Source organism: Nymphaea colorata, chromosome 12 (genome assembly GCF_008831285.2).
Source record: "Nymphaea colorata isolate Beijing-Zhang1983 chromosome 12, ASM883128v2, whole genome shotgun sequence".
NCBI classification, from domain to species: domain Eukaryota; kingdom Viridiplantae; phylum Streptophyta; class Magnoliopsida; order Nymphaeales; family Nymphaeaceae; genus Nymphaea; species Nymphaea colorata.
In genome coordinates, this window is record NC_045149.1 from 5,640,550 (window position 1) to 5,712,638 (window position 72,089).

Here is a 72,089-nt window from a genome sequence, read left to right on the forward strand (position 1 = left end):
CACACCTGACCTATTTTCCCATGTTCTGAGGGTTATGCCAACATTCTGACTTCACATGACCTCTCTTATTGCAATAAAAACAAGTAGGTATCCTTCGTGGTACATTTCCTTGAGCATTTGTGTTAGGTGTATGAAGGATACCTCTCCCCATCCCTGCCTGTGAGTTCCAAACTCTTGGACGACTTCCTTGCAAAGCACGGGTCCTAGTGACCAACACATTGTGACTGCCAGAATGAACTAATTCATGTCGTTGTACACGACTCGCTTCATGTTGAATCAATTTTGCTTTCAGGTCTTCAAAAGAGGGAAGAACATGCAATACCTCTAAAGCAGTGCAGAAACATCAAATTCTGGCCCCAATCCACTCAAAGCATGTTGTATCTTGTCCTTGTCACTGACTGGATGCCCTATGATGGCAAGCTGATCGCTGACATTTTTTATCTCATGTATATATTTCAAGACTGAACGTATGCCTCGCTTGATATCTTGAAATTGCCTCTTGAGTTGTAGAAATCTTGCTTCTAATACTTGAGAATATGTGGTAACAAGTACAAGTGCTGAAATATCATCATCAACACCCACCAAAACTTCCTCTAATAGTGTGGAGATGATATAATCAACGAGAGATTGATCATGAGCCATCCACATCTCGTATTCAGGATTGATTTATGCAATGGTCTCTTGAACTTGCCCTGCAACATTCTTCACCTTTTGCATAATCCATTCAGGTGGCGCAGGTGTGGTGCCACTGAGATGTCCATAGAGATGGTGACTTTTGATGAACGGGACTATTTGACGTTTCCATGTCAAATAATTGGTATGATTTAGCTTTTGTGAGATAAGTTGGGAGAGGAAATTGTCATTGACAAGGTGTTGGAATTGCGGTGGGGATCCATAGATGCAATAATCAGAAAATAGGGGGAAAATAGAAATTTTGAGATTAGGGTTAGGTGGCCGATGGTAGGGCAGATAGTAGGATTAGGGCAGATTAGGGAAGACGATAGGATTAGGGCAGAAAAATTTGGGGATTAGGGTTAGGGCAAAAATATGGGAATTAGGGCAGAAAATAGAGATTTGAGGATTAGGGCAGAAATTAGAGATTCTTACCGGACATTCTCAGTGGCAAAACCCTGTTCTGATACCATGTAAAATTTTGATATCTAATACCAAACCACCGAATGAAGTTAGATGCAAGAGGAGGAAGAGAGAAGTGGGCTGCACGTCCAAGCAAGAGATGAAAGAGAACAGCAACAAATGACGTCTGCCTCTTGTTATCATTATATACTAATCACGATTTAGGGTATATCATAAAATACACAAAATAACATTAAGATTTACAAGTATGCCACCGCTCATGATATGTTGGGCGTGTGGATCAAATGGGTCAGGTCTGGGTGACCCAGTGTACAAACTTAACATGTACAAATCAAATAAAAGAAAAAACAATGAGGTGCACAGCCTACCCTTAGGAATTATAAAGCAAAGCTGACACTATCTCCCTAGTTGGGAGATCAGCCGAAAAACAATGTCGAACACCCATCTTTCTGATCCAAACAAAGTCAGGTCTGATAATGCCTCTACCTTCCAAAGCAGCTCCCAACTTGGTGACCCATCCTTTTTTATTAGTAACAATTTTGATGTTACCAGTAACCATAGAACGAGATTCTAGAGCTTGATCATGAAGCTCTTCTTCTAAATCCACCCATCTAGCTTGAGAGATGAGTCTCCTGCAACCACCACTCTCTATACCAGCCACAACCAAGATACCCTTTTCCACTTCACCGAAACAATTTGAACACAATCGTCGCTAGGATCCACTACTAGTCATCCCTTGAGAGCACTCCCTCTTTGAGCCACAAATTGCAATCGGACTGGTCCTTTTTTTATTATTAAGCAATTGAAGAGACATCTTCGAGCTGCAATTCCAGATTTCTCTGCATATACTTTTAATAGATATATTCAAACTCTCCATCATGCATCTATTTCGACACTGCCACAACTTCCATATAACAGCATGAGAGCATAGCGGCCGACAAGGAGTGAGCCGTCTAACTGAAAATTGACATTTAAACCAAGCTTTAAGTTTGTGCGCAACATTAGATTGAGGGCACCTCTTCCTATGAGATTTGAAGCAAACAAACTTCCAAACCTTTCATGCAAGGGAGCATGAGAATAATACATGGTCTGCCATCTCCTCCTCTTCCTGGCATATGTAACATCTAGAGGCTCAAGAGCATCCACCCTTCTTCCATCTATCTTGGGTTGGCAATCTATTGTTAATGGACTGTATAGGAGCCAACTAGCTCTAGGATGTGCCCTTTTTACCCAAACCCAATCACTACATTCTACCATGTGGCCTTTAGTCCTCACTACCTCCCACAAGTCCACTCTTTTAATACTACTAGCAGGCCCCTTGAAACAGCAGCTTGTTCTCTCCATGGCTAAGTAAAGCCTCTCTAACTTCACCCTGTCAAGTAGACATTGAAACTCGAGAAAAGTAATAAAGTCTGAGTTAAAGATATCTTGCACTGTCATCCTAAGACTATTGTTAGAAACTTCGCTCTTCCCTTGTAGAAGACATATAAAGACATTAGCATTCTGCCAAAACTTTATTCGATCTCTTACCAATTTCCCATCTCACCAAGGGTTTTAATGGTTCCCAAGCCCACTTGACACCTAAAGAACCATGAAGCTCCTCTAGTATCATGGAGAGTCCATAGGCTGAGATAACAAAGGTATTTCCTCCTTATGAGTTGTGCCCAAGGTTTATTTTAAGCACAGGTCATAAGACCCCCAACCTCCTAGAGATGCTTTGCAAGATTTTTGGGGATTAACAAGACCAATCCCACCTTCCACCCTTGGTTTACAGAGCTTAGGCCAATGCTTGCGAGGTTTGTCTAACGAAGCTCCCCAAATAAAGTGAGCCATACACGCTCCAATCCGTTTCCCTAGGCAATTTAAAAAGATCAGACATGAAACCTATTATTCGCTCTAGAACATGTTTAGTCAAGCAAGCTCTTCTTTCATATGACAGCAAGGGGATCTTCCACATTGCAATAAACTTGTCAACATTTTGAATCAGCTCTTTGCACTCTTCAATTTTCCATGGAAGAGTGGCAACCCCAAATATGTAATAGGTAGAGATTTTACTTGCCAGTTTAAGGTAGCAGCAAGACTAGAAACAACTACCTCATCTGCTTGAAATCTTATACCAGAAAATTTAGTATCATTAATCCCAAGGCCAATATGCTCCTTTTTCTGTCTCAGTTCATTTTTAACAGCAAGCATAGATCGGATTTCTAAACAGCAAAACATCATAGGCAAAGATAAGGAAAAAGGGCATCTGCTCACCCAAGGAATGTAGTGGACTCTAATTGACCTTTCTCCACTTTTTTCCTTGGAAAACCTTAAGATTATTTCCATGACAATGAGGAAGAGGTAAGGCAAGGTAAGAACACCTTGCCTTAATCCTCTTCTCAAGTCAAAGAAACTGCCCTGGCAGCCATTAACAGAGATAGATGAAGTCACGCAAGTCATGATCAGCTCAACCCATTTAGCATCAAACCCCATATGAATCAGTGCTCAACGTAAAAAAGACCAGTTCACTTTGTCATATAATTTCGAGATATCGAAATTTAAGCATAAAGAAGCTTGGCTCCCACTACCAAGGGAATGTATGATTTCATGACCAAGAAGGATATTGTCAGCTAAGGATCTCCCTGGCAAGATGGCAGCTTGGTGAGGATCGATAACCCTCCTCCACATTCCTTTCATCCGATCAACCATAATTTTTGAAATGATCTTATATAATGAATAGCACAAAGCTATTGGCAATAGGTTAGTGACCGACTCCACCCTTTCCCTTTTAGGAATTAATACAATAACGAACCCATTAACCTTTCTAGCAAGCTTACCTGAGCTAAAAAAATTTGAGACGGATCAAGAATATCCTTTCCTATATAGTGTCCCAATGATCGTGATAAAACCTCGCAGGGAATCCATCTGGCCCTGGGGCGTTGTTCCTATCAGCAGAGAAAACAGATCTCCTGACATCCTCGAAACTGATCGGTTTGAGCAATAAGGAATTTTCTTCCCGAGAGACCGTAGGTCACTGAAGAATAACTTCCAACGTTATCCCTGAACCTTACTTAGAACCCAGAAGTTCCCTAAAGTATTTCATACAAATAGCAATGTTACCCGACTCCTCAGAGTTGTATCTACTACCATAAGAAATCCCAGAGACTCTATTACTCACCTTTCTACCATTAACAACTGCTTGAAAATAGGTAGTGTTTCTATTTCCCGCTGCAAACCATCTGGCTCTTGATTTCTATCTCCACATTGCCTCTTCCAGTCTTCCTCCTCAAGACATTGAGACAATTCAGTTCGAAGAACTTTCTCCAGTTCAATAGATTCTGCATCACCCCTTCGAATGGCAACCTGACACTGCTCCAAGGCTGATCGAATACTAAAAAATTTTCTGGCTATCCAAATGCATTTGTTTTTTGCTCCACTGAGATAAAGCACAGCTCGATCTTTCCATATTTTTAAGTACATGAATAATAGGATGACCAAAATCTCTGTCTACCGAAGCCTCCTTCACCAGACACACTTTCTCTTACTCCAGCAATTGAAATACTTATTATGACCTCTCCTTCCCTGTTGAGGACAATTACCGTACCATTTCTTAAAACGAGAGCACTGTGGTCTGAAACAGATCTGCCTAGAATCTCCAGTGAACTGTCTACGCCCCATACGTTTTTTTAGAACTGATTAATCAAGCATCAGTCTAGCCTACATAAAATATTTGTAGGGCATAACCTATTATTAGACCAAGTATAATTCTTCCTAGGATCCTAGAGAGAGAACAATTAAGGGTTCCAAAGGAAGTTGTTAAAATCCTTGCAAGCAGATCGATTTGGAGCAACACCAGTTTTGTCACCTCCACCTTGAGGGCATTAAAATCTCCCGTAATCGAGCAATGGTCATGGTACTTCCGCAAGAGATTATCAAGCTGAAAAAAGTTATACCTCTCTCATTGACGATCAGTGGAATTAGAAGTTCTACTGGAGCATTTTAAAAATGTTGGGCTTTAACGTCAAATCAGTAAGAATGAAGACGTAGAAGAAAGAGACAGTTGCGAGAAGGTAGAGAAGGAAAAACGAGAGAGAAGTCACGAGAGAGAAGGGAGCTCGTTGAAAGGGCTCCTACACTTCTAATATTAATTAAAAAAACTAATTAGGATTATGTTTAACCCCTTATATAAAGAGTCCAATAACTATTTAAAAATTCAAAGAACTACCTAACAAGAAAGTTTCAAAATACAGAAAACCTCAAACCAGTACATTTTCTCAACACTTCCCCTCAAGCTAGAGCATAGATATCTATCATGCTCAGCTTGTTACAGCACTTCATGAAATCTGATATAGAAAGAGCTTTAGTAAATATATTTGCGGCTTTATCTTCAGAACCAGAACCAACATATTCAGTAGAAATAATCTCTGCTTGAATTAAGTCTCAATATAGTGACAATCCACCTCGATATGTTTGGTCCGTTCGTGGAAGATAGGATTATTGGCTATATAAGTAGCCGCTTTATTGTCACAATACTTTTTTTATAGGCAGTTTTATTTGAATTCCAATACCTTTTAGCATGACTCTCACTCAGCTGATTTCAGTGGCAGTTTGAGCCATGGCTCGATATTCTGACTTTGCACTGGACCAAGCCACAACAACTTGTTTTTTACTTCGCTAAGAAACTAAGTTACCTCCAACAAAAATACAGAATCTCATAGTGGATCAATAGTGCACGGATAATCTGCATTAAAATAGGCTTCTATATGAATTGATGAACTTCTTCTAAAAAATAGACCTTTTCTAGAGGAACTTTTTAGAAATTTCAATAGTACCATAGTTGCATCCCAATGTATTTTTCTTGGCTTGTACATAAATTGGCTTAGTTTTCACACAACAAAAGATATATCGGGCCAAGTTATGGTTACATATAGTAGTTTTCCAATCAATGAAATATATGATCTGCTATCCACAGGTTCAGATTTATCATCATATAAGTGAATACGAGAGTTCATAGGAATAGATGCCGGTTTGGTTCTAGCCATACATGTCTCTTATAGCAAATCAATAACATATTTTCTTTGAAAAAAAACTAAACCTTCTTTACTTCTTGCTACTTATATCCCCAAGAAGTCACTTAGAGAGCTAAGGTCTTTAGTAACAAAGTGATGTTGGAGATACTTCTTTGTATCTTGTATTTTTCTTGCTCTTTGTCACTAGTTAAAATGATGTCATCCACATATATCACCATAATCACCATACCTTGTGAGGTCCTTTTTTTTAACAATGAATTATCTAAAGGAGATCTATGAAACCCGAACTTGGATACAACATCACACAATTTCTGAAGCGGGACTCTGCTTCAAACCGTATATAGCTTTTTTTAACAAACATGCATTGGTACACTCCCCCTGTTTCTCAAAGTTTGGCAGTTGCTGCATATAAATACTTTAGATAAATTTTGCATTTTTGACATCTAATTGGTACATATTTCATGAGTGATGAACTGCAACAGATATAATTAGTCGTATAGTACCCAAACGTGCCACCAGGAAGAAAGTTTCAAAGAAATCAATACCATACATCTATGTGTACCCTTTTGCTACCAACCATGTCTTGTGTCGCTCAACTGTACCATCCGAGTTATACTTGATAGTAAATACCCATTTCGAACTGACAATATCTACCTAGATTGAAGTTCAACAAGATCCTAAGTGTAGTGAGATATTAGGAAGTTAATCTCCTCCTTTATTGCTTGGTACTACTTAGAGTCCAAAAAAACTTATTCATGGGAGATGGGAACTGAAGTAGTTGACAAGGCATCAATAAATTTGCACATATTAGGTCTTTGTGATGGAAGGGTTCATAACAAGATGAATTCCTCAGACTTCTCCTATTATAAGGGTTCCTTGAGAAAAAGAGAAAAAATTGACTAGGCAAAAAGGTTTCTCCTACCCAACTAAAACACAACTTCCAAAGTTGAGGCGAAAGCTGAAGGTTGATAAGATGAAAGGATGGATTCCATAGCCCATGACACATAATTTGTAGGTGTAACTTTGAGGAATGGTCCAAGGGAAAGGTACTATTTGCCTTCCATTTCATATAGAATAAATTAACTTAGTTTGTGAAAGAGATATAGCATACTAGAAATGAGAAACATGACAGTTCAATCCTCTCAACCTAATCAGCAGCAGCAAGATTCAATCTACTTGCTGTAACATATACAACCGGTCTTCTAATTGCCACAACAATTGGTACTGACGCAGATCTTCAAATAAGTCAACAACCAATTCAGAATCAATCAGGAAAATTTATAGCAGCACACCGTCTCATTTTTTTCTTTGAGAAAGAAGTTGAAGCTCCAACTTGACGAACAAAACAAATCACAGATACCATGTGAACAAAATGAATATCTCACAAATTAATTTGTTAAGAATTAAGCTCTTTAAGAGCTTGATAGGACAATAAACAGAAAACAACATGAGCTGTTGGGATCTCCAACAGCTTGAAACATAGCCATTGCAGAGTCCTCGGCTCTCTATAGCTAAGATATTCAGCTCGGAAAGCAGAAAATAAAAAGAATAAAAGATTACAAAGACAAGAAAATAAAAAATAAGAGATTACACAAAGCAAAAAAAAAAACATACTGCTGACTTACTAACATAGTAGATGTCATCTACAGTAAAAGATATTCAGTGTTTGGTAGCAATATTTGAAAATCATGTCCACCACAGCAAGCTTTTTCATCCACTTATGGCACAGATCAAGACTCGTTTAACCAATCCCTTGGCATTCCAGAAGAACTCATGTGAATGAATGTATACAGAAATACAAACATCGTAACTGGATTGGAAAACAATCGATGATCACATGATGATTACATACATATACCTTCACTCATTTTAACAACTACAAAAAAAAATCAATTAAATAATTCTGCTTCTCCTTGGATGCCTCAAAGAATAACATGAAAAAAAGGAAGTTAAAGAATTAAATTGCCTGAGAATTAGTGCATACCCTGAAGAAGAGCGGTTTTGAGTGAGCCTCATCATTGTGAAGAGGTATATTAAAGAACACCGCTAATGAACAACGGAAAGAGCGAAGAGGTAAAGATCACCTTTTCCAGCCTAAGCCTCTTTCTCTCTCTCTCGTGAGTTTATACTATGACGTTACAACCTATCTTTGCTCCACCAAGAATTGGTTCATCCACCAAAAAAAAAGTTGCCATAAATTCAATTTCTGTTTAAGAAGCCATTATCCCATTAAAACATATAAAGCCATTAATTGACACAAACACATAGATCTAACAGAATTTAATTAAAAGTAAAAGAAAAAAAATACAGTTCACATTTTACAGTATGGCAAGAAAATGAACTTTGAGAGTCTCATTGATGGCTTTTGAAGCTATAATTAAACAAGTGCAACCCCTTGACAAGTACCAAACCTCTGGCTTGATCAAAAAATTGTGATGTACTTGGCTTCTCATGGTACTATCTTGCATAAGTGTAAAAGAGCAATTGCAACAATTTTTCTTTTCAATATGAAAGAAACAAAAAACATAAACTGAAAACAAGAAAAATGAATGAGTGAATGTACTGTAGAAGGCTTGCATTCCACAATTGCATTACAAATCCAAATTTGATGATATTCTTGATTCAAAGAGAAGCAAGCATATTGGACATATCCAAGTATGGAACTCAGTGAAGATAATGATGTAAAAGTCAACAGCAAATACCAAGATTAATTGGAAATTCGTCTCTTTCCATCCTCCCATACCCCCACTTGAAGCTGATGGATCATCATGATATGCAATCCCCACTTGTTCTCATAAAAATCCAGTATCTCAACTTAAAAAAATAAAAAAAAAATCAATAAATTTTAATTTAGGTGCATTGGCTGGTCATGTTCACTAAAATTTCACAACTTGTAGCTTCAATAATTTCACCAGGTGAACACCACATTTATGAACCAACAAAAGAGAAGGTGTTCCTCCTATTTACACAATCAAGTGTGGATCGAAACCTGGGTTTGGTGGTCGAAACTCGCTCCTGCCTTGAGCAAGACCTCCAAGGGAGCGAGCTCACCACACACTGGGTCAGCTCAGACCCAAGAGACCAACCGGTCAAAAATAGCCGATTCTTACTACAGTGACCTGACCTAGAGCACCTATGAAGGCTAATGGGTAAATCACCTGCAGTGAAAAAGAAATAAAATAATAAATAAATAGGTAAGGTGAGAAACAGCGAACACCACAACAAAGAATGAATGAGGCCAAAACGATGAGTTCTGCTTTCCTCATTCAACAATGGGACAAAATGAAAAATCAAACGAAAGAGAATCAACAGAACAAAATGCTATTAACCAAGAATAAGGAAAGATTTGTGCGAAGAAGAAAAGAAGCATGACATTTTTAAAAGGCACGATTCTTACAATTCCAAGTAACTAAATAGCATGTACCACAGTTCTCTGGTCATAAAAAGGACAGTCCTTAAGTTTTGAAAAACACTCACATATTAGGCAAGAAGAACAAAACTTTTCTAGAGACAAACCTTGGCATATTTTTAAAATGTAGGCTTCCACATTACCAAACACATGATTGTATCATAACCGAGTTGGATGATGAACAAAAATGAACAAAATAGCTTCGCATATTTTTAGAATGTAGGTGGTAGGATCGCCTGGGCCGAGGCGCTGCCGAGGCCTATCGACCCTCGCCTACCATTCCCGGACCACGCGCTGGACGGTGTAGGCAGGAGGAGGCTAACTCCCGGGTATACAAATCCTTCCTCAGTCGGTTTAACTGCCGACTGTGTACAAGTTTATCCCCGCGGGTACAAGAAAATCTCGGCCCGAGTACAAGTTTTACAAGTGAGGTTAAGGTCCAAATTACAACCGTGTACAATACAAGTGTAGGAAAACCCTCACAACTCACGTTGCAGATGCCCGGCTCAAACCATCCACATGCATTCATTCATCGAGCAAACCATTCCCCTTTTTCGAGCTGTGAGTTCCCCTAGGTTAGGCCAGATCAAGTGTATCGGCTCAGCTGGGGGTCACTTGGGAGTGAGGCCCACCAATGATCCCCTTTGGCTGGCAAGAGGGGACCGAAGCCGCGAGTCAAACCACACCCGCCCCGCAAAGAGGTTAGAGACTTACCGCAGTCCAAGAGTGGACTGCCATCGGCTTTCTGCTTCGGAATGAAGCACTCGGTGGATGGCTCGATCTGCGGTACCGCGGCAGAGAGTAGGCGTCAGCTGATAGCCTCCCTTAAAGTGAAAGCGTCCTCTGTACGCGGCAAGTTCCAGGCAGCCGCGAGGGCCCCTTTTTTGAGTGTGGGGAGGTTATTGCTCCTCTCGATCGGCAAGAAGAAACAGGCAACACCCGGGTCAAGGCCTTAACAGAAAGCATAGAAGGGAGCCAGGGAAGAGTATGCAGTTACCGTGAATGGACCAGAAGAAGGTCTGGTTCGGCCGTTGCGCGTGGTTGCTCTCTTCCGCGGCAAGAGCCAGCCAACGGGCCTGGGAGCGCCTTGTTTCCCGCTAGGGAGGTTAAGGTCCCCCGAGGCGACGCGGTTCTCGGGAGCAAGGCAGCGAGGCCGTGGCTTGGGCGCGGTAGACTCCGTCGGGGGCTGGAGATGTGTACCGTGGAGTAGGCTATGGGAACCGATGCTAGTGTCTGAAGGGGGGCCTGCTCACCGGCTAGTCCACCGATGCTCAAACCCGAATCCCTTCACCGTGAGAACCACGTCACGGTGGCTTCCCTTGGGGCCGTAGAGAGAACCACGCTCTAGGCCACAAGGGGATCAAGGAAACCTATGGCTGGCTAAGAAGAACCACGTCTTAGCCCGGAGAAGAAGGGGAGTACCTTGATGCCGGAGAACCACACCAAAAAATGCAAGCTAACTCAACCTTCCATTGATAACCTTGAGCTCTCGGGTGAACCGAGAGAAGGCTGCTACACAGCTATAGTGAAGATAGAGAGTACACAATGCTTAAGATGACAAAAAGATAACCCAAACCCTAATCTCTAACTATTTACACAAACTGGGCAGGAAACCGTCTGGGTCGGAACAAAAGGCGCGCCAGACCTGCCTTGCCTAATCCAGATAGGCTGATCTGGGCGGTGCCGGCCTGGAGCGGAGGAGCGGGCGGAGGAGGTGAAGCGCTAATCCGCTCCGAATAACCTCCCTTTCTACGGGAAGCTCTGACACGATCAGTCTCGGGAATGAGCGCACTTGAGTGCGCGAATCGCCTTGTGGAGTCTTCTGCGGGGGTGGGTCGGCAGCCTGGGTCCTTGCCGACCCACCTGGGTGAATCTTCTAGAAGTTTTGACATGGTGCGGGCGGGTCAGGTAGTCCAAGAGTCGTGTGGGCCTGATCCGACCCGGAGGGTCTTCCGATGGTCCTGTGGGTGGTGCGGCCTAGATCTGGGACTCTGACATAGGTCTGTCCTCGTTGGGCGGACCCAAACGATCTGGTGCTGAGCTGGAGCTGGCGTTGACCTGGTCTGGATGGCGGTGGTAGCTGGCTGATGGGTCCGAGGGCTCCCTCTAGGTGCGGTGCCCTAGATGGCCTAGGAACCATCCCCGGCCGGTCCAAGGGTTAGCGATGCTGATCTGTTGGTTGCTGTTGGTTGCTGTTGGTGAGCGGGTCCCGGGGGGAGGTGTGGTGGGATGGTGCAACCTGGGGGTGTTGCCCTGGGATGGTAACCTCCCCAGGCGTGAGATGGGTGACGGGGTGTGTGAAGGGCCAGGCTCAGCCCTGCTTGCGTGTGTGCAAGTGGGGGCGATGGCCCTGCTGGGGAGGCGTTCAGGCCTCGGAGGCCACCATGCCTGGTGGCGACTGCCTGCACCAAGCCGAGTGACCCTCGGCAAGGTCCGCGGCCGCTAACCTCATTTCGCTCGGAATGGCTGTGTCCCCCATCGCTGGGCTCCAACTGCCTCTCGGCTACAGAAGTCAGGGGCCCCCTTTCGCTCGATGGGCTCTTCCCGCTGGTCTGGGGAATGACCCTCTCGGCTACAGAGGCCGCCTGCATAGGCATTCCGCTCGGTATGGCATCGCTTTTAGGTGATTGCCTCTCAGCTATGGCTGCTCAGTACCCCAGCCATGCCTGAATCGGAGAAGGGGTCCAAGCCCATACGGGACACTGCTGCTCCATCCGCAGAAGGAGTGCTCCCATAGGAAGGTGCATCTGTCCGTCTGTCGTTGCGTGGCGCTCGGCCAGGGTGACTGAGCGCTGCCCGATAGGATTTTCCGTCTGTAGCGACGCGGTCCGTCCTTGCCTACTCGCTTGTTCTCTCAGAGCGTTGTCCTCCTGACTTGGAAGTTGTCGGCCAGCCTGAACAGTGTGTGCTGGTGTGCGGTGGTCCTATTGCGAGGTCTGCTTGGGGCAGTGACGCTCCTTAGCGTTGGGCTGAACCCGATGCTGCCTGCTATGGCCGTTAGGTCTGTGGTCCTTAGCTGCTGCGATGATGGCTAGGCAACGAGCCGGCAGGGATGCGGTCAGGTGCAAGGTCGCATCAAATCCTCTCCCCTTAGACGAAACTTGCCCCCAAGTTCCTAGCGTCGGATACTTTTTGACCAGCTCGTTGGCCGGTTCCCACGTGGGACTATGATCCCTGAGTCTAGCATTTCTTTGATTAATCATTCGATCTCCCCTTTTTGGGCGTGGGCGTAGCGATATGGTCTTACTTCGATCTCCCCTTTTTGGGCGTGGGTGTAGCGATATGGTCTTACTAAGATAGCTCCTCCTTTTTACATGATGGGAGAAGGCCCCCATACATCGGAATGAACAAGTTCAAAAGGCACATAAGAAAAGAAGTTTCTTTGTCCAAAAGATAAAGATTTCATTTTTCAATATACGCAATCGTTACATTTAAATTTCTCAATACAAATATCATTAGTAGGAGTCATCATAGATAATTTACTAATGTTTGGATGACCTAATGTTTGATGTCAAACATTGATGTCCACATTTTTGACGTAGTTACAGAATTTTTCTTTGGGGATACATAAATTTTTCATGTAGTAAAGGTCTCCCTTTTTAAAACCTTCCCCAATCAGTCTCCTAGTTTGGTGATTTTGCACCAAATATTTATTTGATGAGAAAACTATATCAAAGTCAAGATCTGAAATTTGAAATACAGAAAGTAATTCAAGATTATGTTTAGGAACATAACTAACTTTTGGTATAAAGAAATTTTGTTTTTCTCCAAATTCTTTTTCAAAATTTCCAATTCCTTTAACATTCAAAGACGTTCCATCAGCGGTAACTACATTGATTTCTTTTTTTGCTTGTTCAAACCTGGTTAAAGATGATATATTAGGTGTCATATGAAATGATGCACCGGAATCTAGAAGCCAAGGAATCATACCAAGAATGTTAAAGGTGGATGTCATTTTTGCTAGTGCTCCAAAATTTGACTCCTTTATTATGGGTTGAAGAGCTGTCACAATTTAATTCAATTTTATAGAGATTGATGCAAGATCACATCTTTCATTTTGAACATTTGCAACCTTCTTTTAATCAAATTGTCTGGGTTCTGTTGCCGTCATTGAGAATATGCAGCTCCTCCTTTAAGAAAATTCCCTTCATAATTTCGTGATTGTCATTCATTGTTGTTTCCCTTCAACTTTGGATAACTAGGTCTTACGTGACCCAGTTCATGACAAAATGACAAACAACCTTATATTTCTCTTTATTTTGATTTTAAAAATGAGGGGCTCTAAAAATCTAATGTTGTTTCCGGTAGAAGTGGCTAAAATTTTTTTCTTCTTCATGTTTGGAAATGAGAAGATATCCATTTCTTTGAATAAATCATTCTAGTCTCTTCTCCACTTAGTTTCTTAAAAAGTTCATGAATAAGTAGAGAAGAAGCTAAGGATAACAGAGTTGACCTTATTTGTTCAAATTCAGGTCTTAGCCTTGAAGAAATTGAAAAAATATAAACTCATCAACTGCATCTCTTCTAATCTAGTGGCATTTACAATCTATTCCTAGTTTAGGACTAAGTTGATCTAATTCAGTCCAAATATTAGAGATTTTCATAAAGTAATCTCTAACATTTTTCTCTCCTTGTTTGATATTTTGGGCTTTTTGAATCAATAGATACTTTTGGGTTGTACCTTTTTGAGTAAACATTCATTTGAGGTATTCCATACCTCACTTGCCTTCTCATAGTACATGAGGCTTCGAGCAATTCTAGGTTTGATACTTCCATAAATCCATTTTTAATCATTGAGTTCTTGGTTTCCCAATCATCTAGTTTCTTATAATATTCATTCATAGCATTTTGTCTTTCTTTCTCATCTAATTTTTTCACAATCTCATTTTCTACTTTAGTTAACTTAAATTGAGGAATGAGCGTACCTCTTATGAAGCCTCATAAGTATTTTCCTTTGATGTGCATCTCCAAACATTTATCCCATAATGTATAGTTAGTTTTATCAAGCTTGTATGAGCATGATAGCTCCCTCCCTCAATCAAAATTTTGGAGTCCTCCATGAAATCTGCTCTAGATGACTAATTGATACTTTTGGATGGATGACAATCAGTCTGGAGTGCAGCAGTTAACCAAGATTAAAAGAGCAGAATATTGAGGTGTTGTTTTAGGATAAATATCCTTTCTCAGAAGTACAACATAAAGGAATGGGAGGTCACTTAGCTTAGACAGTCTTTGAGACAATCCCACAAACAAGTCACTTGAGAAATGATAACAACAAATGTGTAGATGTCTGATGATTCAGTCTTCAGAGATAAAACAGCTACCCAGCTTCAGAATTCCAAGAAAAAGCCAGCCTAACCTGGCTCTGATACAATGAAAATGTGACTGCAACAGTCACTAAATAAACATGCAGTAAAAATAGGCATTAAGGTCAAGTAAAAAGTAATCTTTATTCAGATGAATATAGAATTCCTGTACACCATAGCTCACATTGTACAATGAGTAGTTTAGATATTTATACAAGAGAAGAGAGGGAAGAGTGGACTTAACTAGCCATTGGGCTAGTTCCAACGACTCATAAAAGAGCTGTTGGGCTAGTTCCAATGGCTCATCAAAGAATCGTTGGGACTTGCCAACGACTAGATCAAAAAGTAAAAAAATAAAATGTAAAAAAGTGAAACCAAAAAAAGGCATCCTATCAATAATACATTATTAACACATATATTAACCTATATTTATGTATGTATTGTTTATACATAAACATAAGTAATATATATATACATATACCCTATATCTTAAGACTGAAATAAAAAAGCTCATATACAATGACTCATTCATGGCAATAGAAACACAAGTTTTTATCAAGCTTTAGTAAAACAAAAAGGAATCAAGAATCAAATGTTGGGCATTGTAGTTAATGGGAGGATAGTGGAAGGGGCAGCTGAAGTGCAGGATGCTTTTATTTCATGAATTTTTTTTATGACCAAGCTGATGTTAGATGGGAAGAGAGCTTGTGGAGGGATTTGACAGAAGGTTTAACTGTTTCAAAAAATGAAAATAGATTCTTATGTGCCCCGGTGAGGGATGAAGAGGTAAAAAAAGATTGTGTTTAGCATGAAGAGTTGAACAGCCTCTGGACCTAATGGATTTACAGTAGATTTTTACAAATAAATATTGGAATTATGTTGGGGATTCTATCTCAGCTGCTGTCAGCAATTTTTCAAGACATGTAATCTAGTTGGATCGGTTAACAAAACGCATATAATCCTCATTCCAAAGCATAAAGGAACTCAATTGATTTCTGAATATCGGTTGATATCACTCTGTAATGTCTTGTATAAGATTGTCATGAAAATTGTGGTTCTTCATATGAAAAATATTATGGCCAGAATTGTTAATAAGAACCAGGGAGTTTTTGCTCCAAATAGACTGATTCAGGAATAAATCTTATTGGTGCATGAAGTGGTAAATGGGATGAATAACAGTAGCAATTCTTAGGTAATGATCAAGTTAGATATTGTGAAGTCTTATAACAAACTCAGATGGTCTTTTTTGGAAGCAGCTCTTAAGAAGTTGGGATTTTGTGATACATGGGTGTCAAAGATTATGTGTTGTGTATCAATAACTTCATTTGCACTCGTCATAAATGGAAAGGAAGGTGCTTATTTTGGCTCTCAAAGGGGAATTCGGCAAAGGTCCCCTTTCTTGTTCATCTTGGAGGTTGAAGTCCTTTTTAAGAAGTTAGTTTGTGAAAAATCAAAGAAGCACATTAAGCTTCCATGAATGGTGGCAGGTCCACTAACTGGTCTAGGACTCTTTTAGGCTGATGATATGATGATAGTATGTAAAAGAGAAACAGAACCAATATGCACTATTAAAAAGATGCTACAAGATTTGGATAGAAAATCTAGTTTGAGGGTTAGTTTTGAGAAAACTGAAATTTTTCTTTTTAACATGGAAGTTGCACTTATGGAAACTCTTGCTGGGATCCTTGGCTGAAAAAATTCATCTCTGCCATGCATTTGTCTTGGAGTTCCATTGTTTGTGGGTAGACTTATGGTGGGTTTATGTGAAATTCTTACTCAGAAAGTGAGGAAAAAACTTTCGGTTTGGAAGGCGTCTCTTCTAGCAATTCCAAGAAAGATATGCTTGGTAAAGCATGTTGTTCGCATCCCCAAAGTTTTTGGTTTTGAAGTGCTCCAGAAAAATAGTTTTATTTTGAAAATGAGAGAGAAAGGGACTCGCCCGTCGGTACAAAGATTAACCGTTCCTAACACCTTTACTGGAGGTAATCAATCCAAAGGCTATGTCTATTATTGATGCATTTCATTTTGGCTTAAACATCTTTTTTTATTCTATATCTGGTGTAGAAAAATATTGAAAGTTTTGATGTTTCAAACTTTTGAAGAGGTTCTTCAAGAATCATTTGAGAATGTGAAACATTTTAGGGAAAACTAGGATTGAGAAATTTTTATAAATATCATTTGAAAAGCTTGGGAAATTATTTTGAAATCACTTTAGTGTTCTCTTAAGATTTTAAGTAAGTTTGAGATTTTGCTCTAATTCGGTTACTAGCTACCTAGAGCTCCATCTTGTCTTGCTTAAATTTTTTTGGAGAGGTGCTTGTGATTATAAACGGTATTAAGTGAATGTGAATGCATGAATGCATTGATCATATATGATTCATTCCTATACAACATTCATCTAAAAGACATTCCTATCATAACATACATCTAAGATTTTTGTAATAAATGTTTTTGATGAAAAGAGAAAAGTTTTTGAAAATGGAATGAGATTCTAAACCATCAAGCATGCATCCAATATTGGATCATTACTTGAGTTTTGGTCTTGATGAAGTCGGTAAATAAAAGATTATGAGAAAATGTTTAAAGGAAAACAAAAGGTGCAATATTCTTATAAAAAGAAAAAGAGATAGAGAAAGAAACTTCAAAGATCACTAGATGGAAGATTTTGAAATAGGAGGAGATATATATTCTCTATATGTATGTATACATATTTGTATAAGCTTTTGAAAATGAAGTCTTAACTTAAATAAAAGAGAAAGAAAAATATATATATATATATATATATATATATTTAAAAGAAATTTGTAGGAGAAGACATTTATCTTCAAGAGATAAACAAAAGGTTCTAGAGAGAGAGAAAATAGAATACATATATATATGTGTTCATATATATATCAGAATTCGTAAAATAAAATGTGGAAACATAGAGAGAGAAACAGAAGAAGGAATCACCATGTGCACATATATGTATATAACATGTATATACATAGGTGTCAAGATTTCAAACATTTTTATATATGAACATAAACATAATCATTTCGTTAGTTACAATGAAATATGTTTTTTCCACCGTTGGGTATGGAAGAAATGCAAACTACACGATAAGATGCTCATTAGGGTTTCTAATGGGATGATTAAAAGGAAATTAACACAAAATAACATACAAATGCATATTAACATGTACATATTCGTGAAGGTTTTCCTCAGGTTGGACAATTACACAAAAGAAATCAATTATAGACACTAATACAATTCGCAATAGTTAAATTAATTAGTTCACAAACCATACTCTCATTCTCACCATGCATTCACATATAAATGAAAAAAATCGAACAACTATGCATGGATAATATGTAAGCAATATTCAAGAAAAGAAAAAGAACATTATTCAACCATGAAATAAAAGATCATCTCATCTTCTCATGCTCTCGGTGCACTCGAGCATAACTCATTGACTCTAAAATAGAGATTTGAAGGCTATCGCATATGGCCATGGGGAGATGAAGAGGAGAGGAAATAAAATAACAAGAACAAGACTATATTCAAGAATTAATTCAAGCATAAAATGAAATATCACTTCACCTTCTCATGCTCCTGGTGCACTTAAGAATAGCCTCTTGACTCTAAAATAGAGATTTTATGGCTATCTTGTATGGCCATGGGGAGATAAAGAAGGGAGAAAATGAAGAAACCAAAACAATGCTACATTCAATCATAAAATAGAATATTACTTCATCTTTTCATGCTCCCGGTGCACTTAAGAATAGTCTCTTGACTCTAAAATAGAGATTTTAGGGTGATATTGTGTGACCATTGGGAGATGAAGAAGGAAGAAAATAAGGGGAAGAAAGGAGAGGGATGATGATTACATACCTCTAATGAGAATGACTTAGGGAAAATAAATAACTTTGCTTGAAATGATCCTAGACACCCTTGAGTGAAGCTCCAAGATGATGAAGAGGATGTCTCCAAGAGTGTTGTAGCTTGATGAAACTTGTTTCAAGTCGGAGAAGAATAGAGAAATGGAAAGAGGAAAAGGGAGAGGGAGAGAGAGAACTCAAGAAAAACTCCAAGTCTTCAAGTGGAAATACACTAGAGTTTCTCCAAGGGCTAGCTCATGCCTAAGAAAGAGGATACTGAGGGTTTTTATAGAGAGTTTTGGAGCTAAAACTCAAAATTTGATTTTTTTTTTTAATTTCACAATATTTTCATCTGAATTTCAAATAATTTTGAATTATTTTCAATTTTTTTGAAAAAGAAATAGGTTTTGACATAATATGATTGGCCATTCTGCCTACAAATCATTTTTTGAGGTGTAGGAAGGGTTAATGCCCACCTAAAATGTTAAAAAATGCTCCTAACAGATTGATTTTTGAAGAAAAATAGGGCCTGTGCACAAGGCAAGCCCTGGCCGCGCGTACGAAGCGTCGCTAACCCGACTACACGGTCGTGCGACGTGAGCACGTGCGCGACCGCGTTGTCATGAGAAGCTCGCAGGCACACGACCGTGTTGTCACGTGCGACCGCCACTGCTCGCACACATGTGACCGCGTGTCGCGTGATGCTATTTTCTTTTTAAAAAAATTAAATAAAATGATATAAAATAAGATGAAATGAACATAAAATCTTCTCTCATTTTTTTTATTTAAAATATGTATAAAACTGGTTTTTTTTCAAATGGGTGGTCGACTCCGTTTTGAGCAACTCTGAACTCGTTTTAAATTCCATTTTAGTTTAGTCAGTTGTCGACTCATTTGAGTGTGCGACTTGGGTTTAAAAACACATTTTAGCGTAAGAAATGAGTTCTTAAAACAAAGGGAAAGGTCTGTGCATGTGTGACGCTCAAATTTTGTCGTTCTGAACTTGATTCGAATTTTGGGTTTGAAATGTTCGATTTGGATCTGAATTTGAGTTTTGGATCTCAAAAATTTGGGTTTCGTGTTTCGGTAAAAGAGGGTAGCATTTTGGAAAAATTTGGGGCAATTACACATGCTATATTCCAGCTTATTAGTTACTGGTTCTCAGCTTTTAAAATCCCCGCTGAAATGATTAATCTTCTTAGTAGAGAATGTAACAGATTTATTTGGCAGGATTCTAAAAATTGCAATTGCATACAATCTCATGGCTTGGTCTTATTTGTGTGGAAACAAATTAGAAGGGGGGAGTTGGGCTAGTGGACCTCCACTTAGTAAACAGAGTTTGTATGATTTTTCAAGCTTTTAGGGGCCGTTTGATGACAGAAATATGTTTCTGGAAAAAGTTTCTAGAAATTTATTTCTGGAATTGATGGATGAGAAATAAAATTCCATATTTTCAAAACCATCTTGTGTTTGTTAACTTGGAATTATTTTTCTGGAAATAAATTCCATCGTTTGATGACGAGAGAGGAAGAATCGGTAGAAATGGTGGGTTGCTCTGAAACCCTTTGCAGGGGAAGGAGGGAGGAGGAAGAAAGGGAGGGAGGTGGAAGTGGAAGAAGGGAAAGAGGAAGAAGGGAAGGAGGGAGGAAGAAGGGAAGGAGGGAGGAAGAAGAAGGAGGCGGAAGCGGAAGAAGGGAAGGAGGGAGGAGGGAGGAGGGAAGGAGGCGGAAGCGGAAGAAGGGAAGGAGGAAGAAGGGAAGGAGAGAGGAAGAAGAAAGTGAAGGAGGGAGGAGGCGGAAGCAGAAGAAGGGAAGGAAGGAGGCGGAAGCGGAAGAAGGGAAGGAGGAAGAAGGGAAGGAGGGAGGAAGAAGAAAGGGAAGGAGGGAGGAGGACAGGAGGGAGAGCTTGTTGAGGAATTGGGAAATGGTGAGGCCGAGGGCAAAGAAGATGGCTTGGAGCTCGCGGCGGAAGATGAAGTGGGAGAAGAAGCCAGCGAGACTGATGAAGACGGAGACGAGCGAGATCCAAGCAAGCAAACGCCCCAACCTGTCCCCTCTCCGGTAGCGAACATGCATTAGGCTTATCGCCTTCAATGCCATCTCTCACGAAACCTTCGCAGATTTCCTCTTCTGCTATGCTCTGGAGACCCACGGAAAGGAGGGAAAATCTAGGTAGTGAAGAGGGAAGAAGAAGAGTTACAGAAGAAAAGGATAGATCCGCCTCCTTCCCTCCTTCCCTTTCTTCCTCCTCCCTCCTTCCCTTCTTCCGCCTCCGCCTCCTTCCCTCCTCCCTCCTTCCCTTCTTCCTCCTTCCCTTCTTCCCTTCTTCCCTCCTCCCTCCTTCCCTCCTCCCTCCTTCCTCCTTCCCTCCTTCCCTTCTTCCTCCTCCCTCCTTCCCTTCCTCCCTCCTTCCCTTCTTCCTCCTTCCCTTCTTCCCTCCTCCCTTATTCCCTTCTTCCGCGACCTCCTTCCCTCCTTCTCTCCTCCCTCCTTCCCTTCTTTCGTGATCGTGCCCTAACGGTCCAAAAAAAAATTCCGGAAATATGTTTCCACCCCTCCCAGTGGAAACATATTTCCGAAAATATGTTTTCGATTTTGACCTCAACAGTCGAAAAAATATTTCTGCGTTTGTTACGCTGAAAATATTTTGAAAACCAGAAAGTTCAACATGGAAATTCCCGCCCGTCAAAAGCCCCCTTAGGCTTTGTAAGGATGAAAGGAAATGAAAGGAAAGGAAAGGGGGGAAAGAGAATGGAAAAGGAAGGGAAATGAAAGGAAAGGAAAGAGGTAATTATAAAGTTTGTTTGGATAGAAATGATAGAATTTATAATACTTTATAATAATACCCCTAACATTCAAAAATTTATTATTTCAATAAAAATATTTTTAATTTGATTTTCTGATTCAATAAAAGAGAATATTTCAATAAAGAACACGGTGGATGAAACATCTGCTCTTTTTCAACGTCAGATGGAGTCTCTCTGGATTGTCCATGTGTTAAAATCTACAGAGCTGGCTCATAAACCAGATCGATTGTTGTGGATCAATCAGGAAGTCAAGGACTAAAAGCGAATGCAAATTTATGATCTGATTAGACCAAGAAGAGAGAAAAATTTGTGTCTTGCCAATGTGTGGAAGTCCAAAGCATTCCCTAGAGCTCAGTATACATTATTTCTAGTAGTCCAAAACAGGTTATTGACGTTGGATCGTATCCAGAGGTTTGGCATACTTCTTGCAAACAGATGTTCTTTATGCGGGGAACATGAGGAAACAACCTCACGCATATTTATGAGATGCAGGATTGCAAAACCTGTATGGATTTGCATAAGTAAAATGCTTGATATCAAGATACCGACAGCAGAAAATCTAATGAATTTCTGGAAATGGTGGTGTAGCCAGAAATTTAAGATGAAATGGCTTAATCAATGTTGGCATACAATGTTTCCTATGGCTGTATGGTTTCTTTGGAAAGAAAGGAATGTTTTTCATGAGCACAGGGATTGTTTTGGAGATAATCTCTGCACAACATTTTTTCAGGACATCTGTATGCTATGCATTAACTTGACATGGGGAGAGACAGTTACCACTGCTCATGGCATGGATAAATCACGAGGTCAGGCCAGATCCTTAGCCTTCTTTCAAGGGAGATCATTGGTCTATTATTACTGCAAGCAAAAAGCTCAGAAAGTTGAGAAAGATTGTTGTGGTTGTGAGGAATCCAGAAAGGCGATGTAAATACACATGGGATGGGTGGTCAAATTGCCAATCGAGTTGGGATCTTTGCGCCCTTATGGAAAATTGGACTGATAAGTATAATGGACAGAGTAGTGGTTCAAGTGATCAGTAGTCCCTCAAAATGGAGAAGGAAATGTGGTAGGCGATCGAGAGTTTTTTACAAATGGGCATGGGAAATAGAGGATGGGATAACCGATGGGCAGAAATCAGAATTGTTCCTAATAATCCTGATTTCAGGACAATTTCTCTGCTTGGTGTTTGTTGACCTGAATACTTGTAAAGAATGGGATTGTTTTCCTGACACTCTATAATAGAGCTATTAGATTAAGATCCCTTCTTCGATTTTTCTTTGTTTGATTCTTTCATTCTTTTTAATGGCAATTCCAGGAGGACGCTACTCCCAGCAGATGTGAATCTAAAAATGACATTGTATCTTATGTGCTTTGAGGTGGTTGTTGCATATGATTTGATGCTCAAACGGTGTCTTTTTTTGTGTGCATATGAAGTGTTTGCTGAAATTCTTAAGTGACTTACATTTGCATTTTAGTTCATCTGGTCCACATTTGGCATCTGTAAACAAATTTATTTTTTGCTTCTCTATCTCTTGCGTGAACCTTGACAATGATTCTGGATCATTTGCTTCAATCTGCCCAATGTTCATGACAGAGCATTACCAACTCCATTTGATCTTGTTCACTGGCTCATGGACAATGTGTATTGAAAAGGTTGACACTGTATATTGAAAATGTTCCATTTGAAATGTATAAAATTTTTGTCTTTCATTTCAAGTAATACCAATGTGGGGAGTCTTTCGAGGCCTGATGCCTCAGTTTTCCTCTTATGGTTCCACTTCCTGCATCTTCTACAATCGATTGTGCAATATTCAGAATTTGGAGGCGCCTAGAAAAGCAGAATATGATGAGAATTTTCATTGGAAATGAACTGTAGTATCACTTGTTTCATTCTTCTTTTGTGGAAAGAGCATCCAAGTACATCTCAATTCGATTGATGGCACCATGTGCATGCAAGTTGGGGAGCGTTCTGCTTGGGGCTTCTAATTTAGAGAGAATTAAGAGTTTGATTAATTGCGTCTCCTTTTTCCGCAAGGGCACATAACATCATATAAATTTGTGGCCTTTTATATTTGGTATATAATGAACTAGGAGGTTGAGACTTGGAGAGCAGTCGTATCAATAGTATTTTGCTTTGCATGCATGGGCCTTGCCCATCCTCAATTCAGAATACTAGAAAATTTGTTGTCAAATGGATAAATTAGAACATAAAAAAAATACATGGTGAGTTTATGAGATGACAGCCAAACTGCACACTCTCATATAGACATGCTCATTAGCAACCATCAATATTTTTAGCAAATTTTAAATAGGATCTCCCTATGATGGCTTTCGATTTGGTAAATCATTGACAACAGATCTTGAAGTGCATCGCAGTTAAATAATGGCAGAAAGTTGTATGGAAAAAAAAAACTATCCAATTTTACTTTAAACGGTCCAAAGTTCGAAAGCAGAGAGCATGGCAGATGAACAATTTTTTTGGCTCATATACTTTTTACATCTTTTTTTGCGCATTTTCTTTTATCGTATCTAGATTTTAGGTCGATTGTATTTATAGAGATAGAAAGACCAAGAGAGAGAGAGAGAGTATTTTTATTGGATTGGATGTTTTTTTTACATATTTTGTTAACTATTTTATTTTATTATATGTTGATTTTAAGTCTCCAATGTGTAGAGGGAGAAAAAAAAGTGAATATTTAATTTGCTTATATTTTTTATATGTTTTAAAAAATATTTTTCTTCATTATATGTGAATTTTATATTGAGAAAGAATATTTTTATTAGTTCACATGTTTTATTATATATATAGAATTACAAGTTATCTTTCGAAACGAGGACTCTTTGTTTTTAGGACACTTGTTCTAAGGACAAGTGTATTAAGAATAATTTGTTTTTGCAATCAAAAGGTATGGTCATTTGATGTATTAACGGTAAGCCTGAGCAATGAGCCCTGATAATTCAGTGGTTTTTTTTTTTTTTTTTGTGAGAGAGCAGGATTATCTTTATCGGAGAGATTGGTTGGCGATTCCCATTTACAGGACCGAGCATGATAACATGTGTTGTCAGGGAGGGTCATGTTAGGACTTATCCCGACTTAGACCACTCTAGGCCAAGATCAGCCCTACTAGCCAGGATCTCCGAGTTTGAGCCTATCTAAAAACCGAAACATAAGGAAGTTAAGTACAGAAATTCTACCCGGCCGGACAGACACCCCGGCGCAAAACCCTTAGGATAGAGATACATGTATGTTTTCCCAATCCGTGAGGTATAACCTACTACAAAGACTAGAGGGTAAAAGCTTTACAAACGCAAGCGATTACAACAAGACACAACTCACTCAACATACATACACACACCATACAAACCACATCTAACGGAACAAACCACACCCAGATACCCAGTAGGTAGCTGGCTGCCCTGTGGTTGTGTCCTTGGCCTTAGGCCTCAAAGGAACCGTACGGGGTAGCGTTGGCTTGTGCCGGGCTAAAGCAGTACATACAAATAACAAAAGCAAAAACACCCGCCCTGATATCTACAAGAGGGAAGAGGAGAGTTACCGACCTAGGAGACCTAGGCGAACTGCAGGTGACCCTAGGGGAAAACTAGTGGCAAGCCGCTCCCTGGATTATCTCAGCTTCAAAGGTAGAGGGGATGAGATGGCTCGATCTGCCTGACCGATTGGATGAGAGGTGTTGAGAAGATAGAGGCCTCGGCCCACCTAGCCAAGAGAAGGAGGAGTGTGGAAGCAGAGAGAGATCTTGGCCCGCTTGGCCGAGAGGTGAGGAAAGGAAGCAAGGCCCGGCTCGCCTGGCTGAGCTGTGTCGAAGATGGCAGGAGAAGGCGCTTGGCCCGCTTGGTCGAGAGGAGAGTTGCTGGAGGCGCGAGCAAGGTGCCGACGCCAAGGGGGAGGCAAGTATGGCCGGAGGCAAGACCGGCAGGGACTGGCGCTGCAAGGCTCGACCCGCCTAGCCGAACGTTGGCGACGAAGGCTGATGAGTGGCGGCCCACCTGGCTGCAAGGACTGGCTAGGCGTCGGTTGCCTAGGGGTTTGACTCGAATGGACCTAAACTAGACTCGGATAAGACTAACTAGGTTCGTATGAGAGACTAAGGGTTAGAGGTAGGTCACTGGCCTTCTTATTCTGGATCCTCTTACTGGTGAGTGAGGTCGAGAAGTAGGCTCAGGTAGGTTCAGACCTAGGTTAGTCCAGATCGAAGTAGGCTAGGTCAAGGTTAAGGGTTGACTAGACCGGTTCAGTTGGGTGTGACTGAGGCCAGGTTTCAGCTCGAGGTGAGCTAGGTCCGGACTAGGGTTGGCCGACAAGGTTGACTATGTTTGACTTAGGGTTAGACTTCGGATAAGGCTAAGGTTGACTTATGCGATGAGGCAAGGGGAGACTTAGGTGGACGGCGGCTATGGATGAGGTAAGTGCTGTCGTTTCCTAACTAGGAAAGTTACACATGAGAGGGGAGTGAATAAGGAAGGTAACGGCTGCAAGGGGACAAGTGGCGCTCAAGAGGAGAGCCCTTATCCGCGTATGACCGTTAAGGAAAGAAGAGGAAAGAGTTGGCGCTAAGCACCAGTTACTAAAGAGGAAAGCGCATGGAGGAGTTAACGCGTGACGAGAAAGGCAAGAAGAATTAATGCTGAGCTAGAGGATAGCGCCGGTTACTGATTAGGCAAGAGGAAGTGGAGGCTGGCGCTAGACTTACCAAATCGGCCAAGGCCTTGCGTTAGGGAAGTTACCCGCAAGGCAAGTGGGGCAATTAAGAAGATAGCGCTAGGAGGAGGAAGTGAGGCTAACAAGCGCCGGTTACCAAATAGAGAGATTGGCGTGCCCGTTGGGGAAAGGGGAGTTTTAGCAAGTGGATCACGTGGTTGATAAGGACTCTAGATGTACGACATGTGGCACCACTTGTGGCTGAGATGGAGAGAGGCTGACGAGAGGCTTGCCCTAGCTCGTTATGGAGAAAACTGCTAAAGCAAGTGGAGGATGCAGCCAGCAGCTAGGGAAACTACACCCTAAACACCAACTTAGAGCTAGAAGATAATACCCTTGCTTAATGTAATTATTGGATATTCTAATCAATTAATACAAGGGCAAATCGGGCATAACTTTTAGGTGACTTGGATGTGGCCGGGAAAGTAGCAGCGGTGACGGAATTAAGAGATCTCCGGCCGATGCTAAACTCCTTGGTTCTTGCTTGGATTAATGCCAAAATACACCGGTCGAGAGCTTAGCCACGGGTGATCGCTTGGGTATTGATTTGGACACAAGAATCTTGCCTGGGACTTTGCTAGGGATGTCTTTGGTGACTCTTATCCGGCGGCTCAAGGAGATCAACCCGTGGAGACAAGCCCACGTATTAAACTTCTTTTTGGTACGAAATCAGACGCCCAACTTGTGGACAAACCCGAACTCCGTTTGGTCAAGGAAAAGGGAAGACCCGAGGGAGAAGGCGGTGACTTCTAGCCGGGGAACCAAGACGTATCTCTCGGGTATGCCGAGGGACACACCTAGGCCTATGGCCTTAAACCGAACCTTTCTCCTTCATTTAATCAAACCCAAAACTTAAACCAAGGGAGGGGGTACTTGCCTATTTTCTAGGAATCTGATGCTCGTATGATTCTACTTTTTGAGCCGACGAACACGCTTGTTTCCGACGTCTTGGATGATCATTCGGAAGATCGTGCTGGCCTCTATTCTCCCGGCTGGTTTGGGGAGGATGCACCTCGAGCACGAGCTTTGTCCCTTGAGGAACTTACGAGGAAGAAGAACCCGAGAGCTATGGAGAGCACCCGAGAACTCCTAACTTCGTAGATCTTTGGACGCACGATTTGGAGGAGGAGGTGGTTGTTGCGGGATTGAGAAGAAGAGAGCGCCAAGATCCTTTGCTTGTGGGAAGCCGTCGCTCACCACATTGGAGAGAAAGAGCTCCTCGGTCGGCACTGAAGAGGGTATTGCGAGATGGAGAAGAAGCACACACTCGAAGAGGGGGGTGAGAAAGCAAGGATGATAGACAGAGAGGAGAGAGATTGTTGATGCTCCAAATGATTTCTCTTCAATTCAAAGGATACAATATACAAATAACAAAAACAATTTATACTTCTTAATGTGGATCGGGTCCTAAGTGTTTGACCCACCCACGACTCAAATCCAAATGTGAAAGCAAATAACGCAAGACCAAATGTCCGAAAGTTCAAACACTTAAAGCAAACAAAGTAAATATTGTCTCTTGGCCTCGCTGCTAGGTTAGCCCGTTAACTCACCTAGGTTCGGTGCTAGGCTCACCCGAGTGACCTGGGTTGAACTAAACTATTGACCTACTTAATCTAAAACCGAGAATAAGTCCTCTTAGTAATTTAGATCAGTCCCTGATGTTCGTGTCCAGCCCTTGGTGCTCCGCCCGCTCCGCCCTCAATAGCACCTTAGATCACTTTTTTAACCTCCTTAGGCGCATCTGTCCGTGGGTCGAAGCTAGTTATTGCCATGGCTTCTGCTGCATGACTGGTTTCGGCCCTGTTGACCGTGGATTTGGATCTCCTTTTAACAGGTCCTTTGGAGCTATGCATTCGATTTAACAAAATTTGGCCAGTGGCGGCGCATTAGGTTCAGGCCGGGTACCCACTCTCAAGAGAAGCAAGTTTTTGTGGATTACCTCGTTTCGCTCTTCGGTGTCAATTTCCCAATGTTAGACTGCAATTGTAAGACGACCAAATACTGGGGGGGCCACCTTTTCTAATTTTTTCTCCTTTCAAATAAGGAAAAACCCTAAAATTCTCTACAATCACCGCATCGGACTGTTTCTGTTCACATTTCTCCGCTTTAATTTCTCGAATTTTCTCTCTCTTCCTTTAACGGCCCTCCGGTATCATATCTTTTCCTTCTGTTGCCTGCGAGGTAATACAGGTTAGTGAAAGTTCTGTCTTTCCGCAAATTAAATCATATACATTATTTGAAACTCAGGAGTTTGTTATGTTGTTTCTATGGTGCATCTTCTTTTGGAACTTTCATGATGATTGTCATTTGTTCTCCACGGCATTTCTTCCCTTATATTGTTAAGAAAAATTCGATTAGTTTTGTGGTTTCGGTTCCTGCTGTTTTTGTAGCTGTCCGTTTGCTGGCGTAGGAAATCCTCTCTAAAGCTTTTCTCGAACGCCTTATTATTCGTTGTTCTTTTGACAGATTCTTTTTGGCTGTACTGCGTGAGATTCTCCGTTATTTGATTATCGAGGCGACGTCTGTCTTCTAAACTGCGTGGAGTTTTGTTTTGCTCTTCTTAATAGCTTCGTGTTTGGTTGCAAACCGGTCCTTGGTTGTGTCGGTGGTGTCCGAAGCTGTACTCATTTTCTTCTGCCTTCCGTGTCCAACTCGAGGTGTGAGAAAAGAGACCTGTTGCGAGCCTCGTCTTTCATTCTCTACGTCTAACATGAATGCCTGCGAACAAAATGGAATGAAATGCCATATTATATCTTTCAACTTGCTATTCACCAAGGCCGATGGAAATTAACTTGTTTTTTTCCTTCTTTGTTTACTTCAGACTTGAGAGATTACCTCACGTTAGAATCCGGTATTAGATTGTGTGAGGGATGTTCTAGGACGAAGCATAACACGGCAATGAGCTATCTCATTTGTTAATTATGTTCAGGATTGGCCCCCTATTGATCTTTAGGTTAGTCGATATTCTTGTCATGGTCTTATGGAAATTTCTACAGTTCTTGATGGACACCAAGTCTTTTTTTTTTCCTAATTTTCCTTCAGCTTGTTGTTTCCATCTTTCTTTGAGAAATTTGAATTGTTACGGCCGATTGGTCTGTAGTTATTTGCGACACCCAAGTTGGACACTTTTTATTTGTTAAAGGTAGCTAATTCGTGGGAAAAATCCAAATTTAGTTAGTTTGAGATTCATAATATTCCCTGTTTTGGAAAAGGTAACACATTCTTGCACTGATATGCAGCGTGTAGCTCCACTGCAGCTTCGGACTCAAGAAGGAAAAGCTCGAAACTTTTGGGAGAATGGATAACATGCGTAAATCATCTAAGAGCAAACAACCTCTGCTCAACTATAAGTGGGTTCCTCGTGACATAGCCTATTTTGATGTTATAGAAATCGTTGGAGATGAAGATCTTGGGGTGTCTGACTTACATAGAGAAGGCATCAATTGTTTCTCCAACAATAAACTATACGATCAGTTTATAAGTACAAACAAGATCATGTCAACAATCTCAGGGTTTTGGGAAACTATTGCTCAGCCGTCATCTATTCTGCAGTCCGGGAACACAACCAAGTACAATAATGATACCAGCATCACACATCCAAGGACTGTGGAGAAATTGCTGCTTGATGCAAGTATCAGTAGGAGTGAGTTCCTACAAATATGCCACCAGCCAATAGGACCTAAACAATCCTCAGACACAACTAGATCTGTTTCACCTGGTCCAAGCATAGCAAGTGTCAGTTCTTTCCTGAGCAAAAATGGTTCAAGATTTAGTTGTCTAAGGGAAACTCAAGATGGTATGCTGTCATGTACAGGGATTGGACAAGACAATGATTTTATTTTCCGGAAAGTCATTCCTGATTCATCTCTTTCTTTTCAATCTTTAAAAGATTGTGGGTCAACAACTCCTGGCTTTTCATGTGACTTGGTGAGAATGTATGGTTATATAAGTAACTTCCCATTCTTTAGTTCAAAGCATGTTACCAGTGACACGCTGGTCAACTGTGAAGCAAGCGATTATGAAACTGAGAAATCTTCGTCCAAAGCATTTGAAGGACAAAGTTCTGGTGTTAAACCTACCCACCTTTCTAAACCTGCTGATCCTTTTCAAGGTTCATCTAGCCTTAAGACCCTAGAACCAAGTGAAAATATAAGCCAGTCCAAGACATCTTTGCATGCAGTTTATCTAATTGGAGAAACAGAAAAACGGGAAGGATTGAGTTTTGTTTCAGAACTTCAAGGTTCTAGTAATCTTTCTGATCACCACATCAAGCCAAGCATCATAGAGTCTGATGAAAGAACGTGTAAACAACCAAATAAATCCTGTGAAGTGGCTGTAGAAAGTCAACATGTTGTTCATTGTTCCAGGGAGAAAGATGATATGCTTGTGAACAAGGGAAAAGACTCGAGTGGTGAGGTCATCAAGAATGGTTTATCAAGATTTCCTCATTTATCAATGTACAGTAGGGTCAGTAATTCACCTGCAAATGAAGGGTATGCTCTTGCTGGGGCACTGGCTGGAATATTTGTTAGCTTGTGGCTTCATCCAGTTGACACAGTCAAAACTGTTATTCAGTCTCGTCGGATGGATCAAAAGTCCATTTCTCATGTTTTGGGAACAATTCTGTCTGAAAAAGGTACATTATTGTATTACTCTTCCAGTGCTTGTCAAATCCCTTGTAGTTAAAAAATTGATGAAGTTTCAAAAATCAATTATGTATAGGTCTAATGGGGCTTTATAGAGGGATCGGGAGCAATCTTGTTACTTCAGCTCCTATTTCTGCAGTTTATACTTTTACATATGAAGCAGTGAAAGGAGCTGTAGTTCCTCTACTGCCAAAGGTAATTCAATAAAACTAGTCTTTAGGATTTTTTTTTGACATATATATTAACTCTTATGGTTTATGGGATCTGTGTTGCTGATGAACTTCAACCTCCTTTCTCATTTAGGAATACCATTCTTTTGCACATTGCACAGCTGGTGGTTGTGCAAGTATTGCTACTTCATTTATTTTTACACCTAGTGAACGGATCAAGCAGCAGATGCAAGTTGGTTCACGATATGGGAACTGTTGGTCTGCCCCTTCTTGACTTTCATAATTCCTTAATTGTGTGATTTCTTTACCCTCTGACTGGCATGCCGCTTTACATTATAATGCTTATGTACTGTAAGATTAGAACCGTTCTTTTGTGAATGATTCCTAGGATAGCACATTCTTGCTCAATGAGGCTTCTATGCTTTTGAGAAAGAGAGCTGGTATGTTTGATTTCCGTGTCATTTTCTCTCCCTAGTGTTTAATAGGCTGCATCTAGTGGTCTCCTCACATGTAAATATGGGACGCATGCTATGTTGTCAAAGCCTTGCTTAAGCCATGCCTACGCATGGACTAAACGTCAGTTCATGCCTATTGCATAAGTCCACCACTTAGGCGATAGGATATGTGCTGGCGCCTATGTACGTCCTTTCGGTGATCGATTAAAAAACGTGTGTCTCGTCCTCTTTCTTCTCCACTTCTTGTTCTTCATCTGTCCCTTAGGCAATCGACAAGTCCTGCACCCTATGACGAACTTCTCAACATCTTGTCTCATCCCTGGCCAAGCCAGTGGTCATCAGCTCGACCGTTTTGTCTCGTCCGACATGTTCACCCAGCGGAGGCCCCCCTCTCTGTGGCTGTGTAATGCTTTCTTTCTGGTCCCTCACTCATGCCTGGCCCACCTAGCCGGGTTTTTTTGATAGGGCTGCTCGATGAAAAGTACACGATCACACAACAACTAGGCACCAGCATGCGTAGTTCATGTATTGTTAATTTGTTATCATACCTGCTGTTATACCTGTTAGATGTTGTAATACAATTTGTTATTCTTGTTATATATATATTGTAATACATGTTATATGTCTATACTGTTATGTACAGTCTGTTATACCTGTTATATAGCATTTCATCAACCTATTATGTGTACATATTGTTAGCCTGTTATATAATATGTAGTATTGTAGTACTTGTTAGATGTATAAGTTAGCATGGTTATGTACTTCTATGTATTGTTACTGTTATGTACTCATATGTGTTGTTACTGTTATGTACTCATATGCATACTATATTATGTGCTGTTAGACTTTTTATTATATTACATCTTCTTTTAGCTTTTTAAGTACAGTTTGCTATGCCTGTGATGTTATATAAATTATATATAAATATATTATTAAATAGTTTATTTGTTTTATATATGTTTCTGTTTCTGATTTCTGATTTCTAATTGTAATTTGATTTGTTAATTTAATACGTTTCTTTTTCTGTTATATGACTGTCTCTGAAGTGATTTCTGTTATATACTAGTAGTATATGTGACTGTTTCTGATTTCTAATTTTCTAATAATATGTAATTATGTATACTGTAATATGTATAGTTGTTTCTAGTAATATGATCTAGCCATTAGTAAACTGTTATATGTATTATGTTTATGATTCATTGTATGTATTCTATTTTACTATATAATACAGTCTGTATTACTGTTTAGACTGTTATATGTATTCTGTTACATACTGTCATATGTAATATGCACTATATTGTTATTATACTGGTTTAGTAATATGTATACTGTAATATGTAATATGTATTAGATTACATTTAATGAGTAATGTTAAACTTCTATTGGTTTTATATTTTCAATGAAGTCAACAATTAATTTTTGATTGTTTTAGTTGATTATGCTTGTTATATTACTACTCTTCACATTTCAAATATTAGTAACAGTTAATCAAAATAACTTGACATATTAACATAACTAAAAAAATAAAAATAAAAAAAAGTTTGGTTGCCTTTTTTGCCTAGGCCTGCCTAAGCGTGCTTAGGCGCTAGGTGCTGCCTGGCCGCCAGGCAGCGCCTGGGTGTCTTGACAACATAGGATACATGGGTTAAGTTGGGCCTCGGTTAACTTTAGTGCATCATTTTCTTTTTTTTTTTTTTTTTAGTTTAATAAGTTTTGGAGTACCATGTGCTGTATCAACGTACAATGTGAAGGTGGAGTTTGAAATAAAAAAAATGCAAACAAGTTATTTATCAAAAAGTAAAACAATTGAGTTATAATGTTTGACTTCTGAAATTGGTTTATGCTTTGCAGAGTTTTGTAATATTGCAAGGCAAGAAACCCACAGGATTTTCCTCACTATCTGCATTACTATTTTCAATGTCATTCTTGCATTAATGCATTATTGTCTTACAAAGATTTACTGCCCACCATCTATCACTACCCAGGCCAAAATGTCCACCTTTTCAAACTTAATTGCCGGTTATCAGCAAAACTTTGATGCCTTTTCAGGAATGCATTAATTGGAATTATTCAGAAAGGTGGTTTGTCATCCTTATATGCTGGTTGGGGTGCAGTTCTTTGCAGGAACATACCTCATTCGATCATCAAGGTCTGTTAGTTTTCTTTTATTCTCCTTGCAGTTGCTTTACAGTTCATTGCCGATTCCAAATAATAACATTGTAGTCTCTACTGCGGAGACATTATACATTGATGTAGAAATTGACAAACTTTAGCATATCTTTGGGGAGCTGGGAATAGGTGAGTTGTGACTAAAAATTAGTAGTAGTTATGTTTTGATGGCCAAACTGGCTGGGCAGGTCCTGTCAGATGCTGCCAGCCTTGTTCCATGAACATGGATATACATACAGCCCACTTTAATCCGGCATTGACACATAACCAAAGTAAAAGAAAAATAACAAAAGCAAAATGGAAAGAATTGCAAACACAGAAAAAGAAAAAGAAAGAAGGACAGAAAAGAAAACTTTTCATTAAACCATAACAGCTTAAAATGGAAAAGCAAAAAGGAAAGAAGCGAAGAAAGGAAACGCTAAAGAAAAGGATAAAAGAGAAACTTTCCGTATGCCTTAATACATTAAAAAGGGATGGCTCTATCTTTAATCCCGTATCAGCTGCTGAGGGGGAGAGAGAGTACCAGCGTTGTTAAGTGCATTGATGTGAAGTGATGTGTTAAGCCTATGAAGCGACGTGTAGCGCAATGATGCATAATGATTCTTAAGTATCATGATAAATTGGGTTTAGGCTTTCCTCAAGTTTTGGAATGTCTTGTTGTATTTGATTATTTGTGGGGAAGAAAAACAATTTTATATGCCTTGTTGTAAAAAATGATATGCCTCCAGATCAATCCAAAATTCTAAATAAAAGATAGTCGCAATCCTGGACCAATATTCTGCTTCTAGCAACCAACTAGTTGTATTGGTTTCGGTTGGTATAGGGCTAACTGACTCTCTCGATGCTTAATTTTAGTGTCGTCTATATAGTATGCATATATTCGGGGCATGTGGGGTTTTAAAAAACTAGACATGTTTTTGGGACTCGCATGTGCGAGCGTGGCAGTTTTTTCAGTTAGGTACTCAGCTGAGCTTGTAGGTTTCCTCGCTTTGGATCAAAGTTGGTCTTGCCAATGAGCTAGTGAGTCAAACCAATCCTTGGTGCCTTTTCCATACCATGTCCCATCAAATTGCAGTAGCTCCACTAATTCCAGGGCCATCGAAGTGGCAAAAATCTTTGTTCAGAGGTAGAAGAACTTCATTGTTACCTTGTTTACCTTAATCAGGGCCAGATGCATTAAGAAATATGAAAGTTTACTGGTCATCAATCAGATGAGAGGAAACACAATGATATATATTACTTTTAAAACTCATTTTCACATACTATTTATCAAAATTGTCCCTCAACAAAAAGAAGAACGTGTAAGTGGAGTGGACTAGTGCTATATGCTAATATGCTAATGCAGTAATGTAAGAAATTTAATAAGATGAGTAGTTTGATAACGTTGCATGTGAACAATGATGAAAACCATAAAAAGACATTGTTAAAACAGTGTTTGAGCCGACACGCACGCATCAAGAACACACCTCCCACCTGTCTGATGTGTGTGCATCAGACCATGATGCACAGGCACCACGACAAGATGCACCACCCCTGTGGTGCGTTCAGGTGGATGGTGTGTTAGATCCACACACATCACTCAGTGATACATGTGTAAACCAGACCTCAACTTGAGAATAGAAACACTTCAAGAGTTGCACACTTGAAGATACCAGCCATTTCAAGAAATTACACAAAGGAGAAACCTCAAACTAGAGTTGCTAATTAATCTTCAATAAAGTACAAGACCAGGCCTCAAAGCCTTAACAAAACAAGTGAATAGCCACCTATGTCACATAGGTACGGGTACGGATACAGACCATTTTCAAAAAATTTGGGTACGGGGGTACGGCCGTACACACACAGACATATATATATATATATCAAAAAATTTCAAACAAAATAACATATTCACACATGTATATCAAAAAATTGCAAACAGAATAACCAATAAAAATAGGGATCATTCGAAATAGATGAATCCTCTCACGATACGATATATCACAACAATAAATAGGGAAGTCGCAGTTAACAGGGATCATGTAGTGCAAAATGCCAAAATCATATACAATACAAATGTTGTCAAATTTGTATTGTATAATACAAATTTGAAACCCTCTCGAGTAGAGAAAGGGCTAGCCAGAGGGAGAGGTGATGGAAATAAACATTAGAGAAAGGGCGAGCCAGAGGGAGAGGTGATGGGTTTTCTGCACACTGTCTCCGTCGGCGGCCGGCGAAGGCAGGGGTGGAGCCGATGAAAATGAAAACAAAAAATGAAAATCAAAGTCACAGTCACCTCCTGCCGCTGCCGCTGTCGTCGCTTGCGTTTGCCGCCCCTGCCGTCGCCTGTGTTCGCCGCTGCTTCGTCGCCGGAGAGAGATGAGAGGTAAGACGCAAGGGTTTCGTTTTACGGTTTTTTTTTTTGACGTCAAAATGTTTTTAAAGTTGAAGTGAAATAAACGTTAGAAAAAAAAAGGACAAAATTGGACTCGGTTAATATTGACCGGGTCCAATTTTGGACAGATACGGCTCCGGTGCGTTGACCGTACCACAATAGAATAATAATAATAATAATCATAAGAAGAAGAAGAAGATGAAGAAGAAGAATAAGAAACCTCTTTTTCTTGTTCTAGTAATGATCATTTTTCAAAGCAACATACTTGTCCAGTTTTTTGACACTTGATGCTTAAAAGGATACTGTCTCGGTGTTTCCTGAACATATTGACATGTGTAGGCATCACAGCCTGTCTGACACTGATGCTCATTCTTTCGGAAGAGTCAATGTAAAACAGATGCCATCAAAGTCAATCTCTTCCCCTTCGTCTTGAAGATCTTATATCCAATTCTTTAGGCAGGTGGATGGAGCTATTATTGGATGAAAATTGTTTGGCACATATGAAAACTGCTAATAGATATGGTTCTATGAATGCACTGAAGGGCACTTTTAGATATTCTGCATTTGGTGTTTCTTTTACTTCCGGATTGCTTCACCTGATTAACTATTCATCGTAGGATTATCCATTTCAGTTTGCATAAAATTAGTGAATATCTCTAAGTTCTCTGGTTCAAGTTAATTATTTGCTTTTCTTGTTCTTAAGTTTTTTTGCATATTCAGTTATGGGTTTGAATAAAATCTCTTGTTGTTGTGACAGTTTTACACCTATGAAAGTCTGAAGCAGTGGGCCTCTTCATCAAGTCAAAATTGTTTACAACATAGTACATTGCAAACGGTTAGTTTCTCATATGATTGTTGCTTTATGATATGTTAGTCAAAAGTGCACCTGGACACCTAGGGTTGGAAGGTCACCCTCTCAACTTGTTTGTGGGTGCCCAAATGAAAAGAATGTCTGGAAAATGTTTTCTCCTCTCTTCTTCTTCTTCTTGGGCTTCTTCTTCTTTTTTGTCCCTTTGTATATGCTTCTTCTTTTTCGCTGTTCCTTTTGTTTCTTCTTTCTTATTGTTTTGGCCTGCCTATGCCTTAAGTCATTTTTGAAGGCCCACCATGTAGGCCTGCCTAGAGCATTTGACTACATAGGGTATAACTCCACTTGTTGGTAGATGAAAAATTGATGTCAGAAGTGTCCTCAGTTTTGAGAAGGAAAATATACCTCTACAAGTTTGCTGGATGTTTGGATGCTCATGGTTCATATGAAGTGTCTTAGTTGTACTTTCGAAATCCCCAAACATCTATGTTATTCTTTTCACTAACACAAATGCTAGATGAAACATTTTTAGCACCGTTGTCACAAATATTGTTCTCACTTCTCAGGTTTTTATGAGTGTAATTTTTCATGAATATTAATTAGGAAATTACTTTTTCATTTGGAAAATCTTGTGAACTGAAAAAATTCAAAAGTATATAGAAAAACTTGTGAAAGTTTGAGGGAGAAAAATTTAGCACAGTTATAGAATTTTAGTAGAAGCCTAATAAACTTTTAAATATATTGAAGGACATTGTTTTTGACAAAGATGCTAAATAAGTATGATAAACAAAAACAATGATACTTGTGACAAAGATTACCACATTGAAGGCCTTACTGGGATAGATTTTCCATGATGAAGTGTCTATAAATCTGCTGCATAGGGTTTCCATTATTGCTCAAGGGTTTGGAGATTTTTCTTCCTTTGATTTTGCAAAAGAAATCAGCTATTTAGTTGCAACTTGGTTGCATATAGTTTTGATATCTTCTTCATTTTCTCCTTTGTCTGCCAGTTTCTTGTTCACCATGTTTTCTAATTTTTATTTCTTTTCTTGAGAAGAATTTTGTTAGCATTAGAAGAACTCATATTGTCTAGGTATGGTTGTATATTCACATTATAACCACATTTCATCGTTTAGTATTTCATATGTTTTATGTCTTTTGAAGGCATTCCAGTAATCAAGTAGATGGTAGCAAGAGTAGCTTCTGCCCAAAATTCTCGGAATATCTTTTGATATCCATAAGCTTCAAGTAATTTCAATACTATATCAGTCTTCCTTTTTGGCTAAACCATCTTGGCGAGGTGTTTTGGACAACATCTTTGAAGAATGCCATGATCTTCTAAATGTCTTCTAAATTCATTTGAAAGATTCTTTCGTCTTGAATCAGTTCTCAAAATGACCAAGTTGGAAATAAATTAACTTTGAATCACTTATATGAAATCCTGAAATAGTGAAAGACTTTGTATTTTGATTAAAAATGTACATTCATGTATAGAATGAGAAATAATTTGCAAAGACAACATTAATAGGATAAACGTCCTTTGAGACTACACGATTGGGTCTCCAAACATCTGAATGCACCAACTTAAAAGACTTGGAAGATAGAAACTTCTTGATATAAAAGGCAATTGTTTCAATTTTGTATTTTTTTCCTAATATGCAATCACTACAAGAGAATTCATCTTCACAAAAATCTTTCATCTTTACAAAATCCTTAGCAAAGAGTAAAAAAGATAGATAGTGTTATCGGGCTGAATGGAAGGCAAATTTAGTTCGCTGATCAATCAACTGTGCAACATGGGTGAGAAAATTTATATAAATCTGCAAAATCTGCATAGGCTTCTTGAACAGAATTATTTCTAGAGTTCATATGTTTACCCCTGTGATTTGGACTGCTCCTTTTTCAGCTTATTTGTGGGGGTTTAGCTGGTTCTACTGCAGCACTGTTTACAACTCCCTTTGATGTTATTAAAACAAGACTTCAAACCCAGGTTAGTGTGCTTTAGATTCAACATATCACATAGTTCCTTGAAGTGTCATAATATTTGACTTGCATATGGTTTCGAGCTTTTGTTTGTTCATGGTTCTTTCTTAGACTGGAAGGCAGGTGCCTTTGCACATAATTAACAAGGCATGTCTTTTCAAAACCACATAGTAATATATGAATTTACTTCAGTTATCTGATGGGTGCACAGCCTATATTGTTCATGGAAATTTCTTGGCAAGCATTTTGTTAAAAAAAATTTAGAGGACGTTTGAATATTGAGAGTGATAAAACCAGTTACAATCTACATCACATGTGTAAGGATGCGGGTGCAGAATATATATATATATATATATATATATATATATATACAATTCAAAATTACATCATTCAACTACTATCAGTTTACGATTTACATATGTGCAAACAACAAAGTGACAACTTCTAGAGCAGCACACATAGCATAGATCACTGCATATATATATATATATATATATATATATATATATATATATATATATATAGACAACTTCTATGGCAGTACACCTATAACATGTGTATATGCTTGCATGTACTTTTGCAGACAAGATCATATCCTTATGCACATTGATGCACACAGAATAAGGATCTTGTTGTCTAAGTAAGCATGATGACTATCTTATATGGTCTTATGCCATGGAATGTAGCTGTGTGGAAAGTGCCACGTGAAGTGGCTCGCACAATTATTTGTGGAATGGAAACTTGGTATAAACGAGACCATTAAGTTATGGACAAAAACTAGTTTGTTTAAATGTGATGTTTAAAGTACTTTTTAAGATAACCTTACCGATATAATTTTAAGAATATGTTGATGCAAAACATATTAAGTTTATCAATTTTTTGGACTTTAATAGTGTTTTATAATAAGCAAAAATGAGTCACACTATATGACTTTGGTGATGCTGCAATTAGCTTGAATGTGTAACATGCAAGCATGCTAGTTGTTATTCAGAGGACGAATTTGTGCTGCTGACATATCTATAATGAAACAGATACCTGGATCAATCAAAGTTTATAATGGTGTTTTCCATGCTTTGAAAGATATAGCCAATGAAGAGGGTTTGAGAGGCCTGTACAGGTGCGTTTTTGTTGCATTCTTGGTCTTGCTTTAAATTCTTGGTCACTGTTGACAGATGATAATGTCGGAGATAAATGTCTAATGCTGAAATCAGGCAAAATGTGTTGGAAAAGGCTCCATAGAGTCCCAGATATCGCGATATTTTCAAAAATATCACGATATTAACGCCAAAAATAAGAAAAACGAAAAAGCAGGAAAATATCATGATATTTTGAAAAAAATTAGGAAAAAATATTTATCGTGATTTTTTCATTTTTCTATTTTTTTAGCATTGATATTATCATAGATACAAATTTAAACTTAAACTAAATTATTTTCATCATTTTATTATCATTAAAACATTCCTTTTATCACTGTTACATAGTTTTCCTATTAGTTTCTCATTTATTTCGTGTATGCCCATTTTTTTTATTTTTTAAAATTTTCTGAGTTTTTCCCAAAAAATACAACTTTACCGTTAAAAACCCGAGAAAAATTTCGCCGATAAAAACTCGATAACGATATTTGTGACAATGCCATAGACCACATGTGGCTGCTTTAGAGCTGTTTAGAACCAACGTGCTCTTCATAGAGTGGGTCTGTGTGCCAACTTAAATATATATATATATATATATATATATATATATATATATATATATATAGACAAGAATGCAGAAAATATATCTACTTTATGGTGATTTATCTCTACTCAAATCCACACTTGGAAACTTGTTTTGAGAAGTTGAGGACATCAGTAAAATACTTGGGTTTAGATAGGGCTTAAGAGATCCTGCTGTCTTTGTATATCATACTACATTAATGCAGTGTGTTTGCTTCTCTTATATATGCATGTTCTCTTATATATGCATGATACGATTATTGCAAATGATTGTAAAGGGAAAGAAGAATTAGAGATTTTTGTGGACAGGATTTGGAGCAGCATATATTGTTCTTATGGACTTGCATTTATATGCAAATTTCAAACGGGAAATGCCAGTGTTAGGTTTCTCCAAGCTTGTGCTAGCACTAGTCATATCTAACATCCCTATTGGTGATGCAATTGTTGACTTAGCAAACTCCATATCCCTCACGGTATGGTACTGAATATATTCACATTGAATTGGATGGCTCTAATGCTTGGACTCAATAAGAGACTGACCAACCGCATGCACATACAATTAAACCATAATAAACAATAGGACTGCAGCTAAATGCAGAGTAACACTTTTAAGGTTTCAACTTTTTTAAAGCATTTATTTGACATTCTTTTTGAAAACAATGAAAGCAAGATAATATATGGAAATTGACATGTAAAGGCGTTTCGAAACCAAAATTAACATTAAAACTTTTAGCTTGAGCCTATGGTTAATTGCCTTGGATCTTAGCATGTGATCCAAGGTTTATCAAACAAAGAAAGTGAGAGATCAGCAGAAGTCTTGAAATCCGTGGATCTCAGATTGGAGGGAAATTCACTTCGGATTTCTTGCATGGATTTCAGATCTGTGCATGAGGTCTCACGCAAGCTCTCTCAATGGGTTTTGCGATGAAACCAAAGAGGCAAAGAAGAAGAAAGCCTTGGCCGATGGAAGACATAGAGAGTGAGAGAGAGAGAGTCTTGGTTGCCAGAAAACTGAGAGGGAGAGATAGATGAGGGCTTGAATCTCTCATCATCACAAAACATAGGGCTCCAAAGCCCTCTTTTTCCAATGGAAAACAGGGTTTCAGAGCCCTTTTTTCTGTTGTAGAATAAGACAAACAGACGAAGCACTAGAGAGAGAGAGAGAGAGATGACAGTTAGACTAGGGGTTCAACTTGCGAAACCCTTGCCCCCAACATTCTTTGGTGCCCAAAAGTGAGAGAGAAATGGTGCCTTCGGATGGTGATGTCACAGAAAGGGACAGAGATATGGCAGTCGAACAAAGGTTTTGACTTAGGAAACCCTTGTTTGGTCAGACCTAAAAGAAAGAGAGAGAAAGCATTGGTGCCTTTGGCTAGTGGCTTCATAAATTGAGAAAGAGATATGGCAGTTGGACGAGGATTCCGAAACTCTCGTCTGGCCGCACCTACGCGCGCGCGAGAGAGAGAGAGGGAGAGCAGCTTTGGCTGGTGACTTGGCACTGTTGCAGCGGAGAAGAAGAGAGTGAGAGAGAGAAGCTGTCGTGAGATTGAACCAAAAGAACTTGTTATTACGATAACCCTTATCTCTCTTATAAAAGAGATTAGGGTAGAAAAGGGATTTACAAAATAACTCAATGGGAAATAAGGAAAATATTAAAGAGATCTTATAACTCTTTAATATTACAAGGAACCTCCTAAACCATAAAACTTTTCTTGTTCAACACTCCCCCTCAAGCTGGAGCATACATATTAAGCATGCTCAGCTTGTCACAACATCTAGAGAAATCACCAATAGGAAGAGCTTTGGTGAAGATATCTGCAGCTTGATCTTCTGAAGGAACATGAACAGTGGCAATGGTTCCTGCTTGAACGAGATCCCGAATGTAATGGCAATCCACTTCAATATGTTTAGCTCTTTCATGGAAAACTGGATTGTTTGCAATGTGTGTGGCTGCTTGATTGTCACAATACATCTTCATGGGAAGTGTGATTGACACACTTAGGCTGGATAGCATGGATCTAGCCCACGTCATTTCTGCTGCTGTTTGAGCCATAGCTCTGTATTCGGATTCTGCACTAGATCTTGACACCACACCTTGTTTTTTGCTTCTCCACGATATGAGATTGCCTCCCACAAATACACAAAATCCTGTGGTAGATTTTCTGTCCTCCACTGAGCCAGCATAATCAGCATCACTATAGGCTGCCACTTCCAGAGTCTTGCCTTTTGTGAACAAAAGGCCTTTGCCAGGAGAAGATTTCAGATATTTAACCACCATCAAAGCAGCATCCCAATGAACTTTCCTTGGTTTTTCCATAAATTGACTTAGTTTTTTCACTGCAAAACTAATGTCTGGTCTTGTCACGGTAACATAGAGAAGTTTTCCAATAAGAGATCTGTAAGATCTAGAATCCACTAATTCTGTTTGGTCATCATGAAGATGTATACGTGGATTCATAGGTAAATTTGCCGGTTTAGCTCCTAGCATCCCTGTGTCCTGCAATAAATCAAGAACATACTTCCGTTGAGAGAGAACAACACCCTCCCTATTGCGAGCAACTTCTATTCCCAAGAAGTATCGTAGAGGACCCAGATCTTTCGTCACAAAGTGTTTTTGAAGAAACAGCTTTGCATCAGAAATTTCTTGATCAAAATCACCCGTCAGGATAATATCAACATAAACCACGAGAACAGTTATACCTCTAGAAGCCTTCTTGATAAACAAGGAATGATCAAGAGGAGATCTCACAAAGCCACACTGTGAGACTACCTCGGGAAACTTGTGAAACCATGCACGAGGACTCTGTTTGAGTCCATAAATAGCTTTCTTCAGCTTGCACACTTTTCCACACTCCCCTTGTCGTTCAAATCTCGGTGGTTGTTGCATATAGACAGTCTCATCAAGATCACCATACAAAAAGGCGTTTTTGACATCCAGTTGATACATGTGCCAGTCATGGTGGATAGCCACAGAAATAATAAGACGAATGGTTCCCAACCGAGCAACTGGAGAGAAGGTCTCAAAGAAATCCACACCGTAGGTCTGCGTGTAGCCCTTAGCAACCAATCGAGCTTTGTATCGTTCCAAAGAACCATCAGAATTATACTTAACTGTGAATACCCACTTTGAGCCAACAATATCACATCGAGGAGGAGGATCAACAAGTTCCCAAGTGCCCCTCTGCACTAAGGCATCCATCTCATCTTGCATAGCCCGTCTCCATTGGGTGTCTAATAAGGCCTGCTGGTGACACGTAGGAACTGTATGAGCAGCCAAAGCATGAATGAATTGTTGCATATTTTTACCAACCCCATCAGTAGACACAAAATGAGATATAGGATGTAAAGTACATTGCCGTCTGCCCTTTGCGAAGAGCAATAGGTAAGTCTTGACAAGGATCAGAATGAGTAGGGCTATGCACTTCAGATGTACTTACCTCCTGAGAAATGGTTGGCAAAGGATTATGAGAAGGGTCCTGTCGACGTGTGTAGACCAGCGGTGGATCACGAAACTTGGACACAACAGACGAAGGAGATTCAACAGGGAACGACTCCAAAGGAATAGCAGGAATAGGTAGTGGGTCTAGAGTCCGTGGCATCTTAGTAGATATAGGAGTGAGGCTATAATAAGGTTGAGACTCAAAGAATGTGACATCCGCACTGATATACTCTTTTTGAGTCAAGGGATCAAAGCATTTGTAGCCTTTATGGTTTCTGGAGTAGCCAATGAAAATGCATTTAATGGCTTGGGCTCCCAATTTGTCACGTGTGGGTCCAAGAATGTGAACAAAACATGTGCAACCAAATACTTTGGGAGCCACTGGAAACAAGGATCTTCGTGGGTGCACAAGTTTAATGGGGATCTGGTTATCAATGGAGGATGAGGATAAACGATTGGTTAAGTAGCAAGCATTAAGAATAGCATCTCCCCAAAAATATGCAGGGAGATTAGTATGAAGCATAAGGGGAACGAGCTACATTTAAAAGTTGACGATGTTTTCGCTCAACTATTCCATTTTGCTGGGAAGTATGGGGACATGTAAACTGAGGAGAAATGCCATTATCTGAGTAAAACTTCATTAAGGTAGATGCCTTAAACTCAAGAGCATTATCAGTGTGAATGTTTTTAACAAGAATACCAAACTGGGTCTTTATTTCAATAATATGGTTTTTGAGAGTACATACGACTTCAGACCTTTCCTTCAAAAGGAAAACCCAGGTGACTCGAGAATAATCATCTACGATGACAAGAAAATAACGAAATCTTGACCTATTAGCAACTCTGCTAGGACCCCACACATCAACATGAAAAAGATCAAATAGTCCACAACTGGACGTACTAAGACTCGATGAATAACTACTACGAGTGTGTTTGCCAAGTTGACAAGCTTCACACTAGAACGACTCTGGTAAGGAGAGATGTGGAAGGAGATGACGAAGCTTGGAGACAGATGGATGACCAAGTCTGAGATGCCACTGGAACGAGGAGGACAACGATGTGTTCGATGATGCTGCAATACCCACGGGATCCGACAGGAAGTAGATGCCCCCTTTCTCATAGCCTCCACCAATCGTCTTCCCAGTTGGCAAGTCCTGAAATGAACATAAACCAGAGTCAAACGTAACATGACAATGTAAATCATTAACCAATTGTCCGACAGATAACAAATTTGTGGGAAACTTAGGAGCATATAACACATTGGGAATAGTCATAGATTGAGAGATCTTGATATCTCCATATCCCATAATGGGTGACAATCTACCATCTGCAAGTCTCACATGACGTATCTGAAGTAGTGAGTGTAGCACAGTAAACATTAGAAGGCTTACTACAAAAGTGTCTCGATGCCCCTGAATCAATAATCCAAGTAGTACCTGTATCATGTGAGATAGTGTCAACAGACATAGCGCTGTCAGTCATAACTGTGGAGGCCGATGGCTGAGTAGATCTGTGTGCTAGAAAGTCCTCATACTCTGACTTATTGATACTCACAGTCATTGTCTCAGGCTGAGAAGAAGATAAAGACCCATCTACTACTGATGACGTTGCTTGGGCCGCTCCAATAGAAGACTGTAAAGAGTTCTTCCCCAGCTTTGATGTAACATTTCTGCCTAAGGATGGCGCTGCAGTAGGACGACCATGTTTATCCCAACATCTGTCTTCCAAATGACCTATTTTCCCACAATAAGTGCACTGAAATCTCCCCCGACCTCCTCCTGACCCACGGCCCATGCCTCTTCCCTTGAATAAACCGCGTACACGTCCTCCTGAAGCTGCTAAGGCAGAGGCATGGATATCACTGGCCGGTTAAGAGAGGGTCACAGCAAGACGACTAAGCCTGTTGTAGGCTTCAGCTAGATCAGGGATTTCTGCTCCAGTCAGCATTTGACCTTTGCTACTGCATATTCAGAGGAGAGACCCTGTAGGAATTTCGCAACCATAGACTGTTCACCATGGGTCTTATAACATGTTGGACATGAGGACGTAATGCTTTAAGTCGCTCAGAGATGGACTTAAGGGAAGCGAAGTACTGAGCAAGACTTTGGTCACCCTGTTGCAGATTAAGTAGTTCCTTCTCTACCTGCAATATTTTGCTAATATTCCTGTTAAGTCTGTTTCAAGAAATCCCACATTTGCTTAGCCGAGGTGTAGTATGCAATAGTTGATGCAATTTGGGGTTGCACACTATTCATGATCCATGACATGACAATATTATTATTTCCCTTCCATGAACTATATTTTCCACTCTTTTCAACAAGTTCGTTTTCTTCTACAACATGCTCCTTTTGATGTCCAATCACAGACATCATAAACACACGAGACCAAATCTCATAGTTAGATCCATCTAACTTTACAGTAGAACCATACGAAAATGGATTTCCTCCACTTTTAACTTCATGAGAAAAATCAGATTTATTACTTTCAGCCATCATAAATCTGTCCACAAGAGATCAACCACCAATAGCAAGAGAATATATATATATATATATTTCTATTGAAAAAGAAACTGATCAACAAGAACAGACGTCCCACACGGCAACGTTAGATGCGCAGAAACAATCAACCTGCTGTCCAATTGTTGACAGCAATACCGCAACAAAGAAAACTGCAATCTGAAGACAGAAAAACGCTGCTATCAGCAAGCCCACAACTGAAAACGAATCCCCACTGTTTGTATTGTTTGCGCTGACCAACGACTTATCTATTTATGCATCTAACGCTGCTGTACCACAGTTTATCCTTCACAGACCATGAATAACGACAGCAAATAAAACCATCAACATAAACTTGCCATAGACGTCATAGATAGCAGTCCTCCACTTGGCTGCGTTGATCATATAACATATCAAATCATAGGTGATTAATCAGCGCAGACTCCCACACAGCTGCAATACTATATACACTTCTGAAAAACCACGGCTGGAGTCTATTCACGCATCTCTCCTAGCGTGAATAGACTCCTCCACACTGTTCCGTTGCTGGAAACAACAACTAGAACAAGCGAGAGGTGAAGGAGAAAGAAACGGAGGAAGTGGAAGAGATCAAGCCTGAAAGGAGACGGAGGATCGCCGACGGTGTGCGTCACGTCCGCGCGCCGGCTGTGTGCTTCACGTCGCTAGATGTATGGACGTCTGCTGTCCGCGCCGGCTGTTTGCTCCACATCTCCAGTCACGTCCGTAGCTCTGATACTATGTTGCAGCGGAGAAGAAGAGAGTGAGAGAGAGAAGCTGCCGTGAGATTGAACCAAAAGAACTTGTTATTACGATAACCCTTATCTCTCTTATAAAAGAGATTAGGGTAGAAAAGGAATTTACAAAATAACTCAATGGGAAATAAGGAAAATATTAAAGAGATCTTATAACTCTTTAATATTACAAGGAACCTCCTAAAACATAAAACTTTTCTTGTTCTACAGGCACAAAAAGAATCAATACCTTTGTTTGACTAGAAATGGTGTCTGATATATATATATATATATATATATATATATATAGAGTGTAACGTTCTAATGTCATACACAACTAAACAAAAAAAGGAAATAGATACAAAGTTTTTTTTTTTTTTTTTTGTGTGTGTGTGTGTAACAAAAGCAAAACAATCACACACCTGTGTAGTTGGCATAGGCCCGATCTGTCTATTGCATACATATAACTTAATTAGCGCACGACACTATATGTACAAGCAGTTAATGTTGCTAATGAAAAACACCTATTAATAAAAAACATTACTTTATATATATATGTTGGAGAGCCATGGTTCTCAAGTCTTAGTCTCAAACAACTTAAAAAGCTGTACAAATATGTACAAACAAAAATACATAGGGAAAATGTATATATGACATTGTCGCATTTCTTCTCAGCAATCACCCATCCCTTCAGCTGCCCGATCAACGAGCATCATTCGTCACATAGTGAGAACCTAATGAAGGCAGATAGCCATAGCATCAGCACAACCACCGAGTACAATGAAAACCATAACAAGATTTCCAATATATCACTTGAGTGTAAAGTTTATGTATTGTATTGAATCTATTGATTGTTAAAATAATAATGAGTAAGTATCATTACTAGAAGCAAGCTCACTCTAGCATTGGTGAGTCGTAGTTCAAAAGGTTCACTAAGTTTGGTTTACCGACTTCTTTGGTATTCCAATGAATCAGACTCAATCTAAGTCACACAAAAACCAATCACATCAGTGACAATCAAGAAAGTAGATAAATGAACAAATAAATAAATAAACAGACAATTCAGAATCTCTTGAATTTTTATGATGCATGCACCCACATGGTGCACAAAGACATAAAAGCAACTGGTATAATAGAATTCCAAAACAATGACCCTCAACCTGAAAACTTACAGTATTTACACCAATGCTGGTAAAATGTAAGGTAACAATTGGAGAATCTATTATAGATGTACAAACCTTGATTGACACAGGTTGTACTAATACAATTATTGACAAATCACTTGTTGATCCAAGATATATCAAAGCAAACAATAAGATTTTAAACACATAAAACAACATACTTATGGTTCATAATTTATGAATTACAAGAAAAACAATGACCAAGTATGACTGTTGACTAAAAATCCAAAATATATTATTTTAAGTGGTCCTCTTCTTCGTCAAGATTGAACAATAGGCTCTCCAGAGTTAGATTTCTACGTATCAAAGATAAAAATTAAAAACAATGTCTATACTTGTGTGGGAAAGTAACAGTAGTTGGACTAGCTATAAACTAAATCTTTTGCTCACTTGCGAGTGAGTTTATTTCTCTTAATGTTGTGGATTTGGGCAAGTGCTCCAATTTTTTTCACAGTATGATGATGTTGCAGGTTGGAATAGCAACGATTTCTACATATCAAAGATAAAAATTAAAAACAACGTCTATACTCGTGTGGGAAAGCAACAGTAGTTGGACTAGTTATAAACTAAATCTTTTGCTCACTTGCTAGTGAGTTTACTTCTCTTAGTGTTGTGGATTTGGGTGTAAGTGCTCCAATTTCTTTCACAATATGATGATGTTGCAGGTTAATAGGATTCTTTTCATTTGTTGCTGCTGTAGCTGCTAAGGGATCATTTTTTCCACGTGAGAAGCTTGAAAATTCAATATTTATTATTTTCAGCATAAGAAGACCATTAAACATTCTTCCCAAGCGTATGAACATATTTTTTAATATTGCATCTTGATTAGGAGGAACATAGCTAGCACCTCTCGACACGCATGTTTGCCACAATATTTGGGATTAAGGGAGTGTGCCATATACTGGGTTCTACTTCTAAAACGAGTAAGAAGCCCAATCTCAGGTTTTAGCATAAATTTCAGAAGTCAATCAATGGGTTAAAAAAAGTAAATATGATTTTGCAATTTATGTGCTTATGTTGCATCATTGACATGCATGTTTGGGAAAATCTTTTGAAACCAATGAATGGTCTTTTACATCTGTCTTCTATAGACTCTCTTCCAGTTATTAGACACTGCAGGTTGGGTTGACGTATGCTATCTTTCTCACAGAGGTCTAACACCAAGATTGATCATGTACTTGTCACAAGGGGCAATATTTTTTGCATCCTACGAATTTTTCAAGAGACTATTTTCTTTGGAAATACAAAAAATGGATGGACAACATCACATAGCCAGATACGACACAAAGGAGGGTAACCCTGTTTCCAGGACTGCTTAAGGTGAGCATTTGTAAATGTCAAAGTCATTAGAGGGAAAAACAAAAATATGCATTAAGTTTGTCATCATGTTCTTGTCAGTCTTATATCCTCAGTAGATTGTCCATAAAGTTGCAAGCCTGTCCTAGAAGGTGGAGCCTGCCTGTGATGGATAGGAGGGCGATAATTTTCCAAAGTCTTGTATTCATTAAAAATTTCATTACAGTCCTAAGAATCTTAGAGCTTTGTAGTATTTCAGTGCTCCACAATCTGATTGTCGTGCGACAACACGTGCACCTGGACAACAATCCCAGGGCGCATTTCATGAGTCATTGCTGTACTCAATGTTTTCATACCTTGGATGATTTGGCTATAAAAAATGTCATAATTGATGACTAAAAGTTGGTTAATGATTTACTATTTTTATTATTTCTTTTTTTTTTCCCCATTTCTGAAAATAGTACTGCCATGAGATTTTTAACATGATCTCTTGGTCATCTTTACCTGATTCTGAAAAGTGAAAGCGATGATAAATCTCTTTGGACTTGGACAGCATTATCAGGGGATTTATATTTTCAGAGTGGCTGCATACTCATTCCAGACAACTGGGATTCCATTATAAGGTTCATGATTGATGAATGTGACCAAAGCTCCCTGTACTGTAGAATAAGGTTCTTTTTTATTTGTATTCCATGATGCAAATTTATCGTCTTTGTCATAAATGCTATGACCTCTATGCAGAACACAACCAATGATGCTACTGGTTTGTTTGTGCTGGTGTTTTTGCATTTTAAGTGGACATGCTTTGCCACTATGGAATTTTGCACCTGCGCTATTGAGATCAGTGGTTAGTGGGGTTTCTTGTTTTGGGCTTCATAGCTTTGCTGCTTCTGGGTGATGACACGCTATTTATCTTGTCCAATGAATAGAGATGGCAGCAAGTGGATCACACAAACAGCCTTCAATCTTTTAAGGTAAAGTTTTTTGATCAGCTGTCCATGTGAAGTGTCTCATAGCCATATTAGCTAACCATACTATCAATCTTCCTATGTGCCTGCCTTATGGGAAAGAAGATCTGATTTCAATATTTCTCTTACATAAACCTCGAAGTTTCATTAGATCTTATGGTTGGATGAATGTTCTGATTCCTTTTTTTAAAAAAAAAAACCCTCGATGAAGAGATGTGCTATGTTCTGGTAATTTTCCCTTGGTTTCTGCATATTATAAATTGGTTAGTTAATGTAAACACAACAAATAGCTGTTGTTGGTTACCTATCTGCCACTTGCCAAACAATTTTCCACTTGCCCCACTTCTAGTGCCGTTTTTCCTCAAGTGTTTCCATAACCTTCTGTTGGAGGCCGCCTATTCTACATTTTAAAATTAAAATTGCTTCTTTAAATGCATTAATTCTCTGCGTCATGGTTTTGTATTTCTTTTCCCTTAGTTGTGAAGTTACTTTAACCATTCCTGCTAGGATAATGTGACTATTGACAGTCTGACTAGTCACATCGGCCTCTGGGTGAAACCATTTGGGCATGATGGCAATAAAGGTCCAGCAGGTGAAACACTGAAGCTATTGCTATGTTTGAAGACTTCATGTGTTGGTGCCGTACAGGCACTTTTGGTCATCAGAGAGTGGTTTTGCTGGCTAAGGAGCTGAAGAGGATATAGATCCAAGTTGTACTATGTCCGTCCAATAGCAGTCACGAAACCAAATTAGCTGTTCTTGTGTAAGTACTCTCTCTCTTGCTCTCTCTCACTCGTTCACTCACTTGCACACACACGTGCACATGCCATTGAAGTGCAGAGTTTGGATCAGACCCCTTGAACAGGTTGAATTTCTTTTTAAGTTAATTGTTTGACAAGTTCCATTAATACAGATGTTTCACAATCTTGTATCACAGTGGATTTGTTTGCATTCTTTGCTTGGATTCATGAGCGTTGGGAAGCTATTGCTTTGTTGAAAGACTACATGTGGTGGTGCTATACAAATAATTTTTGGTCATCAGAACGCTTCTGCTCACTAACGAACTTGGGATGAGATGAAGAGGGTGTAGGTCCAAATCATATCATAGTCAATCCACTAGCACTGTTGAATCTAAATTAGCTCTTCTTCCTCTCTCTCTCTCGCTCCCTCTCTCTCTCCCTCTCTCTCTCTCTCTCTCTCTCTTGTGCACCAGCCAATTGCCTTCAAGTGCAGAAGTTGGATTGGATCATTTGCAGGTTTGATTTCTCTTTTAGTTCACTATTTTACAAGTTTCATTGGTTGGATGTTTCGCAATCTTGCTCCACAGTGGATTTTGTTTGCATTACTGGGCTTGGATTCATGAGTGTTTTGTTTAGCCAGGCGATATCAAGTTCTTGTAGTACTGTGTTCGTGCTGTTTAGTCTGGCCAGAGAATTAAATTTCTGTTTGGTTCGCTTCATGCAGGTTTAAAATGGGCATATTGTCCGGTTGGGCTGATCCTCTTCTCCATTCTGGTTGCCGGCGCCAACATGATTTGAGGTCTGAAGCTTTAGGTAATGCCGGAGACCACCTGAGTTGGTGCTTTAACTTCCTTAAAAATGGTGAATTGAGAGTTTTATCGCTGAGGACCATTGTTGAAAAAGTTGGAATGGGAATGTGGACCTCAAAGCCTCAAGGAGCAAGGAAACCCCTTGGATGTACCTGCCGCACCATACTTTGTGCACGTGGTCTGGCTTTCATCAGAGTGCCTTCTATGAGGGTCAAACTGTATCGATTTTCCCCCGAGTATCCACTTCAAGTGTTATAAAAAATTTTAAAAACCATAAGCACTTTGGATAGCAATAATAAGTTAAGATATTGTAAAGGAAGGTAAAATTTAAGCAAAAGATGTACGCTGGAAAAGGATAGCTAACTAACAGCAACAATAATGACAATAATGATAGGATCTTACGAAGGAGAATAATGCAAAAAAAGAAGACTGACATGTGACGAGGTGGACAGTGATGAAGAGTGAATAAACAATAAGGTTGTGTTCACCCCGGATTTTAGATCCGTGGTGATTTAGGATTTTAAATCCGTGGATTTAAAGTTGGAATAGTCACTCTGCTACCCCACCTCCCACCCTCCATCCCTGTGCTATTCGATTTTAAATCTATTGTTAAAGTTTTTAACATGGAGCATGGATTACTGTTAAATTGAGGATCTTTCTAAACACTTTTAAATGCAGCCTCGGGACTCATATACGAGGTTAACAAACTCAACCTAAGAGAACGGAGCCTGGGAGTTAACGTTAAAGAAATGAAACACTTGGAAGGAAATGATACACTGAAGTAGACAAAGAAAGAATGAGATGATTTGGTGGCTTCGCGAAATGGAGGAGACAACGAACCAGTGAAGAAGGGACTCCATGCTAAGTTCTGCAGAATGACTGTGGTGAAGAAAAATACTCTGGTGGCTGAGGAACTTTGGGCTTCAGCTTGGAAGACTCTTGTGCTGCATGAGTGGCTATGATAATTTTAAATTTGGGTGTAAAGCTCTTTATGTTAAGCTGCATTGGCTGATTCTGCCTGGCACAGACGATTCAACAAAATATCAGCTAGTTGTCAAAGGGCTTGAATCGGTGCTCCCATCAAATTTGGAAAGGGGCCCATGACGTTGGGATCCGTGCCATCGTGCAAATTTTTACGACAGTGGATGGCGACAATTCCATAAAAAATCAGGCATCGTAACTGTTCCATATGATTATTATTAATCCAAGGGAGAGCTTAATGGATTAGAATTTTGATTCTAGAATTAAAATTCTAAAATCAAATTTCCACTCAACCTAAAATTGGAATGAAAATTTCAGCTCTAATTTTCTTTTGAGTTTAATAGTATGGAATTTTGATTCTAGGATTAAAAGTAACTTGCTTGATAAAAAGGGGATTAAAATTCTGGAAAGTATGAATTACCTTCATGCCTTGTGCCTCAAAGAGAGATGAAAAGATTCCATAATTTTAGAATTTTGATTTTGGAATAACCTTATAATTCCAGAATCAAAATTCTTTACTAATAATAAAATTTTCATTCTTAAAAAAATGAGAACAAGCGTTCCATATTCCAAGTGAATCAAATTCTCCCTAAAAGTGTTAACGTTTTCCATCTAGAAAAATATAATTCCAAACAGTGCAAGGCTAGAAATAGGATCGGTTGTGATTTCAAGCTGCTTGTATTGGTGTTTATATGCAATTCCCACAGAAACAGGTGCCTTTAATATGAACTACGTTTTATGTTATTGTGTTTAATTAACTCAATTGTTCCATAGCATTCAAATTTTGGTGCCCTGAAAAAATCGACAGCTCATATATACACACATATATATATTGGTACAAACCAGACGTTTAAGTCAAGAATAAATTTTATTTTGATACAAAACATGCTTTGATTTTAGTTGTTTTTTTGTGAAAAATGTGGATTTTTTATTTACCAATATGATTAGATTGCAAAAATAATATTTTAAACATCAAAATTAAAGCGCCTAACTTTTATCATTGACCCAAGTGTCTGCTTTTTTACCCATTTTTCTCTCTTTCTGTCATATATATATATATATATATATCAAATTAACAAGAAATAAATACTTAAAAAATATATATCAAAATAAAAATATTATATCAGCATAAACAAATAAACTACATTGAAAATATATATCAATGGCTCTTGAAGCATTGTGTTTAAGAAACATAAAAAAACTTTAAGTATAGAACAACCAAGCAGCCCCCTAGACAGTCAAAACACTGTTCAGCGTTGTGGAATTGGAATTCAAGCACTAAATGCTGAACTAGAATGGCTCAGTTACAGAAATTATAGGATTTAGGTTCTAAACACAGAAAATATTGGAACAGCTCAGCATTGTGGAGCATGGTTGCATATAAATGTAAAAGAGAAAGGACAGATATGATTTTCGAATAAGAAAATGAACATTAAAATTGACAAGCTAGTAGAAGAAGAAAAACAAAAATACTATTAAGAAAAACAACAAAAAAAAAAAAGATGCAAAAGGTCGCTGGAGGTTCTTAGAGGTCACTGGAGTTCTTCCTCCGCAAACAAGGGTGGAGAAGAGCAAAATAGAGCCCTCGATGGAATTCTATCACCAGAGGTTGCTGGAGTTCTTCCTCAACAAACGATGGTAGAGAAGAGCCAAACAGAGCCTTTGTTGGAGTTCTATCAGCTCTGTGTTTTTTAAGAAAAATATGGAAACAAAAAAACAAAAAAGAAAAAACTTACAATTTTTGGATGCAAACAGACTCAGTCAACGATTGCCCAGCCTGTTTTGGATGGACATAAGAACTCTACCAAAATTAGCGTACCCATGTTACACGGATTCTTATCTCATGATAAGATTAATGACGTCATTTTTTATGGTTCTCACACCTAAGGGTTTTGTATCACCTCGTGCATATATATATATATATATTCTCTCCTTTTAAGTCAATGGCTTGGCGTAAGAGATGATGGGCCTCCCCTGTCCGATGCCCGTGGAGTTCTGCAACAGGGTGTGCGGACATCGGCTCCCCTGCACAGCTCTGGCAATGCATGCCAGCAAGGCTCCTGGACAGCGGACCAAATTTGCGGTGGGGAGGGCTACTTAGGAAGGAAGGGGGGGGGGGATGGAGGGAAAGCGATGAGATCCCCCTTTGAAAACTGCAGGATATCAGGCTTTGCCCTTTTTGGTCGTTGTCTTTTTTTTTTTTTTTCACAAGGGGAGATAAATATAAAAGGAGATAGAAAACTGGGGGGAATGCATTGTCCCTTACTGCTGCGCAAATCAAATTTTCCTCTCTCTCTCTCTCTCTCTCTCTCTCTTCCTCCTTCCTTCGATAATTGCTCCATTTATCCTAAATCTATCGAGATGAAATACAACATCCAGCCATATAGCATGATGCCTACAAAATATATTTCCTTTCATGAATTTAATCATATAAGCAAGACTAATGTCATGTTGGTACAAGTGAGCCTTTCCGGCAACTAAATGAAACTCAGCCATCCCATCATCATAATAATCAGGCATAGATAGCAGTCTCACTCTCTCTCCCATTACAAGATTATGGATCCCTTTCTTGTGTGATTGTTTTTTACAAGGATAACCACGAAGGGGTCCTCAAGCGGATTGATACAATGGGATAAAGTAAGAGTTGGCAGGCCACCAGTCACTGCTTCAAATTCATGCTGTCCTGTAAACAAGGGGCAAACCAACTTGAAGCGTGGTAAGGGAAGCATTTTGAGGCACTCAAGCTAAACGAAAATCTATGAAAATATGAAATAAAAATCTACCAAATTCATTTTATACAAATAGGGTCTTCCAAGCCCATAAAGCTCCATTGAAATCTGACTTACACATGTGATTTACATTATTATTTTTAAGTCAAAGACAATACAAAATGTATTAAAATATCAAGTAAAGAAAAAGAAACGAAAGTCATTTATTTAAGTAGGGTCTTACGAGCCGAAAAAGCTAGAATACAAAATTCAATTTGTACGTGTGATCTTCATGAGCTTCTTTAGTATTGTAAATTTGAACATTTTGTCTCCATCTTTACAGTAGTAAGGCATCATCAACAGTGGCATAGAATAATATATATATATATATATATATATATATATATATAGAGAGAGAGAGAGAGAGAGAGAGAGAGAGAAAGATGATCTGAAAGCCTCTGGCCACCTTGAGCTCTGTTATGCCAGATGCAATGTATCTCGTAGTACGGGAGAATTTTTCCCCGTTTAAACCCAAACGAATAAATCCACAAATCCTATATATGTATGTGCAAAAACCATGTTCATTAATTATAAGCTCTTTTAGTCAATAATCGATCATTTTTATATAAAACGATATGTGTAATTTTTTTAAAAATATTAGTCACAGTTACAAATTTTATTGTAAAAAAACTTACTCCATGTATGGCGCTTTATGGACCATCAATCATATTGATTTATATAATTAGTCTATGTAGTTTTCTATAATTTGCTCATTTTATAATTTTATATATATACTGAACATTCGAAAATCATACATCAAATTAAAAACCATCCATGTGAAAGCAGATGGATGGCTCACATTTAATTTTTTTTCATCTACCTTCACCACCGGCGGCACCTCTACCCACCGCCACTAGCGGTCACGATAGAGAAGGGGAGCCGCCGGCCCTCCCCATCTCCACCCAAGATCGTGGGTGGAGGTCCCCCCGACGCCCTCTCCACATATCATCGATGGGTGGAGGGGCGACTTCCACCAGACGATGCGTGGGGGGTGGGTGTGCATCCCAACCATCGTCGGCTTGTCAACCACCCGACAGTGGGTGGTAGGCGACGGGGACGGCCGCCGTCCCTGCTCTTGCCGTCACCGGCGAGCTCATCGGGCGGCAGGCCACCAGAGAAGAAGCAGAAGGGGGAGAGGGAGGAAGAGAGATGAGAGAGAAAGATGAGGATGAATCTCAACCACCCGATCAGATTGAACGGTTGAGATTTGATTGCCTAAGGAAAATGTCAATGTCATCAATTAGTGTATATATATACATATAGTCATGCTTGTTAGTTTTTTGAGATATATATATATATATATATATATATATGAACCTCATGGCTCTTGCCCAAATTATGAACAAAAATATGTCCAAGCAATTAAGTCCAGACATCCTCAAACGCTCACAGACCTTGTGGACATCATCCTCTCGAGGAAGGCCCGCTAGTGGCAGACTTGGACAATAATACCTTGACCGGCGAAGAATTTTTTTTTTTTTTTAAATTAAGGGTGAGTAGTTCATTCCATCGTTCCTAAGAGAGGCTACTGGCTTCTTTGCCCGTCTCTTTGGGTTCACATAGCATGTTTCAGGATCTTTTGCTATCTAAAGAAATAGCGTATTGATACGTGACAGTGACCACTCCAGGATTCGAATACGAGTTAAATAGCGTATTGATACGTGACAGTGACCACTCCAGGATTCGAATACGAGTTCTTATACGAGGTGGACCATATTATCACCAAATACGCTACCACTCCTCGGGATAAACTGGCAAAGAAGTTAAAATAACAGTTTTTGATTGCCATAGTGAAAAAGCACGAGGGCTAAACCAATTTCCTGAGGTTTTTTATAAAAAGTATTGGGACATTATAGGCTTGATGTGACTAAGGCCATCCAACAGTTTTTCACTTCTGGTAAATTGGTTCCGAAAGTAAATCAAACTCCTTGTTCTCATTCCGAAGTCAGCAGATGGATCATTCCTTCAGGACTATCTGCCTATTTATCTTTGTAATCCCTTTATATAAATTCATTACCAAAGTTATTGTTATTAACAGGTTGCAACCTGTCATGATGAAGATTGTTTCTCATCTTGAGGGTGCTTTTGTAGGGTCATCCACGATAACATCATCCTTACACATGAGCTTATTCATTCTCTTGCCAAAAATCGAGGTGCTAGCGTGTGTTTGAAGCTAGATCATTCAAAAGCTTATGATTGGCTCAGTAGGAACTTTCTCCTTTCCAGCTTGCACCATTTGAGCTTTTTAGATGATTGGATTAGGTCTATTATGTCTTGTATCCCTCTAGTGGACCTACCTATTGTGGTTAATGGGAGAATGAGAGACTATTTCCCCATTAGGAGAGGGTTATGGCAAGGGGATCCACTCTCTCCCTACCTGTTTGTTCTTGTTATGGAGGTGTTCTTAAGGCGAATCCAAGCAAGTGCTGTTCTTAACCATTTTATAGTTCCTTGGGCACCCCGAGGCTGGGATTCTCCTCATGCTTTACTCTTTGCTGATGATATCTTATTTTTTTTTGTAAAGGAGAAAGGAGAAGGTAGGCGTGTTAGTGAATGGGCAGAAGTCTACTATCTTCCTATTCCAAATGACTCAGAGGAAATTGGACTCTTCCTAATCAGCATTTGGGCCTCCCCTTATTTATAGGAAAGTTTGAGGAGGAATTTCGCGAAGACCTACTTCACAATATCCAAAAGAAGACAGCTGCTTGGAAGAGCAAAACCCTCGCCTATGATGGGAGGGTTTGTATTATTAAGCACACAATCATCTACACTAGGCGAATACCTGATAGCATTGTGAGGAACATCGAAGGCATTCTGTTTTCCTTTTTGTGCATGGAGCTTCAGGGAAGAGGCTTCACCTTCTCTCATCGAGGGCCATTAGTACAACTTATGATGAAGGTAGAGTAAACTTAAAAAACTTGACAGAACTCAATAAAAGCAAGTCTGGCTGCTTTTGCAGCTCGAATCAGGTTGTCAGATCGTTTGTGCAGTCAATTTCTTCATAGAAAATACCTCCATCATAGAAGTATGTGGACTTATTGCAGCAAGAGCACAACTCAACTATTTGAAAATGCATTATTTGGAGCTGACAAGCATTAGAGATAGAGTGAAGTGGACGGTTAAGGATGGCAAAGAAGGCTGGACCGAGCCTTGGAATGAGGATTTATTTATGAACAAAATTGGGATTGCAGATTATGGACAAATAGTTAAGAAGACTAGGTGGAGTGTAGAGGAAGCAATTAATGCAATTCAGCATAAGAGTTGGGGAAGTTTCTTAGCATCTAATTTGTTCTAATCTGTTTCTTGCAGGTGTGGTTTCTCCAATTTGGTGTGATAACATTTCCAAATCTTTTTCTTTGGGAGATATTTGGGAGAATGTAAGGGTCCAACATCAATCTAAATCATACTACAACTTCATTTGGTCACTCTTGGTATGTCTTACTAGCAATGGAAGGAAGATTACTAACACAAGCTCGCGTTCACAGGTCTAGCTTCCCGCTGTGTTCTATGTTAATTGCATGAGGAGACTATTGAACATCTTTTTTTCAGCTGTCTGTATGCTTCAAATCTTTGGGGAAGTATAACTGGAAAGTTTGGTGTGGCCTGTGTACCACATACTTCTCTCTTAGACGAAGTCCTGTGGTGGACAAGTGTGAACGTTCAACCCAAATGGTTACTTCGTTGTTGAAAGCACACTTTTGGAGTGGTTATATAGACTGTGTGGACTTCGAGAAATAAGGCCTGCATCTAGAAGATGAACTATCTCTGGCTCATCTGGAAGAATTGTGGGGAGAATTATTTCAAAATTGATGGGGAAAGACATACAATCTGCAGAAAAAACGTTTGGCCGAACACAAGTTTACTTACCTCCATCCCTAGATGTTTGCACCAAGGGCGTGATGTAGTTGAGATCAATGTTCTTAAAGTTCAAACAGGTTTGCTATTTAAAACTGCATAATTAGCGAAGAAAGGTAAGCATGCGATTCAGCCGGCTGGAGTCAAGGTAGATAGAGTAAGCGACAATAAGTATAACCTATTGCATATCTTTGTTGCTGAACTAATTTCGCAAACGGTTTAGGAGAACACATTTACTCGAACCTATTTTGCCTAGTCTGGGATATCTTTACCGTCTCAGCACTAACAAGACCAACTTCTTCCTGTTTTGCACCCTTCTGTGATTAGCAGCTGCAGACTATCGAAACCCAACCCCACAGTACAAGTTTGTTCTATTCTATATCTGGGGTACCTACAAGTGAATGGCATTTTACTCGTGTGCAGGGTTTCTAGTCTCAGGGTGACAGGAGGGACAGTTCAGTCTCAGGAGTGACTGCGGTTTGTGCAAGTCCCCTTTTGTCCATATCTTTTTGTGCTTTCTTGTGTACCATTCCCTCTCCTGTCCCTCATTTTTTGTATGTACATTTATGATAATTCCCTGCCGGCTTCTTTCAGAACGTGATGATTTCTTAGATTTTCGGACCTGAACTAATTGCTACCGGCAAGGAAAAGATCACCACATAAAGGCACGGACTGGAGTTGAGTAAGGTAACTTTCATTAGCTTGTAAGTTATACAAAAATAGTTGGAAGAAAAAATTCAAGGTGAGATATAGACATGGTAATGAATAGTGTTTGCCATTGAAAGCAAAAAAGGCAATTTAAATTTCAAATAGAATTATGTAAATTCTTCATTCCTTGGCGAATAATTCCACGAAATTTACATGTATAGATGTGCTCAGATATACGTAAAGAGGTAGGCCTTAGACCTCCACTAAACGAGCCTTCTCACTTGCAATGAGCCCAGGCCCGTCCCACAGTTCTACAAGATCTCTCCTTATCCATGAAATAAATATAATCGGTCCTAATGTCGACGGCACCTGCAATGGCATGGAAGTAAATTTAGGAAGAGGATATCAAAATACACCATTTTAGTCAAGTGCGCAGCCGAAATCATCTAATGAACTTAGACATGTTTACCAACACCTAGGCAACACGATGAAGTCATGGCCCATGAAGTTTTACCAATATTATTATTATTATTACATGATTTCCCAAATCACATGGTCAGTGTTCTATGGTAAACTATGCAAAACAGAACCAGAAATACGAGTTACCAAACAGGAACTTGAACCAGCCTAAACAAGGCTTCATACATACAGAGAAGGGTGGGGAGGAAGAGCATCCAACAATAGAAAATTTAACGCAGACATCAAGTAATATAGAAGAGTTGAAAAATGAAAGGTTCAAGAAGAAGCCCTTCTTCAACACTCCACCCTTCTCCCCTTTCCAAAAGGGAAATGACCAAAAAGCAATTTCCTTAAAAGAAAAAATTACGACACAGTTATCCTAAAGAAATACAACAGTAAATTCTTGTACAAACAGCGAACAACAAATAAGAAAATCCAGGAGAGAAAGACAAAAAGATTAACACCCTTCTCCACAGGAAAAATACAACACATAATACAATCAGAAAAGGACATTTTGGGAGTAACGGAATCTAACAGTGCATAAAAGGATATACTGAAGAGGTAATTTTTCACCCGGAGAAGTAGTTAGGATGTTTGTAATGGCCAGCCAAGACGCAAGAAGCAAGCCATTCAAACCCAATGAAACTACTACCACAAATGAAGCTACAAAGATTTTCCTCTACGCAATGCCAGAATTAAAACATATACTAAAGAAATGGTACCAAATTAGTAACTTTAGGAAATAAGGTTTAATAAAACACCTCTGAATTTATGTTGAAAATGTCAAATTATTTTCTCTTAGTTTGTCTGTGCTTATAGCCATCCATATGAGTTGAAAGTAAAGTTACAGTCATGCAAACAAAAGTACATCAACTACAAAAAAGGTCACCATGAGCCATAAGAGAGAGAGAGAGAGAGAGAGAGAGAGAGAAGGGGGTGGTGGACATTTAAATCTGGACCAGGACCATCAAATAAGGAAAACTTTATAAAAACAGGCCTAATAAATAGTAGTATAACAAAAGGATGCCGAAGTACTAGAACTTTACATTAACTGCCAACATTAGAAAGTTATTTTCAAACACCCGCTTCCAATCACCACCATTACCTTAATTTTGGTCTACTAAGGGTTAGTGAAAGGCAATGACTAGATCATCGTTCTTAAGCCTCAAATACAGAAGAAAAACAGGGCAAAAAAAAACAAACCAACACCATTCGCAATGAAGACCACTTAAGGACATCCTCCTCATTGTCTTTCTGCTCTTTGTAGAGTTTTTTCCTCTATCTAGATTTAACTGTCGTCCTAAATATATTGCCTTTGTTACTGTGACAGACACAGAAACTGCAGAAAAAAGCAACTTTTTTAACAACAAAATCTAAAGAACCCAAATCCAAGACTGCCTTCTAAAATTGAAAAGAAAAAAACCAACACATAAATAATGGTGTTTCTAGTTCAAAACTTCAAAAAAATGGGATTGTAAGATTTCAAATCAATAAGACCGCTCAACAAAAAACAGAGAAAAAATGCTTAAAAGAAGACCATTAAGCAGACTGATTAATCAGAGAGAGAGAGAGAGAGAGAGAGAGAGGTCGCTGATAAAGACAAACATATATTCTGGTTGGAACTGAGGAGGAGACACAGGAGATGTCCAATGTAACAGTGAGCACAGAAAATGAATATCCTTTGATTTCTTTGGGTAGAGCAATAATTTTCCTTTACAACTTAATGGCTTGTATTGTCTGTTAATAAAAAGGGACTTTGCATATTTTCTTCAACCAACCACCTAATGAAAAATCTTGAACTTTTTTGTTATGTGACCATTTCTTAGCCCATGCTCTCGTAACTTTTTCAGCAGATAAGACCTTGAAACATACACTCATGAATTCTAATGTTGATCCCAAACTAAAAGATTATTCCTTTAGCTACTGCAAGATGCATTCTTAATGCCTGGCCAAAAAAAAAATACAATGACAAGTGCATGGGCTGATAAGAAAACATAAATCCCGAGAGCCTTCCATTGATTAATCACTTGGCAAGCAGATGATTTGACCAGGACTGATGGTACTCATGATAAAGGGTTGACATTCATAAAACGAATTAGCATTTACAGCTTGGGGAACACCTAATAGAAGAAGAATTATTCCTTGCTCATTATCACTGACCCCACAAAAGATTGTTCAATATAAATGATGTATCCCAAGTACAATGTCTCGGGTGTCACCTGACTTTTCTGGAACTGGAAGCTGTCTTGATGAATTAATCATACAAATGAATTCGGAATGACCAAAATCATAAGACTAAAAGAACCACAAAAATCTGCCATGGATTTGAAGAACAATCACCATTATATTCTCACACAGTCCAATTGGTGCCTGAGGAATATGTTGGAGAGTACTGCATCTTCTTATAGCAGACTGTAAATGACTGGCTGGCCAGATGGTTGTGGTGTCAATAATCTGTGCATGAAGTTTGTTGGATCTCATGTAAATCTTATTCTATAGAATGAGTTTAATTAACAGTCTTAGAATTGTTGACTCCTAAACTGAACCAACACATTGGATTTCACGATTTATTTTGTAAATCCTATAGTTTTTGACATTTTGAGTTCATCTTTATGGTTGGTTTCATAAAACACTTGAAGTCTCTGGAAAAGCCAGACACCACCCTGGATTTCATTTCTGGAAAATGACCCTGAGAATATCCACAAACTGAGCTCCTTGTGCTTTAAAATTTCAATTCAACCCCTCTAAACCCTTAAGAGCAAATCCAGAAATATGAGCAGCTACCTTGCTTTTTTGTTATATGCAACAGTATATCAGGTAAACATGTAACCAAAGAGGGCAATAAACCTCACCAAATAAAGGAGTGCAGGCTGGGGAGACCTAGTCAAAATTCCGGCAGCCAAAGCACTGATAAGTCCAATTGCATACCCAGAAAGAGCATACCATATGTACTTCGGACCTTTGGCAGTACTGGTTTCTACAAGATTACCAGAATCCCTGGTTTTGCGGTGATCAAAACAGAGAACCAAAGCTAAAAGCATGCCTGGAATAGCCTGTGGAAGGGCAGAAGAACAGATTCAGAAATTTATGAAAAAAATGCTGAAGCAAAGAACTTAGGAGCAATTAAAACCTTCCTTATTAAAATGAATAACAGAAACAATCGGAAACACATATATATATATGCCCCATAGTGCCACAAAAGAGGCAAGCCTTTCCAGCTCTTTTCAGCATCTACCCATGAACAGATATGCTTAAGGTAAACTAAAATCACCACATTGCACAAAATTTCATACCTCATTAACGAGGTAATAAAAAAGGTAAGTATTCTTCTTTGTTTTGTGCAACAAAACAAATATATAATGGTCCATTGAATCAAGCAGATTATCAGAAAACCAATTTTGTTGGCCTGGACAGAGAAGAACACAAATAAAATAATGAACATGCATTTCTGCAAGGTTGAGGACTGCCCATAAAAGAAAGTAGGCTGCAATGGATAAAAAAAGTCTGATCTCCTACAGATACCATATGTACATACTTCTAAGATGCACAGGCTAGAATCTCAAAAGGAAAGAAAAAAACAGAAAAAGCATGAAACAACCAAACAGTGAGAACATTTGATGCAGGGAAAGGGCTAGCAGGGGACAACCCACCCCCCCACCCCCAAACACACACACACACACACACAAAAAACACCATGCAAACATTAAAATTTACTATACAAATTTTAAAAACTTTCATTTCTCCCCGGTGAAAATTTTGGGGACCGTATAATGGCCCTGCTAGGAAAAAATCCTCGCTCTGCCACTGATTTGGTGCAGTTGGCAGATGGGATCATCATCTGGACACTACGTTGTTGCCATTGGAGACTACGCACTGTCTCTCAAGAACCATACTCTTATAAATTGAACAAACCATCAAGGAGAGTTCTCCACTTCTCCTGCAGTGTTTTGTGCATTTTGTGAGAGCATGATATTCGGGAGGCAGCTTTTTGTGACTCGTCTTTAACTGAATTTTGTGAGCATTGTTCAAAAAATTCTTGTATGTATTGCATTGTCCAACAGTTAAAGTATCTATCTCTACACCATATTCCCACAGTCCTACAGCTTCAAGGAAATAGAAACTTCAAGAAGATCTTCCAATATATAATCATGCATGATGGGAAATTATTGAAGAGTGCTTTTCTTGATTGAAAATTTGAAACAAACAGTTGCTATTGTATCTCTTGATTAATGTAAGTAATTACTTATGAAATCATGGTACTAAAGAGTTTTTAGATGTCAGTCCTTTATCAATGACTGGCTATGTTTTATAAGTTAAGAGCATACAAAATGATATACAAGTCAATGACACTATATACATAGAAAAATATAAGGGAAAAGAATGATATTGTTCCACATTTCAAATTTCCTAGTGCAGAAAATTACCCAGCTTAAAATCTGAAATCATCACTAGACACATAATCCAAGAGACTCATTTTGATGCAAAGTATAAGGATAAACAAGTCAAACATGTCAGAGACTCAGAATCATGATAAGTTTCACATGCAGTCACAACAATGTGCCGATATTTTAAAGTTTTAAACTCCATGGTACCATGGAACATAAACATTTGAAACACCAAATATCTCATAAAAGTGGAAGAGCAAGAGATGCACCATGTCACCAAGACCAAGCATCATGAACTCCATCGCACTGCTACCAGGAACTATTCCACCCATCAAGTTCCTAGGGAAAACAATTTTGACAGGCATCTCCAGTTTCTTGGCTATCAACTGCAGTCCTGGTAAACTTAAACTATCTGCAACTGTATGAACAGGGTTTGAGGCTTGCTGAGTTGCAACAGAGACCATGACGTTTGCCCCAAAAAACATCTCAGAAAAAAATACCCAGAAAATGTCATAAACAAAGAGACAGACAAGAAGCAAAACACAAACTTTGATGTTAGGCAACCTAACGTGGCTGACAAAAGCAATGCATATTGAAATGCCCAAGACGTTGTTCAGTAGCCAGTGTCCAGAAATGAGCCAAGCAATAACTATACCCACGCTCACTAAGACAAGTAGCCCTTGGGTTCTGGTAAAAGAACGTGAACAGCAACGGGATATGAAAGGGTCCACCAGTCCAAACTGTGACTTGAGATACAATGCATATGGTGACAGGCAAAAGAAAAGTGAGGCAGAAGAAGCAATTGCAGTGAACGCTGTAACCAAATGTGAAACTGAAGAGAAGAGGTAAAACATCAACAATAGGCTGCATGAACTAGCAAGTGGAATCATGAGTGCTTGTGATTTGTCCAACGTAACTGAGGCCTCAGAAAAGTCACGGTTTCTCTCCATTTCCTTTCCATAAGTCAGTGCACGTTGAGCAGAGGCAAATGCAACAAGCACGGCTGTAACCACAAGTGCTATTGAAGCTGGTTCTAAGAGATATGCTAGCTTCCAAACAGGCTCCATGGTTCTAAATAGTATCCAAGTTCTTCAGAAGAAAAGTGAACCTTGTGGACTTTCTTTCTTGCCCAGCCTCCACCACGCTCTCACTTACAAATATCCAACTAACACCACATAAATTAACAGAAAAAATTTGCACTGCATAACCCACAACTATTCTCTTGCAGTATCCTTGCAGTAAAGAAACTGTCTTTTTGACAGTGTCTCGCCTGTAGAAATATCATCAAACCGAGGGTAATGTTAATAAGAAAAAAAAAAAAAAAACTAAACATGGAGATTAAAGCACTTAAAATAGCACTCACAGAAACAAATAAGCACAGAAACATGGAAGGGGAAGTCCCGGTAATGGTGACAAATTTTTGGAGCAGCAAATTCATCAGTTAATTAGTCCACTATGTACACCTAATACCTCTACTAGTTGAGAAAGAATGCTCTGCAACTGCAGATGTTGAAAACTCAAAAATTTTACATTGACAAGGTGAAGGCTCCACCAACTATAGACTGATCGAGAATGCATCGCCAAGTTAGAATCAACAAATAATGAATCAGCATTTGTAGTTATTCATACTGCAAAAGCAGAGAAAGGTAGCTCGTTGCCAAGCCCTAGTCGTTCCATCCTTCTAACAAAAAACAAGCTAGTCAACTTATAAGAATATTATGTCAAATATCTTTATGTAATACATTTCTAAATCCCCGCATAAGTAACAGACAGGTCTAAGAAATTACCTCAGAATCACACAACTTTCACAGATAAACAAGAATCAGACAAGTGCCTAGCTTGTCGGACAGGTTGCTAATAGATCAGAAACAAAAGATATTTGCAGATCGCAAGATCATCATTTCTAGGTAAATCATCAGTAAAAACCATTTACATTGAAATAAATGGAGAATAATAGAAACTAAAAAGATTATATCCTTTTAACATTTGCCTAAACGAAATTCGTCAACTAAGAGTAAATCGATAAATCACTAAGAGTGAATAATAACGACGGGACCCCAACAGCGTGTAAGTTCAACAGGTAATCCTCACTGACAATCAGATGGATGAATAAAGTCAAGAATCGTACAGGAACTCCAACTAATTGAAGGGTAGGGATTCGGAAATGATTGAGAGAAATGGGGAGAGAGAGAGAGAGAGAGAGAGAGGCAAAGATCTTTACCTCCAGACTCAGAAAAGCTAAGAGGCGAAGATTTTTGTTCCATCAAACTCTGGTTGGGGTTGTAAATCCCTCCAAGAAAACCAACTGGCCAGGGACCGAACTCTCCGTCAAGTAGCGGATCCGAGCGTGGAATTTCCGACGGGAATTTAGAGAGAGAAGGAGAGATTAGAGAGGACTCGTTTGGACTAAGATCCCGCAAAAACGAGCAATTCTCTCCCTCAACTCCTTCCCCCTCTCTCCGACCCTCTGGATTCCCCTTTTCAAGGAAACGTGAAGGTGCGCACTTCGTAGGGACGTGTTCGTCTTCTTACTAAATGGCTTCTTGACTTTTTGGAGCATTATAAGAATAAGCACCAAATCCGCCTTTTATTTACCATTAAAATCTGCTGAAAACCTTTTTCTTTTTGTCTGTTCAACTCGAGCACAAGACCCTTTTGACTGTTTAGACTTTAAGTTGGGCACGGCAGAGTTCATATGGGTGGGAAATGTTATGGGGTGTGTTTTGTAAAAAAGAGTGGTTGTTATTGAAGCATGTGGAAATCTCACCCTCTGATAGCAATACAGTTCTGGACTTTGAGGACAAGAGGAAGGAACTTTAGGTTCCAATAAAAGAGGCTTTGTCTCTCATTGAGATGGTGAGATTATCTTCTTGCTCACTCAAAGCTCTGCGGTTGATGTTAATAGTGAGAAACGATAAGAAATCTGAAAATTTGTGCACAAAAGGCCTTTCCTCTCAATATCTTATCTTGCAAATAATTGAAATGTTGTTTTGAGCTTTCGTAAAATAATCATAATCGTAAAGCTCTTTCTTTTTCTGGCAACGCAAGGAACATTCATTGCATCATTCATGGTGAGGATATAAATGATTGGGATTAAGATCAGTTTCGACTTCTATTGAATTTATCCCAATCAGTCATCATTCCAACTCAGTTTTTTTGAACTTTTTTTAAACAAAGATTCCAATCCAGTGAAACCTATAGAGGGGTAGACCCTCAACTCTTTATTTATGGAAAAAAAAAAGATGAGTTATTTACCGCAAAAAGTTCTTGTCTTTCATAAGGATAGACCATTTCCAATACATAAGGGCATCCTTAGTTAGAATAGAGCGAGCAGACATCCTTAGTCGGAGAAAAGCGAGCAAAGTCGTCAAGGAAAAGGGAGCGTAGGCAGTAAAGGTCATCGGTCGAAGTAGAGTGAATGGTTTCGTCAATGAAGGAGTAGAGGCAGTAAAGGTTGTCTGTCAGAGTAGAGCAAGTGGAATCCACTGGCCCGATGAAGCATAGATGGTGATAGATTTAGGTGGTTTCATCCACATTGGTCCTATCTCTTTCATTATCTTCCTATCCCTTTCGTTATCTCAAACGCTATAAGGCGTGTTATCTAGTCTCGTCTTTTTCATTATCTTAGACGCTATAAGACGTGCTATTTGGTCTTGTTCGTTTCACTATCTCAAATGTTTTTCGTTCTCTTAGACACTATAGGACGCATTTTTTGGTCTCGCCACTTTCATTCTCTTACCCCTTGCATTAACATGACGTGTTTTTTGGTCCTGCCCGTTTCGTTATCTCAAACACTATATGATGCGTTATTTGATCCCGCCCTTTCGTTATCTCATACCCTTTTCTTTATTTTAGACACCGTCAGACCCACTTCATTATGTCATACCTGTGTCGTTATATCAGATGGTATAAGACCTAGTTCGTTATCTCGTACTTCTGATGTTACCTTAAACGCTATATGACATGTTTCGTTATCTCATACCTTTGTCATTATTTGAGATGCTATAGGACTCAGTTCGTTATCTTATACCTTTGTCGTTATCTCAGACACTATAGAACTTGGTTCATTATCTCAAACGCTATAAGACACGTTGTTTGGTCCCACCCCTTTCATTATCTTAGATGTTATAGAATGCGTTACTTAGTCCTGCTCCTTTTGTTATATATTGAAGATAGTAAGACATTATCTCATGATTCTTTTGCCTTTTGCAGATCGATCATGTCTAATTATTCAACTCATATAAAAGAGTATCACAATGACTGTCTATTGTACAAAGTTTATTGGTGTGAAGTTGAACAACACGTTGGACCAAACATATGGAACCTAGTAAGAGATAGGGTAGTTGAAGCTGTCGGTGACAGAGATGGAGAAGGAAAATGAACGGAAAAATCAAAATGAAGATGAAGAAGTTGTCAAAGTGGTTTAGAAAACCAATATGAAGGAGTTGAGAGCATAGAGGATAATCGATTGTTGAGGGAGCAAAGAAAGCAATTGTGCAGCCGTTGGTGGAAGCAGCAGAGGATATCATCTTATGCTTGAGAAATGCATCCTTAAGAAGAGAGGAAGTAGATAGAGAAGAAGTTGTAGGAGAGCAATAGGGCGTAGATGTCCAAAAGAAAGTTGCATAAAAAATTAGAGGTGCTAGGCAAAGAAAAACAAAGCAGCCCAATGTTGAAGTGAAAAAGAAAGGTGGGAAGAAAAGATGGAAAATGTGTGACATCGATGCAAGTAATCTATGATATTTCTTTTGTCTGATAATGGATGTTTATTCAACTATTTGTGATTAAAGTTTATGTGTTTGATAATGTCATTAATGTTGTATGATACAGAAATGTGCGTGCTGCCAATAGCGCCCTATGATCGAATGCTATGAAATGCTCTTGGAGCTCCAAAAGAAGAGACTGGAGAAGTTAAATTCAAGGGGTTGTTGGCCCATGGGTACTAACAAATTCAATGGAGGCCCTTGTATGCCCTGACCCATAAGTGGGATCTTCGAACAAACATATTTGTCTTTGATGAATTCAAGATGATAATTACCCTAGAAGATGTTGCTACATTGTTTAATATAAAAATTTACAAAAAACCTATACTAGGGACAACAAGCTGCACCTTGAAAGGAAGAGTAATAATCTTCCAAGTCTGACGGAGTCCAAGTTTGAGAATGTTGTTGGCTTCAAGAGAAAGTTGGCATCAATCATTGTGGTAGTGTTACAACATAAAGACATCATGTAAACCATAATGCACCGTCATAAGAAACACAGTAAGCATTGAGTTCCTTTATTTATTTGCTCTTTCTCTATTTTATGACAATACATGCTTGAAAACAAGCTGGTGGTACATCCAATTCTTTGAAGATTTGGACTAGGTACATAATTATGCATGAGGGGCAATTGTGCTTGCGCATTTGTACAACTAGTTATAGCAACTGAAGAATGGTGTTGCATCTCTGGGGGGATTTTAGTTGTCAATGCCGGTATAGATGGTGTGTTCATCGAGTTAATTTATTGGAAAAAACACTATGCACATCTTGTAGAATCGAGTTATTATACAGTTCTAAATGTGAGAACACATTTCTTATATTAAATCCACTGGTGACTGTCTATTTCTAGAAGCATAGCCATTACATGAGCAATGGAGATGTATCACTCCCAAAGCTTACCACGATCCCAATGCATTCAATTCAACCGTATTGAATCTTCATATGAATAGGGTATGGTTACCAAATAGTGTTTAATAGTTTGCTCGATAAGAATAGTAGAATACTTATGAACTGTGTATCATTCGATTTATGTGTGAGCACAGTTTAGAAAAGAGACCGACTAGAATATGGTCAAATATCTTGAGCTATCATTTGGAGATGTCTTGTTGTTATGCATGAATGAGGTAGAATGAAGCACAATAAACAAGTACTCATGCAACGTGGTCTGGGCCTATTAATTCCACAGCCACCCCTACCCTTCACAAGGGTAAGGAATAAAACTACTTTTGGGCCTAGGGTTGACTGGAAATCATTGCCTACAAAAGAGCTCAATAATGGGTCTTGTCACGATGAGATGGTCGCTCTTTATGATGGCGAGGGGTTTGCCCCAGTGTACTGCGAGCAGTATTAGGATGTAATGCATCCTTACATACCCCAAAGCTCCTTGATCGAGTGGCTCCCTCGATGATCATCATCCACATCAATGGAAAATTCTCCATCTTGATCACCATCCTTACATTGAAAAACTTATTTGCATTGATCCTCATCCATGGATGCACATTCTATCCTTTTATTATCATCATCACCATTGCCATTACCATCACGAACACCAACTTTGGTGGAGGAGCATAGTGGGAGGGAGATCCACAACAAATGACCCTAGGAGAATTTTGGTAATAAAATCCACAACAAAAGAGCTTAAGAGCATGTAGAGATTGCATGTCAGCATCCTATCCTGATAATGAAAAGAAATTGTTAATAACAATAAACATATGGATTAAGCATATTACTGTTTTGACTCACAAAATCAAGACATGAATCAGAATATGTCAACATAAAAATGACATAAACAAAATAATGATAATAAATGTATATTATGACTATCTTTATTAGCATGCTTATAATGTCTATTAATGGTGTGAGAAAAGGACCATCTGTCCATAGTGTGAGATAACGAATGTCTGTTAATTGTGTGAGATAAGGATTATTATACAATGGAAAGAAATGTTTGTTAATGGTGTGAGATAAGGTTTATCTATTCATGGTGTGAGATAATGAATGTCTATTAATTGTGTGAGATGAGAT

General features: G+C 39.1%; 2 protein-coding genes across 23 annotated transcripts; one reads left to right on the top strand and one right to left on the bottom strand.

The window, feature by feature from the left end:
• Window positions 1-28,113: 28,113 nt before the first annotated feature.
• Window positions 28,114-53,267, top strand: LOC116265462 (uncharacterized). 22 transcript variants are annotated; one of them, XR_007574866.1, is made up of 13 exons: window positions 28,114-28,398; window positions 29,448-30,844; window positions 30,931-31,049; window positions 31,158-31,282; window positions 33,529-33,628; window positions 36,780-36,857; window positions 38,737-38,820; window positions 39,845-39,930; window positions 49,546-49,715; window positions 50,433-50,665; window positions 51,167-51,422; window positions 52,124-52,212; window positions 52,887-53,267. XR_007574866.1 is itself a non-coding variant. In XM_050080762.1 (10 exons), the coding sequence occupies exons 2-9, from the start codon at window positions 29,506-29,508 to the stop codon at window positions 49,712-49,714; spliced, it is 2,100 nt and encodes a 699-aa protein (XP_049936719.1). In that variant the 5' UTR covers window positions 28,114-28,398; window positions 29,448-29,505; the 3' UTR covers window position 49,715; window positions 50,433-52,523. The 22 variants fall into 22 exon arrangements, 3 of the variants coding, with proteins under 3 accessions (XP_049936719.1, XP_049936721.1, XP_049936720.1); XR_007574861.1 differs by having other exon boundaries at window positions 51,167-51,915; window positions 52,887-53,266; XR_007574858.1 differs by having other exon boundaries at window positions 51,167-52,212; window positions 52,887-53,266.
• A 7,323-nt stretch (window positions 53,268-60,590) lies between these two features.
• On the bottom strand, window positions 60,591-67,821 carry LOC116265576 (signal peptide peptidase-like 1). The gene is made up of 4 exons (XM_031646274.2): window positions 67,526-67,821; window positions 65,574-66,574; window positions 63,772-63,972; window positions 60,591-60,829 (listed from the first exon to the last, which is right to left on the bottom strand). The coding sequence occupies exons 2-4, from the start codon at window positions 66,369-66,371 to the stop codon at window positions 60,713-60,715; spliced, it is 1,116 nt and encodes a 371-aa protein (XP_031502134.1). The 5' UTR covers window positions 66,372-66,574; window positions 67,526-67,821; the 3' UTR covers window positions 60,591-60,712.
• Between the last annotated feature and the right edge of the window lie 4,268 nt (window positions 67,822-72,089).

What these genes read in the sequence shown, in the direction of transcription:
- LOC116265462 (XM_050080762.1), top strand. Translation starts at nt 29,506, where the DNA reads ATGGATAACATGCGTAAATCATCTAAGAGCAAACAACCTCTGCTCAAC. An exon ending in AACATAGTACATTGCAAACG is followed by an intron (nt 36,858 to 38,736) that starts GTTAGTTTCTCA and finishes CTCCTTTTTCAG; the next exon opens with CTTATTTGTGGGGGTTTAGC. An exon ending in AAACAAGACTTCAAACCCAG is followed by an intron (nt 38,821 to 39,844) that starts GTTAGTGTGCTT and finishes ATAATGAAACAG; the next exon opens with ATACCTGGATCAATCAAAGT.
- LOC116265576 (XM_031646274.2), bottom strand. Translation starts at nt 66,371, where the DNA reads ATGGAGCCTGTTTGGAAGCTAGCATATCTCTTAGAACCAGCTTCAATA. An exon ending in TGCTTGGTCTTGGTGACATG is followed by an intron (nt 63,973 to 65,573) that starts GTGCATCTCTTG and finishes GCCCTTCCACAG; the next exon opens with GCTATTCCAGGCATGCTTTT. An exon ending in AGCCTGCACTCCTTTATTTG is followed by an intron (nt 60,830 to 63,771) that starts GTGAGGTTTATT and finishes ATGCCATTGCAG; the next exon opens with GTGCCGTCGACATTAGGACC.